Source organism: Dermacentor albipictus, chromosome 9 (assembly GCF_038994185.2).
Source record: "Dermacentor albipictus isolate Rhodes 1998 colony chromosome 9, USDA_Dalb.pri_finalv2, whole genome shotgun sequence".
In the NCBI taxonomy this organism is placed as follows: domain Eukaryota; kingdom Metazoa; phylum Arthropoda; class Arachnida; order Ixodida; family Ixodidae; genus Dermacentor; species Dermacentor albipictus.
The window spans coordinates 49233872-49300418 of record NC_091829.1 but is presented as its reverse complement, the minus strand read 5'-3'; the positions used below and the strand labels follow the sequence as shown (position 1 = coordinate 49300418).

Genomic DNA, 66547 nt, shown 5'->3' with positions numbered 1-66547 from the left:
AGCAGTGATCCAATTTTTTCTATATATTCTGTAATTTCTCCAAGTGTGGAGCCACCTTTGTTCAACAAGCAAGCTCAATTGGTTCTTCCTGAATAACAATAGGAATGTATTTTAATGTGAAAATGGTTATCAATATGAAATATACGTACCGTCAATGTCAAACATGTTTATCAATATGGAAACACATTTTGTCGTGATAACAACTATACGAACACTCCAGGCGAATTTTCGCCGTAGCCGTAATGTTCTGTATAAAGAATAAGGGGATAATATTGCGCCCCGCGCGCTGTATGGTGCGGCTGGGAGAGAAAGCGCGCGAGGATGAGCTTAAAAGGAGGATGGCTCGATGTGCGCCATCTCCTCATGCTGACACGTGCTTACTAAAAGTAGGCAGCAAATAGCGCCCATTCATCTCCCCATTATCTCTCTCTCTGATGAGGTCCCGTGATCAAGCGGGTGCGAGAAAAGGACAGTTCGAGTCTTCTCCTCTAGCTCGGCCGTGGCTGCACGTGGTCGTGCTAGTCGCTGAGGGAATACGTTGACCGCGTGCTGTGACCGCGTGCTGTAGAGGGCAATCTGTGGCTATTGCAAAAGCAAAGAGTGAGCCGAGACGGCTGATGGCTCTACGTGCGCTGTCTATCCCGCACGCTTGGCGCAGGAGGTTGCGCAGTGCTCTTGTTTTGGAAACGCGGTGAGGCGAGTGGCAGCGTTCCCTGCCTGTATTCTCCATTACGCCAGTGTTGTGATAGCGAGTGCTCGCGGTCGTCAAGTGGAATCTGTTCATTTTTCCCTGTGCGTGTTTGACATCATGCCTGGCAACTTATTTGGCAGGCGAATGCTTAGTGCTATTTACGTGGCCGTTAACACCACAAACCTTACTTCATGTAGTTGTGTAATACTTTGCTATCGTTGTCAATGCTTCCCCTTTTCGGCGAAACTGCCCATTCTTCATTGCAAGCCAAAAAGGGAAATAAAATGACAGGCGAATCTGCATTTTTTGTGCCTCTTGATTCAGACTCTTCCTCTTCACAATCACTAACATACTTTTTCTCTCCAGAGGTGGAAGTGCAGCCGGTTTCTGCCGCAATAGTAGATGAATATCGAGCAAATGAGGCAAGGAGAATAATTAACGATGAACAGAGCAGTTAAACAAACGTTTTACAATACATACGTCACCCCCTAACGGTAGGTCAAAGAAAGTTCATTTCCGTGTGTTGAAGGTCTGTTTCATATAAAAAAAAAGGTGGGGGGAGGGAGCGGTGACATTTTGTTTCTATTATGTTTCGGGCCATCGAAGATCCTCTTGCTTTGCTCACGCTGACGTAGTCATATGCCACATTTTAGTGGTGTTTCGCAACATCACATGCGTTGCTTCTACACCAATGATGACAGCTGTTGCCCCCGCAAAGTTTAGTTTTTCACTTTCGGTTAGGATGTAATGTACGCCAGCGGAGGGAATGTCAAATGGTTTTGAACGAGGGACATGGCTTATGAATGGCGTAGTATGTGAACATAACCACTGCATCATATTACGCGCTGCAAAGTTTGAAAATAAACGCTATTGCGCAAATGACATTTAGCCGCATAGAATTTAATTACCCCTTCACGAAACATTCGGTTCACATAGATTCCGGCAGGTGTTTTGTATCTTCATAATCTTACTGCAACCTTATTCTAAGGGTAAGGCTGCTTTCCTCTTCTAGGGGTGGTCGCTCAGCAGAACGACTGAGCAACCTGGCTGGCTCAGTATTAAGTAAGCACAATAGGGAAGTTTTTTCACAATAATATGCAGTTCCCTAACTGAAGAGACCTGTTTTTAAATTCCTTGCAAGTTCCTCGTTAGACCCATATTTCTCTTCCCCTTGGCGAAGGTGCGTAGCCTTATAATCTTTGCAGGTGTTTCGGAGTTCACAGCAGGCAGTGCTGCACCGGGGCAAGACAACGTTGGGCGAATAACCTAGAGCGTTATTCTTGAATGAGAGATAGAGAAAAAAAGGGAGGTAGAGATAGAAAGAGGCAGATGAATGTAGAACAATCAATTAGTTTGAAAGATAACTACTGCTGAATCGTAATTCCCGTCTTAGAATGCTTCATCCTTTTTTCGACATGGAAAGACGGTTGCGTGTAAGTGGACGATTGCAATTCTCACAGGAGTCAGATGTTAAACATCCTATTTTGTTGCCTCCACTTCACCAACTGACAAAAATTGTCATAAGAGACTGCCATAAGTGTAAACTCCATAGTGGTCTACAAGACACCCTTACCGAGCTCAGGGAGAAATTTTGGAAACCCATGCAAGATAAATCGTAAAGGAAGTAATCAGAAGATGCCAAGCAGCGCACCTTTTGCACCATGACCAAGACTCGAAGAGTCCGTGATGGCGTGATGACTGCCGTCTTGGGAATATCTGCTGGTTCCACAGGTATTTGATGGTAAGCCTTCATTAGGTCGATCTTGAAGAATATCGTTGCTCCACGCAGTGGTGCAGAGAAATCTGCAATGTGTGGAAGTGGGTAACGGTGTGGCACAATAGCATACTTGAGCTTGCGGTAATCTCCGCGAATCTCCAGGAGACGCCTTAGGCAGCATATGAAGTGGAGATGCGTAAGGGCTGGAGGAAGGCCGCACAATCCCGTGCGATCTGTAGCGATCAGGTGGTAAACGACGAGCTCGGGCGTGCATGGGGGCGCCGGTTGTAATGATATGGTGAGTTACGTCATGTTTGAAAGGCAAAAGGAAGTTGGCCGGTCGAAGAAGGAATGGGCATCGCTCAAGCAGTTTTTATGTAAACTGACTTCGGCAATGAGCTGTTGACCGCTTGAAGTGGCATTGGCGAGGCTATACCAAGCACAGAAAGGTGTGTCGTAGCATCAACGAGGTGCTTGCAGTGCATGTCAGCTATTATAATGTAGTGACTCAGGGAGTCCGCACCCAAAATGGGATAGGCAGCGTCAGCACTTAGCAAAATCCTTCGTAATGTCTTGCGGAGGCCGTTGTTGAGGGACAGTGCTTGTTCCCCATAGGTTGGGATGGGGGTCTTATTGGCAGCTCGTAGGCTTGATTGGACCTGCTGTCGCTTGCGAATCACAGTTGAGGATGGTATGCACTAACCTCCCCACCAGCATCCACGATAAAACGCAGGCCTGCCGTTTTGTCAGTCACGAAGACTAAGCGGCTGACTTCAGCACGAGCACCACTCGCCGCTTCTTGTGGTGCTGCGGGGGGTTTCCCTGAAAACTACAGGGTGCCGTAGACTATCACGCTGCGTTGCAGAAAATACGATGGTACCAGCATTTGCCTTGCCGTGATGAGGACAGCGAGCGGCTACGCGAAAGAGAGCGGCCGCGTCGCGTCGACTAGACAGAGCGGCAATCTGGTCTGATAGTTTGCAGATCTCCTCGCAGAATTCATCACGCAGGCTTTGTAGGGAGGGCGAAAGTGGCACAGTGGATGCACCTGAACGTTCCACGACTGAAACCACGGGACTTGATGCGTCCCATGATGGAGTCGGCAAGTTAGGGCTAGCTGGGACACAGGCAAACTGCTAGCTGCCGCCAGAACCACGCGGACTGAGGTGGGCAAACGTTGTAGGAACAACTCTCGAAGCAAATCTTGATCGAATGTGATTGCCTTGTCTCCAAAGAGATGTTGAAAAGACGCAGGAGCTGCGAATGTTTGCGATCTCCGACCTGTCCAGTTTGGAGAAACTGCTGTAGCCATCGCTGTTCGGACATTGTCGTATGTTTAACGACTTCGCTCGTGAGGATGTCGAAAAGATCTGTCGCTTGGTGTAGAAGGATCAAGACGCGAAGCTCGGTGGCAAACTCGGGCGGCAGCGATGATACGAGATGGCTGAATTTTTGTGTCTGCGATGTGACTCAAGCAATGGCGAACTGGCTGTTTACTTGAGCAATCCAGAGGTGGGGGTCTGCTGGCCAGTACCGAGATAACCTCAGAAAGGGAACAGCCACTTCGAGCTGTGGCACAGGGGTTGTTCGATCGCTGTCATCCGTGACGGTGGACACGGCTGGCGACAAGCGTTGCGGTTGTCGTCAGCCATGTCCGCTGTCCGCAGTCACCAATCTTGTGGCGCGCAAAATCAGTGAGGACGGTGAGCCGAAATAAACAGGATACTATTTTAACTAATCAGGAGGCCCTAGCTGACGGTCATTCCTCCGCGGATCAACCACCTGGCCCTCGTGCCGGCTTCGCGCGGTCTGAGCCACACGCCTGCTTCGCATGCTTACGTACGGTGTTTTCGTGCGATATAAATTCAGCTGGAAGTAGCGCTCTGTTTGTCGTCATTCCTTTCGTTGTCCACATTTTCTTGCGCGTTACATGCCTTAAAAAAAAGCAGTACACGTTGAATTAGCCAAACGTCTGTCAGCAGAAAGTTTTCTGTTCACGTTTAGGCGATTCATATCGCGTCGTGGCTTGCACGACGTTATAGAAACCGAAAACGCGCAGATACAAGAGTACAGTTAAAAGGAGATCTCCAAGACAATTGTTGTCGAAGAATAATATGGTGCAAGTTCACCGCAGAAATGGCGGCGTGGTGGGGCGGCTTTCGGAAGAACTTGATAAGAACTGTCAAGACCAGCCTCCGGGAGATCCTGGGCAAAGAGAAGCTCATGCCTTAAGAATTATGCCCTTGTCGCACGGGCAAACTGAAGTGCACTTTCAGCAAGTGCCCTTCAGCGAGCTGAGTGTCACTTTGGAGATGCGCTGCTATACGAAAAAGAAAAAGCGTTCTTTCAAGTTGGTGGCGATGGCGATCGGTAGTCAGAAGGTGAAGCATACATTTGTTAACTTAGACATGGGTGAACAACAAGTTTCTTATTGTTAAAAACAGCGTTTACAATCAACTTAAGGGCAGGTGAAGTAATTCATTGCAATAATCAATAACAACATTAATCATCACGAGTTAAGACAAGACAGCAAGACTTGACTAGTACCATTCCAAACGACGCGTCGCCCCAATCATCTGCGCGGCTATTACCCGGTGTTGCCGTAAACAGCTCGAAAGTTAGAGATTGCTGCTTATTTTCTTTTTCCTTTCTCTTCTTCTTTTGCAGTGCGACACAATTTATTACCTTGTAACGTTAGCAATTAAAGAAATGGTATTAAAAATTACTCATGACTCTGCTTTCTATATTACCTATTTTTTACTCATTGCTAACGAGGCTACACACTTCGCCGCGGCGAAGTGTGATCACCGAGCACCCTCGCCGATAAGTGCGCGCTGCAGTAAGTGTCACAAAGTGTTCCGTGTCGAAGCCCACGAATGACATTACCGCCGGAGAGCACTCGCTCAAAGTGGACTTAAGTTTGCCCGTGTGACAGGTGTATTACCTGTCAACGTCACCAGGTGAAATGTAAATACTTGCGCCGGCTCATTTCTTAACCGGTAAACAATTAACAAGTCTTCCTCACCAGAACGATGTCGGCACTTCAAGGCCACGATCTAATGTCACAAGAAAGTGGCTTAATCATAAGCAGTTACTGGAGCGCTTTTCGAGAGGATGGAGGAGAGAGTATCGACGTAGCCGGCGCTCAGCGCACTATTCAAATGTTCAAGCTTCGAATAAAATAAAAGCTGGGGACCTCGTGCTTCTTTTCAAAGAAGATGCCCCACGACAGCTATGGAAGACCGGACTGATCCAAGAAGTACATCGAGGAGGTGATCAAAATATCGGGGCCTGTTCGGTGAAGCTTCCAAAGCGGCTCTGTAATACGCCGGCTCCTCCAGCTTCTCTACCCAATTGAACTTTCTTCGCTTTAACAGACTCTAACCGCGCACTATTCCAGGTGCGGAGGCTATTGAATATTTATTTTCTCTGAAGAGCTAGAGAAGAAGGTAGAAGTCAACCTGCAGCATGCGAGAGCACGGACTGCCGGAGGAGACGACGAAGTAACAAGGAGAGAGGGCAAGCCAAACCAAACAACGTCCACCATAGACTGCATTCGAAATAATTACTGTAATGATGTAAATAATGTTGTGTTTCATCCTAGGCCCCGTCCATTTATTCTGTATGGCAAGACAGAGCGGTTAACCAGAGTACGTGCCTCGTTGACTTCCCTGTACCGGGGAAGAGGAAATGGGCCCGAAAGGTGAGAGAAACGGAAGGGAGGGATGGAAAAAAATATAAAACTATCGAACATAATACAAAACGGCCGTAGGCGCCTTTCATATGAAGCAACGATGTCGCGGATAGGTGTTTCAGGCGTTTTGATGCTAAAGGAACGTTACCAAATCGATCGCATTATGTGAAAATGAACGCCCACAGTGGAAAGCAGGTAAGGATCTGGGTAAACGGTATAACGTTCCAGGTTATCCAGGCGCATCAGTACCATCATTTCTCGTCTTTCTAACGCAACTTGCCAGAGAGTGATTTATCTAGAGATAGATATGCAATCTTTATTGCTATCCTGGAGGTATTAGCCTGGCTGATTGCCTCACATGCTACTCCAGCTGCTGGTGATAATTACGAGATAAACAGCTATAAACACTCGAACTTGCCAAAGCGATGGGACGGTACGATGGCAAATCCAGCGGGGAAAAAATTAAATTATGGGGTTTTACGTGCCAAAACCACTTCCTGCTTATGAGGCACGCCGCAGTAGAGGACTCCGGAAATTTCGACTACCTGGGGTTCTTTAACATGCACCTAAATCTGAGCACACGGGTGTTCTCGCATTTCGCCGCCATCGAAACGCGGCGGCTGTGGCCGGGATTCGATCCCGCGACCTCGTGCTCAGCAGCCCAACACCATAGCCAACGAGCAACCACGGCGGGTCCAGCGGGGATTTACCAGTCTTCAGAAGCTGAACGAAACAACTGCATTTCACTTCACGTGGGAAAAGACGTCGCACCCGGTCTCGTCTTACCGGTTAGGCGGCAAGCATCGTACTATCGGCCCTGAATCGCCGTGCACTGCATCGGTAACGTCGCCAACTTCTGACGACTACCTCTGCAAGATCTTTCGTAGAAGACACTGCATCCGTACAGGAGTCCTGTGACACAGGAGTGCCAAATGGCGTGACGCTCGCATGGGGCATACACGCTTGCGAGGCTTGCAAAGTGCTTGAGTTATCTCCGTCTTTCGTCCGTCTTGGTGCAGAGCGAGAGATCTGAAATGGATACGAAGTCCGCGCACGGTTGTTTTCCATATCTGGGACAAGCGCTGGCGATGATCCGACGACTCGCAGAATCGTTTCCATCTTTGAGATTGAAGGGCGTCCACTCGGCGCCGGATCTTCTTTTGTGTCCGTCTAGCCTCTCTGAGATCGCGGATGAATTTGGTGCCCCTGTATATTTTTTTTTCCGTCCTCCAGCGAATCGCAAGTAGTTGTTGCACTTCAGCTTCAAGTTCTTCGCATTTCGGGAAAGGCTGAAAGCGTACGTAATTTCTTTTATTCTCTCTCTCAGAGACACGATAGCTCATTGATCTTCAGCAGAGCAAGTAATCCCCCCCCCCCCTCTCCCCGTCGCCATCGCCCAGGCCTCTTCTACGAAAAAACACATGGCAGCTGACACACGGCGCTAACTCACATTCCTCAACCGACGTTGAATGGCACACCTTTCTTTTCAATCCTACACCCTCACTGCTAACACACCCTCGGTCGTTGCCTCGCCCACCCGCCTTACCCTCCCTTCCTTTTAGAAGTACCCTACCTATGTATACCAAGCCGAGGAAAGCATGTGTAGCCTTGTACAAGACAAGTCCACTTGTCGAAACGTTGGCTCCCACTTTTACCTGGTTCTCGTTTCGCTCATCGTCTTGAATTTCCATGCCCCGCATTCCCCGTGTTTTCCCTACGCTTACGTGTAATACTAAGCAGTCACCTTTGAAGACGAGCCTTGCACAACCAAATTTGCCAAGACCCCAAACTTTCAGTGTGGCCACACAGTCTATCGCTGGCTTGATTAAAATCGGTAGCCCTTTGTCACTTATCGATGTGTCACTGTCGTAAGCAAGATCAACGCTGGTTTCATTGTCCTGTGGAATATAATGGCGGAGACTAATGCCATCCACCATTTTTTATCATCGTCAAAGCATCGAGTGCGCTTCGGTTGTGGGCACTTATGGCCAGAGCATTCTTTTTAGCACCCATTCTCGTATCTTTAATATCGCCTGCAGCATGCGCATCCAGGAAAGCGGGAATGTCTTGTCCACTAAGGCAATTGACATTGTCCGTAAGTGCGCCAGAAACGAAGAGAATTGTCGGTGCCAATGGCCTCTGTTGGGGGATGATGTTTGACTTACTTGACGTAGATCGTCTGCAGACGGTCTTTCTTTTTCTTCACCCTCCGATGAACGATTTTCTAAAAAGTTTCTTCACCCTAGGCATGATCCCTCGAGTAGAAATAGAGCACAGTGAACTCGCTGTTGAATTTTTGAGGGCAGTATGTCTTCCTCGGGCCGGTTCCTGCCGAACCAATAGGCCGACTCGGCGTTTTGCCGACTCCACTTCTGTAGCCACAGGAATGGAAGCCGATAATAATAATAGCAAACTGGGCGAGTTGTTACAGGTTCGTCTTAAAGGAAGCGCTCAAAATAGGGGACAATGCGAAAAGAGACGTGACGCAATTGCGCTTTGTACCTCATTTTAAGCTCCTTTCTTAAATATGATTTTTTAACGGCGACTCCCAATAAACGACAAAGAAAAAACAAGAACTACTTCGTTCTCAACACCACCGATATGGCGTACCCACTTTGACAGCAGCCTGCTGTTATTGCAGCATATGCCTGTAGTTCGGAGCCGAAGGAATTTCTGAAGTTTGCCATTCGTATTTAATGTACTTATTCGCCTTATGATGATAGTTTCCCAACAGCTGAACGCTGAGGCCTTAACCAGAAACATCAACTGCAGTCACAGACATTTAAGGTTTGTCCTTTTTTGTTCAGTAAACTTGGCTGACTATGCAAATGTCCAACGAGGTGCACCAGATGTAATAATGTCGTGCTTAATGTCTCTCACTGAAGAGATGCACTGTCGAATGTTTTCGCACGTGAATGTTTTCGCACCTTTAGACATCTTGTATCCAGCAAAAGTCAGCGAACATCCTATGATCGATGTCTGACAGAAAGACAGCTGAGCCACGTTAGGGCCACTATCAGCAAATGAAATAGCCAAAAACAATTTCCAAATGGTGAGTCATTGAATTTGCGTAGGTCTGTTCAAAATACCAGTCGCAGCTGCACGGCTTTAAGAAGCACTATAAATGAAAGTGACGTGCGTGGCTTTTTGCACATCAGCAGACCCATCTCGAGAGTACTGTTCATTCGAAAAGTACCCGGCAAACCGCCATAATTGAGTTTTCGTCAATACGTAAGTATTTTGCTTTCGCAGTGTAATCAGAATTATCTTATTTTGACATGTTGTTTTCTCGCGCATAATTCGCACTAGTTATCTTGCGAAGAAAGCTCATTCATTTTCTCGTTGAAGGACATTACGTTCGGCAATATGCATATAAATGCAGAATATTTTTGTCCCCCTTAATGCGCAAGAAGACTAAGCGTGTGCTTTTGCAAAAATAATTTCAAAAGTTTATTTTCCAAAAGCCTTTCCAACAGGTTATTTGCAGGATGTCAAGTTCGATCATACTTCCAGACAATTTAAAATAAAACTACCTTACTATGAAGAATCGCAGGTGAAGCTTTCGTAGTTCTGTCGTACGCTCCCTCCCCTATCCTTACCTATTTTTGCAAAAGAAGTCTGAATTATCATTTAACTATATTATTCTAATAACCTTCAGGCATGATCCCGTTTTTAAATTTATATTTTCTACCAACTTTGTCTTCCGTGCTACAGGGGAAGGACTTATGCCACTGTACCCACGATGAAGTCAACGTATATCGGCTTTTTATTCCTCACTTGTGTGTGTAAGTTATCAAAGTGTTTTCTTTCTCCTCTTTTTACACTGACCTCTTCATCCCGAAAAAAGCTCAGATATATAAATCTTTTTCACGATGGTTCTTATTACCGACTGCTATGCTGCGAATGTGAGAGAGAGAATGAAACCTTTATTTGAAGCAGCTAGTGACTTGTCAGTCGAGGTGGGAGGGTCCCTTATTCCAGGAACCCTCTGGCTTGGATCGCCCTCCGGGCCCCGGCGACGAGTCCGCGTTAAAAAAAACTAATTTTTATAGAAATATGCCGGTTAGGGGCGGAGTGTGCTTTCACCATGCAAGTGGAGAATGTAAGAATCTCCACGTGCTCTTTGTCGCAAAAAGCGTTTCCGTTGTACTGAGAAGAGAGATGAGAGTGTAACATCACGCGGTAGGTTGGCACGTTGATGCTCTATCCTGGACTATTCAAGTGAACTGGCTGTTTCTGAAACATACTTCATGGATGTTTTCTGTCTCGTCTGCGATGACGCAATGGCCTAGTTCGAGTTGATACCGATTCCCACAAAATCTGACGGCCATAATGCGCTTAAATCACTTTCTTACGTTTTGCATGCATCCGACTTGACTTCCACACCCGATTGGGTGCTAAGAGACCGAGGAGGTCAAGTCGAGACACTGCAAACACCTCTGGCATATGCGGCAAAGCATCAGACCACACAAGCGTCCAGATCCTCCAACGACTACTCGACCCCACATGTTCCCAGGGCGTCGGTTCACGCGCTATGTATTGCCATTTCTTAACCGCTTGCGTCACGACGCAGCGCAACGCAAGCCTCCTGTCCTGTTTGTGATCGTGCATGCTTGCATTGGCGTGGATCCAATTTAACTTTCAGCAGTACCATTCTTTTTTACAGTTGTGATTTAACTGAGCAGGTTAACTCCAGTGTGTCACACTTGTTAGTCAATCGCTCGCCAACGCTACAGTTTGTATAATCGAAGGCGGTCACAGCTTTAACGGCCGACTTACAGTAACTTAAAGCTCAATGCGGGCTTAAATCGCACGATCTACGGCTTATATCGCACAGCCACAGCTTCAGTCACTGCCCTGTCGCTTTTTGAGCAGCAGCGCACCAAGCCAGGTACGCTGATCGCTCGTTCGTTTGCACGCGGCACTCTTGAGGCCACTGCAATCGCAGTGGGACAGGTCACGCGCGTTTTTTTTTTTCGCATTTCACGGGCTTTTTTAGGACGTAAAAAAGGTTCAGCACTTAACAAGTAGGAGTTTCGACGATGCTGAATCAGATGCTCGATAGAACGCATTACAACGTTCTTATTAGAAGTCATAGCCTCCAGTTTGTACTTGCGAGGTTGGTCAATTAGTTAACCTTGACTAAATATGCAATTAAGCGGAATACAAAAGAAAAATGCTGAACTTGTTTCACTCAATAGCCAAAAACATGCTCTTGGTCCTGTCTTCGCAGCGTGCTTCGGCATAAATTAAAACCATGGCTCAAGATAGCTGTGACGCCCTGTATGCATGACGCGGATGTGATTCACTCATAGATGCTTGGTTTCAGGGTTGGGCACTTTTCTGTTGTTGCTGTTACTCTTGTTTTGTTTAAGACACTGCCACAGATCACATTTTGAAGCAATTAGCCATAAGGGTTGTCCTAATTTGTTTCTTCGCATTCATATTTTTATTCCACTCTACGCACCGAGTGGCTTTTATCCGAACTGTACCGTTTCCCACGTTGGTGAACTCATATACACTGCATTTCCTAAAACTATGTAACAAATTAAAAATTTTGCTTCATTTCTAGATGCCAATCCCAGAAATTGGTGGGAACGCCCGGAGCACGAAGGTAATCTTATACTTAAAGCTAATCTTCCATCACACCGAGAGCTACTTTAGCAAACAAACAAGATGTAAAACGCAACAGTCAGTTGCTTGTGTTTGCCTACGAAAATTCAATAAAAACCACTTGGCACTCTTTCACAGACACGCTGGGAATAGGCATGAGTGTCTTAGAGCAAAATCTCGCAGCAGGTAATTTGACATTCTGTACCAGATGCTTTTGTAGTAGGTGGGCCAATAAAGGAAAAAAAGTGGCGTTAACCATAAATGCTAACTTAATTAAAGAATACACACCTTTCCAAGTTGCACTGAAAGGGCAATTATAAACAGCGTTAGAAAAATATAGCAGACATGTGCGACCTCCCAGAACCACAACAAAACTGCGAGCCTAGATCTCGCAAAGTTGCAACAAAAAGCTTTGTTACCTGTAAGCACACCGCATACTTTAAAACATTAACCGCATGTGAATAGCCCGTTGAAAACCTTGCCTGCACAAACGCTTTTGATCCCTTATACATAAATCTTTACAAAGGCCGTAATTCATCCAAACACATTTGACTATGCGATAACATTGCCTATATCGTCGCACTACTTTTGCCAAATTTGACCTTGGGTAACTATATCCACCCCCCCCCCCCCCCGGCCGACGGGTTAATGTCTGTGCTGTTTCGTAAAACGCAGTTATAACGCTCCGAAATGCTTGCATACGTAGTTTATTGCAAACGCTGAAAGTAACCCACACACGTTGAATTTTGCTTACGCATTACCCATAACGTGTCCCTTATTTTCGCCAAATATAAGAAAGGTGTCTTATTTATTTCTCCAATGACACTGGGTAAACAAACTACAAACCCCCTATGACGCAGGAAAATAGGACACGGAAAAAATAACATGAAAGTTCCGCGGCACATTACAATTTTATGCCTCCACTTACACCAAACTTGTGTAACTTCTTTTGCTTTATGGAAGTTTTCGTCAGGACCGGAACATTGCCATGACACCTCACGAAGCGCCGACTAAGTGTCATAAATGCGTATGCTATTACAGGGAAGTACCCTCTTCATGTTTCTGACAACCTCGTTGAAACTAGACTCTCGAAATTAAACTTTTTGAAGGTGCTGTTCATTGAAATACGCTAGTGTGTTGGGGCGAAACTCGACAGACTGTCGAAGGGGGCGATGTACAAAATTCGTGGGTATGTAAGCCCTATAGTCGCACTAACCACATCGCTCCAAAAATTAAAAAAAAACATGGAGGAAAAAAAAACATCTTTGACGTGCACGGCGCCCACCACAACGCAGTTATCGAGAGGCCCTAATATTCCCACAGAAATCAGATAAAACACAGCTCCAAACTTCACCGAAAGCGGAACGTGTTGATTGGATCCTTTAGCAGCGTAGCTCAGAGGTCGCACTGGCAAACCTTAACACGCATTAAAAAAAACATTATAGTAGGAGCCATCCAAGAAATGCCAAGCATTTCTCTCCTGCACATGGTACATAGCTCAAGCGAACACGCGTCTTCCTGAGCCAGCGCTCGCTCAAGGATCGCTACAAGCGCGGCCTTTGACACACTCACGAAGTACGATCATATCGAGAGGCCATCGCAAACACTACACGCCAGGCCAAATTAGTCTTTAACAAAGTGCTTTTGAGAGCGCACGCCTGCGTCCCCCAACTGCCGGTCTATCCAATCGTCATCAATCGTCACTTACAGCGCATACATATGCCCTGTAAGTGACGATTGATACCATGGAAAACCAACTAGCCCGTACTCAAACCATGCTATCCAATCGGTGCGGCTTGGTCTCGGCGGCCTGTTTAGCTGCCGCTCGCACGGCGTGCCCCTGTTCTTCAGCCTCACGTCGCTTCCTTTATTTTTTTGCTCGCGCTCCACGGCAACGCGTATCTCGTGCACCTGTCGCTCCGCCTCCTGCATCGCCACGTCAGTATGCATCACAAACTTCTTTACTTTCCGCAGAGCCTTTGCATTCTTACGCTCGCCTTCCGCTTTATGCTCTCGAGTGCCCATTGTCGTAAATGCAGGTGCAGGCATATATGCGCAACGTAGCGCAGCTAGCGCCATCGAGTGACGTCTATGTATGACGTGCGCACCCATTTACCGGTGAGTGGAGCAAGAAGGCGCGAAGCCAATAGCAGCGCGCGAGCGGGCACATGAGGATGCACGCGCATCGGCGACACACTGTGTACTTGGCCGACCTCGCATTATACCTTGGCTATGAGAAGGAGTCAAAGAAATGATTCGCATTTAAAGCTTTCCCTGAGGCTGAACTTTTAAAAAAGTACAGGCTCACTTTTATTAAAGATAATGTGACAGTCAACACGCCGTTTCTAGATCACAGCAACGTTTTTGAGCCAACGTTTTTCATGCCTAGTTCGCCTGCTTCAGGAACTTGTCTTAACAAAATTCCTTCAAGCAAGTGCCCGCTTGCTTCCGTCCACTTTCAGCAGGTTCCTAACGATATAGGGCAACACCGTCTTATACGTGGTGCGTAGGGTAAACGAGGTAAACTCGCTCGCAAACAGATTTTTCGTAAAGCTTGCCACAACTTCGTAAAGAAGTAAAGCGAGCCCAAATTAGTAATGTTTGGGGAAAATCATGAGTCATTCCACTCTGTGAAGGTCTGCGACGAGCGAAGCTACTTGGCACACGACACGGAGGTGGCACAGCCTCTTGAACAAACGTACGAACTTATTTACCGTGATTTTTACGTCAATTCGCCTGGACGACGTGACAGCCGCCCCTAGGAGCCGGAGGAAACTAGACACGCGTGACGTTTCGACGGGGCCGCAACCACAGGAGAGCGGCAGGAAAGTAGACACGCAAGCGCTTGGAACGCCGACAAGGAGAGCGCGGTGCGACCGTAGACGTGGCCGACGCGGCTCAAGGTGCAGTCTCTGTTCTCATCAGCCTAATATCTGATACGGGTTCTATTTCATCAACATCATCATCATCATCATAATCATCATCATCATCATCAGCCTGGTTACGCCCACTGCAGGGCAAAGGCCTCTCCCATACTTCTCCAACAACCCCGGTCATGTACTAATTGTGGCCATGCCGTCCCGGCAAACTTCTTAATCTCATCCGCCCACCTAACTTTCTGCCGTCTCCTGCTACGCTTCCTTTCCCTTGGAATCCCTTCCATAACTCTTAATGACCATCGGTTATCTTCCCTCCTCATTACGTGTCCTGCCCATGCCCATTTCTTTTTCTTGATTACAACTAAGATATCATTAACTCGCGTTTGTTCCCTCACCCAATCTGCTCTTTTCTTATCCCTTAACGTTACACCTATCATTCTTCTTTCCATAGAATGATTTGGACACACTATATTAAACTTATTTTTGCAAGTTGGCGGAATGCTCGAAGCCTTGCTTTGTTGTCACCTCCGCTGCGGGTCGGCGAGGTATTGCACCGTCTCCGGGATCTGCGGTGCCCGATCTCCGGAATCGGCCCACGGCTTTTGCACACGCAGAACAAAAGTACACAGAACCCTAGTCATAAATAGCTTGGCTGTAGAATTTGGTAGAGTTGACACGCATCTGCGTCGCCTAAGAGCCCCATTAGCCACATCACTCGTCCTTCTCTTAGTCCTCGTTTAACCTTCCTGCGGCGCTGCCAAGTGACGATAACGGATCACCATCTTGCCCAATCAGGCACCCTTCTTAACGTTCCTGACATATTAATTCATATGTTCAGGAAGATCATGAGAGCTCCCCTCAGCCGGACATGCGCGCCTTTCTCGAGAAAAAAAATATATCACACCATTATTTACATCCCCCCTTACACCTTCATTTTTTCAATCGACACCTGCTTGCTGATTCAACATGTCCACTTTTTGCTACACATAAAATCTTGAGATGTGTGAAAGCATAAATGCATGTTGAAATGCTTGACCAGAATTTTACCTACTTCAAAGCACTGTGAACTTCTCGCTGTTTCAGACGAAATTATACATTTAGGACTATACTTTGTTTATGACAAGGCATTTTCGGAGCGAGCCCTCTTCAAAGTGAACGACAGCTTCGACGCCTATTTCACTGTACTCACAAGAGCGGTAAGCAACAGAGGTTTCTTCGTTAAGCCACCCGCAATATTTTCGAATTGTTACGCGGGCCTAGTTTGTCTGCCATTCGATAAATTAAATATGCTTGAAATGTTGCCAGTTATTTCGTTTAGGTCTATTGTGCAGGCCACGAGCGATAACTTAATCAAGGTGCTCGTTTTGTGCCTTTTTAATTGCGGCCGAACAGCCTCATAATGGAGGAAATTCCTAGCTTCAATGAAGTGGTCCTGACAATAGTACTGCTTTTACTTATTATTGCCTTTATACGTACGGCCGCTGTCAAGGCCATTACTATATTTATGTGGCGGGCCGTATTAATGTCAGAGGCAGTCTTAGGACATGCCACGCACTTTCACTCCTTCCTTTCGTCTGTCCGTCCATCCGTTAGACGAAAGCTTGTAAAACCAAGCACCGAAAGCTGTTTTTTTTTTTTGCCAAGCTTCTCATAGGCGCACCCTTCCAGCAAACAGCGGGTCAGAAATTTTAAAAAAGCATTTGTGCACCACTTGCCGCGAACTGCATTTGATGTAAAAAGGCGACAGGTACTCGTTGAATGCTGGGCTCCTGTCTTTCATTCAGACATCCTTCAAAGAACGATAGAAAAGAAACTACAAGTAACCGCCCACGACATCAGGTGTTTGCCAGTCAAGAGACGTGCCTTGTAATCCGATGATGTTTCTGAGTCTCCGTGGTTCCTTGAAGACAAGAATCTTCTGAAGATACGCCTACGTAAGCATGCTGAGAGGAAAAACAATATCGAAAGTGGAAATGGCGCATAGAAGAGTCTTAGCAAGCCCTGCTAGAAGCAGCTGAATGGTTTGGCATTTCAGATTATTTGGTCAAGCTCTATACGAGTTTTAATCAGCATTCATGGGCCCTATAACGTAAACTTATTCCAATTTGTTTTCGTTCCAATCTCCTGACGTCAAATTTACATTACCACCGACGCAAGCATCGAGTGGTAACCCGCAGCGTTGTCCGACAATCCCAGTCAAACGCGCTCCTCGTTTATAGGAGGACACTTTATTTTTTGCTTTCAAGCTAGTAGCATTGTCTACATTGAGCTGTTTTTCGTATCTCATTGGCTGAAGTGAGGAGTACGCCCAAGTGGAGAGGCTTTCGATGGGGCCGTGCCAGCCCAGTCAAAGTAGGTACACCGATGAGGATGGTGGCGCCGGCGTACGCGATTGGTCCGCTTCCCCTTACTTACCTTGCGGTAGCTGGTCGAAAATCGCGGTGGCGTGCAATGGAAGGTTAGAAATGCCACTAATACGAAACCTCAGCAAGGAAGAGTTCGCGCAGAAGTGTCGTATATGGTCCGAAAGGGTTCAGCAACGTTATACTGCCACGCTAAACGGAAAACAGGAATTGTTATGCGCAGCTAAATCCATGTTCCCCAACAGCTCTGAGTTATCAGAAAGAGTTGTCAAAGATCAACGCGACAGTGCCCGGCTATTCAGAAAAATATTCGATTTTGTTCGTCATATTGTGTGTCTTTAACACATACATGTCGCTTTGACGCGATTAGTTTTCGCGATTTTATGACAGACAAGTGAACAAGTGAGCAGACAAGTGAAGCAAGTACAGTATAGACAAGTATAGCAAACAAGTGAAGTTCTCCGGGAGCAGCCTTGAAAGGCTTGACGAATAGCAGACGGCTAATGGCGAAAAATGCCCCTAATAAGAAATGATTATTTTTCCTTCATTCCGGCTAATCATGAAGAAACAGTGTGCATATAACATATTAGATGCGGTGTCATTGCGCTTTTCTGGACACCGCGTCAAATACTGGCGAAGTGGGAGTGGCCCGAAAATTTTTTGACCGATCGTGGAAGGCTGATTGCAGAACATGAACAGAAAAGTTTGGAACAGCTTTACGTTATAGCGCCTCAGATCGACTAAGGTTTTGTAGACGTTATTTAACTGTTTACCCTGTTTAGTTGTGCTTCTCTACTCCGTCAATAAAGAAAGAAAGTATGCAGCCTAAATAGGAAACACATGCAACTATAGCGCTGGGCGACCCTGCTTCGCACCCAACCATCAGACACATCTCTTCTATGCGTTGCATATTGCAATCACTCAGTTCAGCCCTTGGGCGCGTCCGGGCAGCCACCATTGAGGGTATGAGCCATTGTTCATTGCTGCGCGTCTCATATGTGGGTCTATTCTCTTTTAAGTTTGCTATGTTTGTTATTAAGTTGCTTCTATTTTTATGCGTTGCATATTGCAATCACTCAGTTCAGCCCTTGGGCGTGGCCGGGCAGCCACCATTGACCTTTAGCGAAACCACGTGACGTGACGTCACGACAGCCGGAGGAAAAGCTGGGCCCCAACTCGCGCAATATGCAACGCATTCTTGGCTTAACCAAGCTAAGCCTGGCCATTTTTGACACGAAAGCCTCACATGCCTCATTGAGTGAAAGAGCCGGCTTCTGTAGCAGCGAAACGACACCTAAATTCCCATTGGCTGCGACGTCACGTCACGTGCACGCCTCGTCGGAGCAGAGCGGGCGAACAACTGCTGGCGCGCCAGGTTTTGCGTGAGAGGAGAGGGCATCGCCGCAAAGCCACGCCATCCTTGCTCTCGATCTCGTAAGCCTGTGTAATCCGCGCGTTTCTTGTCCGTGCAAACTCTGGCCTGCGTTCTAACTGCGCCTCAAAACGTTTCAAGAGTCTCAACGCGCTCGCTTTCCCGCAAGAAGTTTTGTAACTCGAAGGACCGCTCGTAGACGTTCAGTGGAACATTAATGAGTTTGCACTGGCAACTAATAAAAAGCGCTTACGTATCCTTGGATCTTTTGTTGACGAGGTCCCAAACGAACTAGACATTCGGACAGGCTCAAATCGGGCGAAGCGGCATCGAAAGCTTTGGTTTGAAAAGGTTCACGCTTCGAAGTTCACTTTCCAGTCAAAAAACTTCTTGAGTTCAGATATTCACAAGTATATATCTATAATCTCCAGTGTGGGAGCGTATATACATTGGCTTTGTATGAATTATTTCATTAGATCTCGTACTTCTTCGTGACTTGGCCATGTTATCCGAACGATGCGCGTGTACTTATTTTACTACGTTACTGAAGCAGTACTGTATCAGAGAGACTTGGCGGAGCACGTGTACCCTCAGCTGGAAGTTGTGAAGTTTCATTCTGATACATTTCCCCAGATTGCGAATCTCCGCCGGAATTTTTCCTAGCCTATCCGCATCATCTAGTGCATTCCAGCTAAAACCTTGCCCAAACTTTGAATCAACCTAACAAACGCTGGCCGCAAGCATGTAACATTACGAAAGGGCTATCGTGAGTTCATTCGTTCTGTTCCGACACTGGTATGTAATGTGTTGCCGTATCGCTGGCAAAGTTTGTGCGCGTCCCTATTAGTGATCTGCGTGATTGTGAATGTTGACGCCGTGTCGACCACTCCTGCTTGTGGTATTCCAGTGAAGATCAAGGGGCCCCATGAGTTGACGATTCGGACAATGTTTGCCCAAATTACCACAACTTCTGTATCAAACTTTCCCCTCTTTCTATCTCTCACTCTTCGGTGTACCACTCTTCGGAGGTGACAGCCGTCCCATCTGCCATTGCCGGACAGAGCATTCGTTGCAATTGGTAGAAGGTACAGATAGTGCAGTCATAAAGGCCGTCTCGGAAAAAGACATAAGCTGAAGACTTGCCTAATGAAAAACTTCCCTGATATAAGTTTGATAATTACTAAAACTAAAAGCAAAAATACAATAATTAGAGATGAGAATTTTATGCGATGTTCACGACATTTCCAGTTCGCCCAATTTATCTGCGGCATCGTGCACCACACATTGCACAACATTTTCCAAGAAACAACGTGCGCGAGCTATAAACAACGTTGCAGCTAGAGGAGCGCTGCATAAGACGTTCACTTCTAAGTATGTCTTCTTTACTGTAAACTGCTTTGAAACCCCTTGAAATCATCTGCGAACCAACCGCAGTGGTTAATCCGACAGGTCTTCCTACTAGGAAGGCTGACGCATTCGGACAACTCGTGTATGAGAACTTACACATATGTTAACTGGTAACAGTATACCTAAGGCCCCTCCAAGCTCCGCTTTAACATTCCCGTAAAAGCTTGCACGCATGAGAAAATAGTGACGTTTCGTTCCTCGTGTTCTATTAAGATGTCATTCCCAACGGACGAAAACAAAGGCCAACGTATGGCTGTCTCATTGAAAACTCGGTGACCCGAGTTTTCAGCTCGTCTTTCGCGTCCTTCATTCACTGTGCTCTGTGTCGACCCGGCGTGGTTTCTTAGTGGCTATGGGGTTGAGCTGCTAGCACGAGGTCGCAGGATCGAATCCCGGCCACGGCGGCCGCATTTCGACGGAGGCGAAAACACCTGTGTACTTAGATTTAGGTGCACGTTAAAGAACCTCAAGTTGTCCGGAGTTCTCACTACGGAGTACCTCGTATACAGACCGTGGTTTCGGCATGTAAAACCCCATAATTTTGTGCTTTGTCGTTCGCACTATTTTGTACCATGCTCAACATATACCAACTCGCCCAGTCTTCACTTCTACTGAGAGGGATGTTTGATGAATACAACAAATTTAGCTACAAGAACTGGCGAACATAATGGCAACGGCTGTTCTTAGAATAAGCCGCGGCGCCCTAATGCGTGAGCTATGTCTTCCTTACAAATAAAGAAAATAGAAATGGTCACATAAGTGGCACCTCAATGAAGCCGTTAGATTGTATTATAATGCCACATTCAGCGACATTCCAGCCACCTTCAACGTAACAATTGCTTTTGCTTGTTTTTCGCTTGTTTTTATGGCTGAGTGCTGCGAATTGTTGCAGCGAATAGCCCTGCTTCGTATAATAGTTATGGTTACAGTCAAACGCCCAATTAAATCATTCAACTGCTTAACACAACCACCGCGTTAAATTTTCAGGCCCAGGAGTACTTCAAGCTACACGATGACCCCAAAATCCGCCTCACTCTTGTCGGAACATCGAAACTTGAGGTGAGAACATATAGCAAACACAGTTAAACCTCGATTTAATCAACTTCCATATAACAAAATGTTCCATATAACGAAGTATTGAACTCTTCATAACTTCTTGTCCATAGAACACCATGTAATTAGAATCGCAATGCAACGAAGTGTGCTTGTACGCGACTTCAATATAATGAAATTTCGCTTCCGCAGCAAAGGCATGCCGGGACAGCAAATGGAAACTTCCGCGGACGCAGATGGTTAAATAATTGAATTACCACCGGCTGCTTGCAAACGCACCTGTCAAACCGCGCGCGGCGCGACAGGAGCGAACGCCGAAGTCAAGCCGTATCACGTCCCGTATAAAGTCCAAGTGCGATAAGATCGTATCGCGTCCCGCGCACCTTGCGCTTTAGGTGGAAGCGAATGTGTTCGAAGGTGAGAAAGAAAGCCGGTGGCTTCACGCAGGAATGCCGCCTCCCCGCGCGAGCAAAGGGAAAGAAGGAGAGGGGAGGCAGCTCACCGTAACTGGGCCAAGCTCGTGCGAGGGGCTGGGCGGGAGAGGCTTTGAGGTGGCGCGCGTAAAACCCCTTAAACTACGTAAAGTAGTGACACTCTCCTCCTCCGTCTGCAGATGGAATGCAGCTCTTTGATTGCAATCGTGGTACACTTAAGTTGCATTGCTTAAGTCATTAGTCCTGGAACACCTGAACACGACTTACCCGAATCACCTGCAAGTATACACAGATGGCTCTGTCAAGGCAAATGAAGGCCGCTGTGCAGCTGCATACTACATTCCCTCTCTAAGATATACGTGGTCTGGGCGTCTGGACTGTATAGCCTCGTCGACAGTTGTGGAAGGCGTAGCGATAGCTTCTGCTCTGCGTAAATTAAAGACTTTGCCTCCGCAGAATGTGGTTGTCTTTACGGACTCAAAGGCCGCATTACAACAAGTATACCGTGGTTTGCCATCCCTCAAGTTCCCACGCAAATCCCTAGCCATCGTGAAAGAACTCAACAACAAAGGCTTCACAGTAAAATTTCAGTGGATTCCCTCCCACATTGGTATCTCAGGAAACGAAAAAGCTGATGCGCTTGCATACGCAGCACTCTATCATCCTCCCAAAATCAAGGCTCCAAAGAGTAACCAAGTGCAAAAATCTGAAATTCGAAATCACTTTGCGTCGCTTTGGGTTCCACCGCATATGCCCTGCGTAACCAAGAGATTGCACCGAGAGGAAGCCTCACTTCTATATCGTATAAGGACAGGGTCTGCTAACACACCGGCCTGGCTATTTAAAACGGCGCGAATAAATTCTCCGAACTGTATGGCATGCAACGAGAAAGGAGACATTGAGCACTTTTTGTGCTCCTGCCAGCAATTCCAAGATGAAAGAGACACTCTCCTGAAGAATTTGCAAGACAAGGACCTTCCGCATGCGCGCCTGCAATAACTTATATTTCCCGAGGAATCAGTGATGGCCCGCAAAGAAACTTCACGTCTCCTGATCAAATTCTTAAGAGACACTGGGTTGATGGACATATGGTGAAACCCATCAGCGGTATTGTGCGAGACGCTCGGGCGGAGCAATTGCCGGCCTTGTTCGCCAGGCTAAACCCGCCTGTTGCTACAATCCCCAACCACCACCACCACCACCACCACCTCCTCCGTCTTCACTTCTCCTCGTTTCTCCTCTCTTTCACGCTCCCTCTTCGACCGTGGCGCCGCCTACATTGCCCGAGGGTAGCAACGGCGCCAACATGCGCTCCTCGCCGTTCCGTAGACGCTTCTCGAGCAAAAATGGCGCTGATGCACGGCGCGAGGGCCCACGTGATGCTATTAGGCCAATAGCGACGCGGCGCCTGCCTCGGCCAGAGCGCGCGAGGAGGAGGCGGCATTCTTCAAAGCGTGGCAGTACTTTACGAAGTTTAAGGGGCTTTAGATTTCTGGCACTGGTCTCGGCCGTGGCTGCGCACGGCTCTTCGCGTGGTTGAGCGCATACGCAGCCACGCACCTTGCTTTAGAAGTAATCGGCCGCATGTGCAAATAGTGGGCCTGCCGAGACTGTGTCGCACTACGTAAGATGTCTTCTCGCACGTTTAGCATTGAAAGTTGCGTAATCTCGAGTTTTCGGTGACCCGTTGGAGCGCGAGGCAGACGACGCATTCGCCCCCCGCTGCCGGCGCTTTTTATGACAGCTTCGTCTCAGTGCTAGCTTCACTTAATTCGCACCGCACTATTTGGAGATATCGTCGACATGGCATGAAACTATCATTCGTCGCCTACTCCCAAATTCATCAAAATGAATCGTTTTCTCATTTAAATTTGCTTTTTTTTCGATTGACCGATCATTTGGAAAACTCTGCGGCCCCTTTTAGTGTAAGAGAAATCGATCGGTAACTGTACTTATCTGAATAAAAGGTCTAATTCAATGCAACAAATTTCGATATAAAGAAGCAAATTGGCGATTTTACCTACTTCGTTATATCGAGGTTTAACTGTATATATTCCGCTGCTAATCACCCATTTGCTTTCTTTTTTTATATACTAAGAGGGAAGACATAATTACTAGCACTACTATAAACGGAACAGATAAACTACAAGCGAATGACACACTGGACAAGCTGGACGCAATAATGAGGTGGAATGAAACACTGGAACCCGACGTCGACATAGTGTTTCTTGCGACAGGGTAAGTACACGGTTATGTAGGCACAATTCAAAGGATATCGTTTCTGCTGTACGTTGTAATACAACATCTGCCCAGCCGAACCCATCATTCCGAAAAACAATAGCGAAAGTGTGTGGTTAAAGAATTCTAATCACGAACAGTGGCACTAACGAAGGAGACTCAGAGCGCATAGGGTAGATGAGCCTGGCCCTTCCACTAATCCATCATCACTGAACTGGAGTTCAGTGAAACGACCACGCAAGGAGCTAAAATGATACGCGTAACATCAAGATACCGGAAGAAGGCACTGTTAACCACAGATAAATATTAAGCGTCGCTGATACTGTAGTTGCACTTGGCGCTGAGTTGTGTGTTAGTTGTTAAGCAGTACTACGGCAACTTGCTTTAGTGAACCGCGTGGTTTTGGCTCAAAAGCCGCCCAGCCATAATTACACCGCCGCAGTCAGCTTTTTTTTTATTCCGAAGGACGGGCCAATGTTTAGTGACCGGGCGGATCTCCACCCGTAGGCAATCATGGTGGTTCTAGCAGTAATGAGTTGTTCCAGCAGAGAACATTGACACTGGCAAAGCTGAGAACAGCCAGTGAGAAAGGTTCCGCTGTTTTAAAATGGCCCTGCAGCACTTTTCATCGATGTCGTGCAGGACTGCGGTGACAGCAGCGCTCCGCCGCCCACCGAATGGTGCGCAGATTAATTTTGCGTTTTAGACTTTCACGTAGATGCCACTACTTCCTATTTTGACACCCATGACATTCTAAACTCAGAGGCTGCCACATAACAGGGTTTACTGAAGCTACGTCTTGCAGTAACCGGTGCAGTGCACTTCTTTTTTTTTCTCGCACAATTTCCACAGCTGCGAAAAACGACAAACGCCGTGTTCGCACTACGCGTCACCTTCGAGTGAGCCTACGTATGCCTGTTTTAACGCGACAGCGTTAAGGAGCTCGTGTCGCAGAAAAGCCGGTGTCGTCGGCGTCGGCGTTGGTGTAGGTGTCTGCGGCGTTGGCCGTGAGCGATAAATCCCAGCAGGCACTTCATGAATATTTTACACAAAATAGCGAAAGACGCACTGGAACGCGCTGACGTGCACTTTGACAGAAGTCAACGAAGCTTCACCGATGCCACGATCTTGCGCTGTGGAGGAGGCGGCCCAGCTCGAACAGAAGACGGCCATTGAACTCGGAACGGATTGGCGTTTCGTAATCTTTTTTTTTTTTGATGCGTCAAATACCACGAACACTGCTGACGCTGCATAAACGTTTGGGGCCGTCGATAAAGTTAACATTTCGCGTTTCGTTTCACACATTTAGCCAATAGTCGTATGAGGGTGCCACGACGCCATATAAAGTGCAGTTTAGATGGCGGGGGTTTGACGGAGCCGTAGGAAAGCATGGCCGATCTTCACAGAGGCATTGTGCGTTCCTTACTGCATGGATTTGAGTTAATACGTGGCCTAGGGGTTCACGGAAGCATTCTCTCTCTTCTAGAGTAATTTATTTACTGTGCCCAAAGAGTGTTACAGGGCCCCTTTAAGCTTTGCCGAGCTTACTGTAGTCGGTGACAACCTAAGAATTACAAGGAAGCTCCACCCACAAAAACGCAGGGCACCTGCCCTTTACCTCTGAAAGAGCGCTAAACCAGCTGGAGTCTGCTCACAGCTTAATGACTTTGGTCGGCTAAGGTAAATGCTAGGACTAATTTTAAAATCAAAGCTAGTTTTTTTCAGACTATAATATTACCTTTGGCTGGGCAGTGACATCAGGATGCCCTATCATATATGCCTAGACGTTCACGTTTCATCCCGAAACCAATACGAAAAAAAAATTGTTTCAAGCATGCGAAAACACTTGACGCCAGGTAAATAATCAAATGTAATTGGCTTGTCAATTCATGCAAATTTTGTATTGACTGGACAGCGTACATTTGTGAGAAAACGTATACGGACCAGGGATTGCGAGAGAAAACGCATTTAGACCTCTGTCTGGGCATGCAACTTGGAATAAAATACTGCTGTCCAAACTTGGCATAATGAATCCTCTAGTGTACTCGTCAGTTTCCATTTATGCGTCTTAATTACGAATAAATTCTATTTTTTTTTGGCAACCCTGAGGTCCGCATACTTTTTCTCACGAGTGTACATATAACCTTGTCACTCTCAGGTTGTCACGCATGGTTGTAATTATCACCGTAGTTAACGCTAGCTGGGGCCCTTGGGGTACTGAAAAAAAAAATTCATTTTCGTCAAGTGGAATAAAAGCCCGTATCTTCAAAGGACTGATGTGTACATTGGGTCGTTTGTTCGCACGTGTTCGAACTATCTATATTTCTCTGGGTTACACAACACGCCACCTGCGATACTGGAAGGAAATAATGTAAATAGATTCTGTACGTTGCCGATTTCCTTATTGGTTGTTCCACAGAAAAGCTTAGTCGTTCAAAAAGTTAACAAAATTGTTGAATGGTGACTTATGCCGCGACAGATGACGCAGTAACTTCCTGTAGAACGAAGTCTGTGATTTTTGTGAGTACGTTTGAGCTTTAGCGAGCATCATGCTTGTAGAAATTACGAGCCTTGTGTTAGTAAACAACTGTTTCCCTATCAGTGTTCGCATTCGAAACTAGTCCAGCAAGCCATCGTTAACATTTGTTTTCAAAATTTTCTGCGGAAATCTCGCCATCATTTGATCGAAAATAACCTCAGCAAACGAGGCGTCAACCTGTCTCAGCCTGGATACTCTAACAGTTTGCTGATTCCCTTAGCCAATGGAATTCTTAGGAAGTCACAACCCAAAAGTAAGGTACGCAGAAATTAAATAGAAAAGAAACAAATGCTGTGGTTCTTTACATTCAAAAGCTATCGTGGAAGTTGAAAAAACATTGCGCGGCGCTCAAATATGCGAGCTGCCTTTTCGGCAACAAATAAGCTGGCCAGATGGCCAACCCTAAATTCCACTCGTGAACAGCAGTCCGAAAAACAAAAGAACAAAAATAAGTCCCTTTAATCTGTGACGTGCGTTGTCTACAGAATGCCGTTGTCCTGCGGCAGATTTTACGTAGGGCAAACTCGACGAAATAGCGCAGCCTGAACAACGTCGCCTGAATAACCAGCTACAGGAACACAACAACGTAGGGAAACCTTCCGGTTGGTCATGGATGTTTCATCGTAATAAGTGAGGGTGATCACCAATGTTTCACCAGTGCAGTACCATTTTCAAAACCAGAGATCAATCAACACGTGAGTTAATCGAAGCAGCTAATGCCCTCAATTTGGCAGAAAAAGTGCTTGCACTGCTTCCCTCTATTTGAAAAAATGGCTTTATTTAATGGACGTGTGTGCTCGTTGTCCTTGGCATGATGACACGCCCCAGCTAACACGCGCAAGAGGTCCATTTGAAAACGTGCATGACTCTCAAAATAAACAGTTATATGTTATCGCTGCGTGTCATCGCTCTGGTGCCAGTACTTTTTATTTAGAGCTACTTGACAGACCAACTAGGCTCTGATTACCGCGTTTGGTGGGTGAGGCGCCGATGTGAAAAAAAAAAATTACAAGTTACGACACTTACGACACAACAACCTTACAACTTGAAATGAAATTCATTTTGACGACAAACATAGGTCGAACTTTTTCTGAACGAAGTATTAGGTCGTGCCCTCGTTTTGGGTCACAAAACTCGTAGTATTCACACGATGACACTTTTTTTATCTTTTATACCGGCTGCTGTGTAAATAATGAGGTAGGAACCACCTCGACTAATACATTTCTTTTTGAATATACTCCAAAATAAAAAAAAACAAGCATAGAAATAATTAATAAAATCTAAAATAATAATTGAATAAACGAAGGAATAACACCGAGGATAATCGCAATAAAGGCTATACTTGGTTTCCGCGATGCCCAGGCATTGCAATATCCCGACTTTTCTCGCCAGAAATCGGCATCATTATAGCCACACGAGTCCACACCTAGGCCTAACTGCTTTCTCACGGTGCTAGCGATTTCGGCCGCCGGGCAGTGACGAGCGTAACCACGTGGCACATTGCCGAAAAACCGCTACAGTGAACTTCACAGCAGCCGTTGATCAACCGTACCATTCGCCGTCACGCTTTTCACAGTGCCGACCCCCGAGACAGTGAACTCTCCTCACACAAGTTGGCAGAGCTGCATGGTGGATGCCCCAAAAGGATGGCTCAGAGTGCAGCTCTCCCATAAGGTATACTAGGAAACCTGCCATTGTTCGTGAGCTTTGCACATTACGCCACACCTTACGCTACATTATAGTTACGTATGCCTAAGTACACTGTGTGCTGCGAGTGTTCTTTACTCAACGCACAGAATTTACGACACGTGTTACATGCGATGTACAAGCTAAGCATCGAGAAATGGCAGGAGACACCGAGACTCGGCAACGTTCCTGCTAAGGGAGTTCGTGGAGCCAGCGTAGAAACTGAAAAACGCCTGTCAGGCGACGCGCGCGGCGTTAAACTTAAGCCCGCAGAAAGCCACCATTTATCATCATCAGTGTTTTGTTAATAACGTTCTCGTGGTCTGAATAAGACAGTGCTTCACAAGTGAATCATGTCGCTGAGCGCAGGAAGAAGCTGCAGGTCAGAGAATCATGGATGACCGGAGAGTGGTACGGTGAGAAACTATAAAATTACTTTCTTCACATAAACTCCATCCGTATGCAGTGCTTCGTATTAGTAGTAGCACACTCTTACTCTACCAGCGCTTTTTGCGTCTGTGTGATCTAGGTTTGGCTTGTACATATCAAAGGTCGTAATTGCTGCATATACTATTTTCATTTTATGCATAGGTTGTTTTCCACGGCAAAAGTTCTGCTGCCGATCACGACGCTGTCATTTATTATTTTTTATTTCAAATGGTATGTTTCCGATGCAAGGGTTAAACCTAATTCACGAAGCTTTGCGGCCGTAAGAACTCTGCCACTGCTTGGACGCATCCGCTGATTTGTCCGCTATGACTAGTGACAGTCACGTGTTCTCAGGAAGCACTCTGGTGCGTACAGGTTCCTGGTGTATAAGATGTCTTGCGTCGCTCGTTCGTGGCGCAATGCGGTGCATGCTCCTTCACAGGGCAGAAAAACATATGTGCACTTCGCCAAAGCAGAATGTATTGATCACGCGAAACTCGGTGTCTGACAAGCAGGAAACTGAGAATGCGCTGCCACCACGCCACCTTCCGTCACTCTTCACGACGGCAGCGCCCCCAAGTGTTTGAACGAAGCACGAACCGGACTCGCGAGATGTCGAGCCCATCTTCCTTACGTGATTTCTCGAGTATCTGGTAACACGGCGGGCTTGAGGGTGATTCTTTACTATATCAAATTCGTCGCCAAATTATTTTAATATAAACATCATGAATACTGTGCCTATTATTTCTAGAATATGCTAGTGTTAACAGAACTTCTCACATCAGAAAATACAGAAGCCGGGCGCAAAGCCCCATAAATAAAATCAGTACCTTCCCTATCCTCCTACAACAAATACAATGCTTCTTTTCAGCTATTGCAATATCAATGTTTCGGTCCGCACCCGCCATGGTTGCTTAGGGGCTATGTGTTGGGCTGTTAAGCACGAGGTCGCGGGATCGAATCCACGTCCGCGGCGGCCGCATTTCAATGCGTGAGAATTGCGAAAACACCCGTGTACTTTGATTTAGGTGCACGTTAAAGAACCCTAGGTGGTCCAACCTTCAGGAGTCCGCCACTACGGTGGGTCTCATAATCAGATCGTGGTTTCAGCCCATCAAATCCCTTAATGTTTTTAATCAATTTTGCTTTTTTTTATTTTACGGTGGAACTCCCTGCAATATCTCTAACATTAAGAACAATTAGTTGTTCACAAATGCTCGGAAATTCTGCATATTTAAAAATACCTCGCTTGCAGAGGATCCTATACGAGTCAATATCTTTTTTTTCTTCGACACTTAGCAAGCCCCCGAACGACAAACTTGCTTCTTATATTAATATGGAAGAAGTTAAGCACTGCTCCTGCTAACAGGAAACTGTTATTCGTGCAGGACTATCTTATCCCCGATCCATCTGTTGGGGGAACGCTTCAGTGGGACTCATTCACGATGATGGAGCCACCTTCAACGGAGTACGCCTCACAGCCCTTCAAGTGGCGCTTCTGTGAGTCGACCACGAACCGGAAGTTCGCTCTTTTTTCTGTTTTATTTTATTTTCAGCGATAAAACGCAATACGTGAGTATAGAACAAAAAAATACAGCACCGTCTGTTTTGGTGCAACACAGAGATAGTGAAGTTGTTAATTATTACTTCTGGCTGCAAAAGTATTGAACGTTGGGAAAGTTTGTAGCTTTTCATTACGAAACTGCGGCGCGCACAACAAACGAGACAGAAGGCAAAAATAAAACGCAAGCATTAGAAGTTACAAGAAGCGCAAGAAGTTACACCCAGGCTAACTAAATCGAGCATGTGCTAGATCATTTAGAATTTTTTTTTTAACTGTGTAAAAGGAACACAGACCTTGTACACATTCTAAAAAAATCACGTGGCTTTCTAAAAGGCCAATTCCTTGTCAGATGGTCATGTCGCTTACTTACGCACTATCGGCACGCTTCTCTTTTTTATGCGAACCATCTCGGTTATTGCGCGTGTTTGTTTGTTTTCACGAGAAAACAAAATCGTAGTACGACAAAATACAGGCTTACAAGGACAGCTTTTGGCAATGGTTGGCTAAGTGTGAGTGGTTGTCTTTGTCAAGGGATTGCCGATGCTCCTTTAGACGATGCTTTTTTAGACGATTAACACGCCGGCAGGTCTGGCCTAGGTAGATACGGCAACAGGTTAATGGCAACGTGTACGCTACACCAACTTCACACCTTACGATCTTGGCGCCTTCTTTGAGAGCACAGACACACTTTCTTCTTGTTCGTTTTGTCAACCTCTTTGGCCGCTGCCGAGCAGATTCGTTGCGGGTTGTAAGGAGTGTTTGGCGTTGGCGTTGTTTTCCTTAACATTGTTCAGCTTCTCTGAACTGTTTGAACGCTTTGCGAAGCTTAGTGAACAATTAGGCAAGAAAATTGATAGATCATATTTTCCTCTACAGGGTAGGAGCTAAAAAAGATAACGGAAAGTGGGGCGAATGCCCTGTAGATGAAGACCTATACCTGACATCCTCGGCTAGTGGAGGACGCCGACCAGCCTTGTCTGACTGCAGCAGAGAGTCAATTCGAGACTTATATTATCGCCAAAGGTAAGTGACCGAGTCTCTGACCAATTTTTATGACAGGCGATATCCAGAAGGTTATGGCAAATGACTGAAAGCAAATTTTTCAATGTGCGTTATACGGGGCGTCTTTTTTTTAACGTTATTTAGAATTTTGTTATAACGCCTGTTACTTGTGAGCGAAATATTTTATGTTGCCGGTTTTTCTTCTTCTTCGCTGTGGAACGCTGTGGTTGCATGATGCATCGGCTCCGTCTTCTTTCGTCTGCTATGTCCAAATTTTTTGCCTCGACTCGTGTGATTTTTGGACCACTGGTGCATTAAGTGACCCCCTGTCGGACGACACCCATTCAGCGGAAATCGGACCTGTAATCTTCAGTTCATCGCCAATTATTCGAAACATCCGAACCCCCGCGCAGCGCCAGCAGCGTGCGTCGGCGGTAGCAGCTGCAGCAGTCGTGACTCAGGACGGCGTCGTCGACAGCGTCGACATGACTCCGTAAGAGATCCTCCGGAAGAGACGGACTTCTAGCCACATAATGTGGCGACGGACGCCTGCTGGGACTGGAGTGCTTAGACCTCCCTCTCTCCCCCCCGGCCCCTCCCCTTTCTTAAGAGGGGAAGAAAGTTCATTCATTCATTCATTTATGTTACCGCACATCGCAGTTTACGAATTGTATGCGGGGAGTTCGGAAGGTATATCCACCTTGGGACAAATTCTGAGGACACTAGTTTCGAGATACGTGGTGCCACGAAGTGCGCGACGAAGTGCATTTGTTTTCCATTCAAGTGCGTCCTGAGAAGCATGCTCAGCTGCTCTAGTAATAAATCAAGTGGATACACCCTATATTGTTTTTTCAGTTTTACAACTCCTTCCAAGTTGATGTGCCTCAAAAATCCGTCCCTGGGTTCAATTTGTACGTTACACAAAACTCTAAACTCTAAACTGATCAGTTGCGAAATTTATCAGCAGAACGTCGTCGACTAGTCTATCGTGCATTTCGATTTCTGGTGCAATGAATTCCGGCAGAACCCAACTCACGATGAATGTCGACGTTAATGTGATTAGCAGCGAAGCCGTGTGGCAACACACAGTACCGCCGCCGCAGAGACGCGTTATGTATGAGGCGTGCATGCCGCAAGGTTCCTCAACAATCCATGGCGTCTAACGGACTGCCACGAAGTCCGTGCGTGGCGTGTGAATATATATATTCTGGCAAGATTGTCTGAATGTATATGACGTGGATTCGGTTCCGCCCTGCATCCGATACATTTCTTTTATGTTTTTATTTTTTTTTTCGCTCTTGAAGAGTTGCACCAACCCAGTGCTTGCCCTGAGACGCTGTCTATAACAACGGTCATAACTTTCTTGTGGTTATTCAAGAAGTCAGGAATCTCTGGTATGATAACTTTGTGAACCGTAGTTAGCGTGAATGCTTTCTTTGTTATAAATGGCATGCCGGAGGTTGTACGGGTGTTCTTTATGCACGTATTTTTCAAAAAAAGTGATGAATATTTGACTGTATATAACTAACGCAAATTTTTTACATCGAATGTTTGTGATAGTCAACATTCGATGCTTTTGAAATAGTGGGGCAGAGCGTGCTGAGCGTGGAACATTCTCTATTTGAGGCAGCACTTTTTTCTGTAGTACATGTAGGCTTTCTAAATTCTTTTTCGTGGTTGTACCCCATACAAGAAGGCAGTAGTGCAGACGAGAGTGTACTAGGGTATAATATATGTGTTTTTTTAGCCAAGGTGGTAACAGATCCTTTAGTTTAAAAGTGACTCCAATTGTTCGTGAAATGCCTGTTTGTACTTTTGCGACATGTGCTGACCCCCCCCCCCCTCCCCCCAATTTAGGTGTTCCTGAAAATCTACACCAAGAAATTTATGGGATGTAACATGTTCGATTTGGTGATCACCGAAGTGCAGAGCAATGTCTGTCACATATCTATTCTTTGGTCTAAAAACTGTAAATTTTGTTCTGCTCGTGTTTAGAGCTAATTTATTCACGCCAAGCCACACTGATAAGTTTTCAAGCCAGGTATTCGCTTGTCTCTCTGTGTAGCCTATATTAGCCCCTGAAAAAAATGTGTTAGTGTCGTCAGCATAGAGGAGAAGTTCTGGGGTTAGCGGAATATTTACGATGTCATTAATATAGAGAAGAAATAATAATGGTCCAAGTATAGACCCTTGTGGTATCCCAAACGAGATAACACCAATATCAGACTGAGCTTGGTTTGCCGCAGTATACTGGGTTCTGTTCGTTAGATAACTGGTAACTAGATCTAAGGCAACCCCTCCAATTCCGTAATTGCTTAACTTCAAATCAAAAAAGTCAAATGCTTTTTTTTTTCCAAATCAAGAAACAATCGTCAAGCGTATAATTTATGTTCAAGATTATCGATTATTCTGTCTTCGAACGTAATTCTGTAATCAGAATTTGAACATAATGATTCTATCTTTGAACATAATCAACAGCAAAGGGACGGCGCGAAGAACCAAGAAGAAACGCTGAGGCGACGAACCATGTTACGTTCGTCTCCTTCGTCCCGATCCTGCGTCGTTCTTCGCGTCCGATGCTAACGTGAAAGACGAAGGGGCCAGTGTAGGAAGGATTAAGGACACGGAGAGGGCTGTGAGTATAGATTTGGCGATGACGAACAACCGTCACTTCCAAGCAGCTTGCTCCACGAAGAAAAAAAAATTCACGGTACACGCGCCACTCGGTGCACACCGAGGCGACGCTCTTAACACTGTCGAAAGATGAGCAAAATCTTACCCGATATATTTGATGCAAACCACAGAGTGACGAATGTCTAACAGATCCAACAGAGCGTTAGCTTAAGACCCCGGTGGAAAACGTGATCGCGAAACCAGGCCATTCTGACGAACTACGCAAAGATAATATAAAATTCTAGTTTAAAGAGACAGATAATTAAGACTTGGAAATAACCTGCGACAAATGTAGTTCTTCTTATTTCGATGACGACTCTCTACGCTTTTCGCATATAATGCCCGAAAACTGAAAGAAAAGCGGGTACAGACTAAGTATTTTAAAGTGCATAACATAGAAACGTGAAACTCACGACACACATTACTCCTGACATGCTGCCGATGTCTACCAAGAGTGAACTCGGCGTCGTATCTCAGGACACTGGATACCTCTGCGTAACGGCCGTACAACATTTCCGACCATTCGCCTAAGAAAAACTTTTCCCAAACAGCTTATTTAACTGACACACTTGTAACTTTGCCAGCACATGAGCCGTATTATGCCCCCTTTTTGCTTGAAATTTCAGCCCTGCCGGATGTTCTTCCAGAACATTTGGTAAACTTTGTAATCGTTCAAAAAAAAGTGTACTTCTAACACTCTAGAAGTATGGCAAATTTTCTACAAAGGCACTCATTAACCTGCCCATTTCAAACGGTCATTGCACAGTACACAAAATACGCCCCGACCACATGCAAGTTGAATCAAGCTGACACGTTCAGTTCTCCAAAAAAACACCGGATAAACAACGTGCCCGTGTTGTGCGCCCCTGAACAGGCACGAAGCGATCACTCTGTAATTATTTCCAGCGCTCCTTATTACCTACACGATTTCGATGTTTCAGTGCACATCACCCCCATTTCTTCAAACACAATATTGCTGCCACGTTTGGTTCTCCCGGAATAACAGGGAAACTTTGGAAGCATTTCACATGTCTTTAAGAATGTAGAAAAAAATGTTTAGCAATTTTCATTTATCCGACATAATTAACTTTCTTGCAAATATAAAGCCGGAAAATGACCTAGTTGCGCCATGAAAACGGCAAACACGCATTTAACCTTTCTTTGTGCGCTTCCGCTCGCTTCACAGCTCCAATGTAAAATTTGCATCGAAATCTTTATGCGCGTCTATATGCGTTCGCAATATCTGTCACTCTAGACCTTCTTGCATGCACAGAATGCCAAGAATTGCGTCGACTCGTGTACGGAGACCGGTAAGGTGGACACTCTGAACTGTTGCAAACGGGTGGGTTGAAGCAGTCAAAATTTTAAACATTTGTCCGACGCTTCCATATTGTCGGCGCACTGTCGACATGCTTGGGTTCAGCCTGTCTCTTGCGTGGTAGCGTTGCAAGGCACCGCGCTTACCGCTTGACATCAAAAATGAATCATTTCAGAGACTACCGTAGCCTTTGCTGGAGTGACAAACCAACACCTGCTCTCGATCCCGAACATGACGAGTTTCCCGTGGACTTCTACAAGAAATTTGACTGTGATGCCTGCCACGTATCGGAGCACTTAAAGAACAACACTGGCAAATCCTTAAACTGCTCGGTAAGCACATTTCGACGCGACTACCTTAACACTGTCACTGCACATTGTTTCGATTTCCGTTTGCGCAACATTTGTATCACAACTTGCATAATGCGATGGCACGTATCCGCGCTGTTTTCATTTCAGCAGAAGAACATCTGTTCCGCGCTTGCAGTACATCTTAGGTGTGAAGAAGACAAATCAAAATATTCGGAATTGGATTTCGTCATATCGTCGCTAAAGAGTAAAAAAGATAGAGAAATAGAGAAATTCGGCAGAACGCAACCCACGATGACTGGCGACGGCAATGCGCTTCGCATTGAAACAATATAGCAACACAGCGTATTGGCACCGCCGAAACGCCTTATGTGTGAGGCCTGTGCCGCAGCGGGACTCCTCCCTCGGGCTTCCCTATCAACACTCGGCGCCCTCTGTAAGCGCCGACGCGAAGCCTGCACGTGGCCTCCAAAATCCACGCCGGTACATGGCGCTGAGAAAACGCATCATGCGGCAGCCGGGATCCTCCCTTGCACTTTCTTTTTTTCTGGGGGCGCTGCCCCATCTAGTGGCACTGCGGAGAAGTCCCTGCGTCACTTCCGCGACGAGATGTGTCTTCCGTTGCTGCCCGCACAACCAGTGTCACATACGCAGTGACCCATCTTGGCGAGAGGTTCATTTAAAAGCGGCACGCATCCAGTGCATTCATGGCGCAGCTCGCTAAAGCGTCGGGCTGCTGTTCTTGAGAAACACGTGTGAAGGGGTTTCGATTCGGTAAAGCACCATAGACGCAGCAGCCGCTGTAGCGACTGGTATACGGTCCTACGATCGAACGTTGCAATCGGGCTCGCTCCCCATTCGTAACGGGCCCACCATGGTCACAGTTGACGGGTGCGAATCGCAATTGCATCGCATCTGTCTTGCTTCCCGAGTCTCGTTCACACGCCATACCTAAACCCTGCGTGTCGAACGCGAGGAGCGTCATAGCCGAGCAAACTTCAAAAGTCTGCAACAGAGTGCACATTTTTAAGACTTGTTACTCCCGATGAGTACTGGTTTCAGTTTGATGGATTATGCTATGGATTAGCCTACTATGAGTGAGTGAGCTGTCTCAAACGCAATCGTTCCTGCTCGGGTGGACAAGCATACCACACAGCTGTGCCTCTCTGAATGCCGAGCGAGAGGCTAAATTTGGCTCCGGCTGCGCCATGCTTGGAGCGATAACGACGTCATTTCTGCATGCGACACATGTGTGATGAAGCAACAGCTTTTTCCTCTACACAGCGATACCAAAGTCGGGCGAGTGTGTAGCATGGTTGCAAGGATATAAGCGACACCAATGTAAAATGTTTTCGTTACATAATGTTTTAGCAAGCGACACCCTATGCTGACCGAACTGACAGACTTTTCACGTCAAAAAAAAATAAAAAAAAACGCTGATGTTGGCAAATGGCATACGTTATTGCTTTGGTGGCGCACGAATTCAGAGCAACGCAGTCGCATAATCGACTCTGACAGTCATCATGATAGATGAAGACGCAGTTCAACTTGATTGATAATTAGGGACTGCTAAGAAATACTTGTGTTTAAAAAGTAACGCTGCAATGTTGAACCAGAGATACAAGAACTAGCCCAACGCAAGGCTTAATTAATGCTCAGAAATATTCTAGCGACTGTCGAAGTCTGCTCTCGGCATAGGTAAAAGATAATAACGCTACTCAGGGTAGCACAGGCTATCTGTGCTACCTGAAAATAGTCATATGACTCCAGCATTACGTTGACTGTTGCCGCAAATTCACATAAGTTGGCGACGTTTCATACAAATAAAAAACGGAATTCTTCATATAAAGTGAAAAACTTACGCAGGCGTATGTTAATCTGAGTAACTCAAACACGAAGGCCAGAGAAGCTGTATACAACACTATTCTGACACCCTTCGTCGGAAGTTTTAGGGGGTCTGTTCACCAGCTGTTCTTATATAGCGACAATTCATCACCGACGGTCATACGGCCACTTCGGCGATCGTGCGGAAGCCGCGCCGCTAGATCACGCCACCACCTATCAACACCGCAGCCATAGAAACTCCTGGCTGGCCTCCTACTTAGAGCCATAAAAACGCGACGCGAAAAAGAAAACTCGCATTACAAATTACCGGCCAAGAAAGAAGTTGTCTCTTAATTTGATCATTATTGTTCCTTACATTTCAAAGCTAAAAAAATGGCCAGGCTTAACTTGGTTAAGTCAAGAATGCGTTGCATATTGCGGTTTTTTTTTTTTGAGCGCGAGGTATTGCTTGGCGGCACTCGATTTTCTCGGCAATACTTCGTTATACTTGGATTTACTCGGTAATACTTGGTTTAGCTATTTTAATTCTTGGTCATTCTGTGTGCAAGTACCAGTAGTGAGGCGAGAAGTGCTGTAGCGGCTATATACGTGGTTGCCGGTGAAGCTAATGCAGAATGTACAAACGCAGCTCCAGCACCGGCTACAACGGCATTCTTGGCACCCATGGAAAGTACATTGGAAACAGCGGGAGGAGCGGGAGTCAGGTGGTGGCTGCGGCCGCGCGCGACCGCGCCAGTTGGGGCCCAGCTTTTCCTCCGGCTGTCGTGACGTCACGTCACGTGGTAATGGTGGGTGGCCGGCCGCGCCCAAGGGCTGAACTGAGTGATTGCAATATGCAACGCATAAAAATTGGGGACTCCGAGGCAGGTTGCATGGCTGGCTGTTAGTCCTGTGACATCTGATACCGAGCGCGCTGCCGCAAGCCATCGACACCCGAAAATGGTTGTGCGGGTGCCTCGAACAGTTTCGTTGTAGAGGCCCATCACTTGCTCGAAGGGCACAACTTTGAGTCACGGGCCGTTTCTACGCAAGCCATGAGCTTGCGTAGAAACACAGGCAGATATGTCTACAGCTCACTGCCCATTCCCTTCGCAGATATCTACAATCAATCGGAACGTCAACCCCTGGCCAACGACGAAGAAGACCAGCTGGCACCGTGCGGCCAAGAGACTAAGTGAAAAACTCTACAAAGTAGGTGATGCAAACTCTTATTCTTTGATTTATTCACGATGCTCCGAAAAATGATGTGTGTTGTATGGTGCCTAGTGGGTACAGCTGCATAGCGGGCTGTGAGGGAAGCCGCGAGGTATAGATACAGATTTATTTTGACAACCTGGGTTCTCTAACGTGCGTCCACTGCACGGCGACGAGTTTCGTAGGTAATAACTTCATTGAATTGTCCGGCAAGCTTTTGGCGACCTGGGCTCAGGTCTTCCATGACGGGACGTCGGATGGATGGATGTTATGAGCGTCAATTTTTAAACAGGGCGGTGGATTGCCCCACTAAGCTCTTGTTATTGTACTACGTAATATCCTACCTATGTTAAAAATAAAAAAATAAAAGGAAAACAAAAACCAGACGAATTCCCATCACCAAATTCTCTGAACCCCTATTGACAACCTTGCTTTTGCATGCCTACATTGTTTGTCGTTCCCCTACTTCCACCAATCTTCCAATCGCCGCTTACTAATCTCTACTACGGACATGTTTACTTTCCCCCTGCTCTCGCTGAACCCAAGGGCTTCAATGTGACCAGAGATGCCTAAATGGACCGCTGGGCAGATATCTTCACGTTCTAATAAAACATGCTCCATGTTTCCCTCGTTTCACCGCAGCAAGCACATCTTCTTCGTTGTTGTTCTATTTCGCCACCTAAGTGTGTGTTCTAAAGCGTCCTGATCCCGCTTCGAAAAGTAGTGAGCTACCCTTTGAGTTATCATAAATTGTTTCTTTCCTGATATACATTTTTCCTCTTAAGTTGCTACTAACAGCAGGTTTCTTTTCCATTGCCAACACACATGAGATAATCTCAACCTCTCTGACTTTCCGTTTGATGCACTTTGTTGCCATGTTGCTCACCGTACAGGTCGCACACTTGCTGGTAAGGTTCCTAGTTCTTTTCCTCCACTGTTTCTCAACGTTCTTCCTGTACAAATACCTGAAAACTCTGCCAGCCCATTTACTTTCTTCCACATTCCACAGTCACACTTCAAAATTAATTTTACTGCGAGCTTCCCTCACTTCAAAACTAGTCCAGCCCATATCCCCCTGCACCGCTTCATTTTTAGTCTTCCCGTGAGTGCCCAATGCGAGGCCTTCCACTAACCTTCGGTTGCCATCGAGCCCTGATTGTACACCTGACCTCAAGCAAATAACCGCATTTACAAATGTAAGTCCTGGAACCGTTAAACCCTTCCACATACCCCGTAACACCTCGTACCTATTCTATCCCCATAGCTCTCTGTGTTTCATTATGGTCGCATTTCTCTTCCGCTTTGCAGTAATTATTTTTTCCTGTGTTTCCAGATATCTATAGCCTTCGTTTATCCATAAACCAAAGTATTTTATTCTTCTACCCGAGGTATTTCCTGACCCTGAATTTACATTATCTGTTCATTGTTTTCATTGAATACCATAACACCTGATTCTTTAACGCTAAATTTCAGACCGAAATTCTCCCCTTCCCGTCCACAGAACCAACACAGATATCAACCAGACGCTGCAGATCACTTTGCTTGTTAGCCAGCAACACAACGTCCTCCACATAAAACAAACCTGAAAGCTGCTGCTCTACCACTGTACCCGCCTGCTTGAATGAGAGATTAAAGCCGACATTACTTTCCTCTAGCGCCCTCCTCACCATGTACGTCAAAAGCAGCAGTGGGGATAAAGGGCATCCCTGCCTCAGTCCCTTGTTGGACACATTATCAAAGGCATCGCTGACGACGCCTTCAACCTGATGGTCTTCAGAAACTTATCGACTGTCGACGCCATCATGAAGGAATGCCGCCGTTTCGAGAAGGCGAAGAGTCGCCGTATATGCGACCAGTTTACACGGCTTCCAAACATTACGGCGACTTCCTTCTGTACCGACCAATCTAGCTCGCCACCACCACGCAAAAACGTGACCCCAATCGTACGCCGCGAACTCGAAGCAGCGTTTCCTACCTCGCCTCAACAGACGTCTTGGAACAACACTGCTGAGACGACATCGCTGATCCAGTCCGTGGTTCGTCAAGAAATCGCTAATACGGGTCTTCCAAGCGCCTGCTCCTTGAGTCGCCCTGACACCTGCACTGCTCCAATGCCTCGGTCCCATCGCAGTCCACCTCACAGTGTCCGTCATCCCCACGCTACCAGGAATCGCTCGGACTGGCGGACACCTGACGACAGGCCGATCTGTCTCTGCTGCGGCCGAATCGGTCACGTTTCCCATCACTGCCGGAGCCATTGGCCGTCACCTCCTCAAAACACCTTCCGTAATTCAAGTTCGCCCCGAAGTTCCTCAGCCCGTTCCTCATCCCTTCCTGTTCAACGCAAAGGGTATTTTCTAGATAAATCTCTCTCAAAAGCTGTATACAATCTTCGCCCAAGCCTTCCCTTTCCAGAATATCCCACAAAATGTTGCGGTCTACGTTGTCCCACGCTCCTGTATAATGTCTAAAAAGGCAACGCATAACGGTCTCCTTTCTACTCTTGATCTTTCAATAGACTGATCAAGGACAAATAAGTTATCATCCAGACGCCTACCTTTTCTGAAGCCATTCTCATGTTCTCCCAAAATGGCATTATTCTCTGCCCATGCTTGCAGCTTTAATTTAATTGCCTGCATTGCTAATCTGTGTATTACCGATGTAATGGTCAACGGTCGACCTATACGAGTGAAGTCTATCTTTCTCCCCCTTACCTTTATAAATAAATTCATTCTACTTTGTCATGCCATACCAATTGTCTAGTATTCGTCTATATTTTAAACTTTTTTTATTGCTTTAAACAGAGCTTCCTTACTTTTTGGACTTAGTTCATTAATCAACCTAACGGGAACCTCGTCTAGCCCTGCGGCTGTGCGCTTCGAAATTTTCTCTGCGGCTTTCTTCCAGTTGAAATTTGCCAGTACCAGGTCCTTCTCCATCTCGGTATATTTCCTGCACTTTTATTCCTCAAGTAAAACATCGTCATTGCCTTAAAAAGATTCGGCTGTTATTTTTCGGATGAAATTTAATGCCGCGTACCCTTCCAGTTTTCTTCCATCTTCGTCTTAGATATGTTGTTGTGTTGTTTCAGACTTCCTGCCTAATAAGCTAACGTGGTTCCAAAGCGCGGCCTTCTTTTTCTCACGTATTTCTGACAACCAAAGTTCACTTTCACCTTTTATCTTTGCTTCAACCAGTGTTTGAAGCATATGTTTTTTTTTTTCCGCCGGTATATTGCTCATTTTCTGGCTATTGTTTCTGTGGCAACTGCGATTTTTCTTTTTTGCCTTCCTGTGCTCTCGTGATGCTTTCTGTCGTTCCGTGATCGCTTCTAGTATCTCCCTGTTCCACCAGCTTTTCGGTTTCCTTTTTTATTTTTTCCCTTTCCAACGAGCATGTAGCTTCTATTCCCGTATTTCTGTCGTTATTACACCTCGAGATCTTGTCTCATCGCCGCCTCGCGGGCTTTCCTAGACGGCCAAGAATTGGTCGCCGAGGTCGGAGGTGCGGTGAGCGGCGCCCCACCTCAGCGATGGGGTCTCGGAGTTTAACTCGTTCTTGCGTTGGGCGTTACATTCCCATAGCACGTGTTTGAGTATACCTGTGTCCTGTTTGCATGTCTTACACGTGTCTTCTTCGCCTACTTCAGGGAATACCCGTTTGAGGCGAGACACGTCCGGGAAGGTATTTGTTTGTAGTTGGCGTAGGGTGACACTGCTTGTGCCCTGTTGTTTTGCTTTGTTTTTTGCATTCAATCCCAAATGGTGCGCGAACACCGCGGTTAGGATCCAACCAGCGACCTCATGCTGTCACATCCGTAGCCATAACCACTAAAGCGCCGGGGCCGGTATTCAAATCGTTTCACCGACTTTTAGCGGACGCAGTGTTGGCGCTGTATCAACACAGTCGCGGCGCGGTCGCGTTCGCATGTGCGTAAGTGATCCGCATAGCTCCGTTAGGCACGCCCTAGCACTCGACAAACATAAGGGATACCGGTAGTACGACTCCCACAAAAGCTGATGCGTCACTTTATGTATTCCCGGGCTTATACATGGCGCGCCCATAATACCTCACCCCACGAACGAAATTCAACTCCAGCGAAACCACACGTACAGTCGACAGCAAAAGTTTACGGGATGCGGTTTCCCCTTCAACTGTGAATTCCTGCGCTGTTAAGGCATAACACTTCGTATTTAATGAATCACTGCGTAGGTGGCGAAGGCTACTACACGCTAGAACATTTAATTCGAAGCTGTGTGACCCCGCTTCGTGAGAATTCAGCTTTCTGGCAGATCCTACGTCCCGTAAACTTTTGCTGTTGACTGTACGCCAGTGAGGCACAGTAATACCCATGGCGAGACGTTATTCCCTACCTATTCGTTATTCGCTACCGGATTTGACACCGTGCGAGGCACGCAGCGCCGAAATTGTTTCTGCACTAATGTGACAAGCATATTTCGTGACACATGCTTGCGTACCGGTGCGAGGCTTGGCTCATATTGTGAACTTGTGAATTTATTTTCAGCGGAGAACGACGACAGTCTCACCTTACCAAGACTGCACGCAGTCCTGTTGCCGGTTCGACCGCATCCCTGGACGCTATGGTGGCTACTGGAACTGCTGGGACACCCGGGCCGCTGACGGCACAATATGTGATTCGAGAAGGGTGAGATGCCTTTCTTTTTGGAAGTCAATTTTTTTTTTTTTACGTGCAGTCTTCTTGCAACTTACGTAAATATCGAGAGCCCTTATTTTCTTCGCTGCCTTGTACCGCTCAACACCAAACTGTCCTCATTACTATACGCTGCCGTAGAAACTAAAGCAGCTGTGCAAAATGGCGCATGTCAGAAGCTGAGCTGCCCATGCACTTGCCGAAAGGCTTACGACGACACAACAATGAAACCGTCTTGCCTGAGGCGTTTCCGACTGTCACTTCTGCCAAATATTATGTTGACTTTCTTGGAAAACAAAGGGACAGACGATATCTGTTTCCGTATTTCACAAAACATACATGTAAAAGCGGTGCTCCTGATTGGCAAGCACATGGGCCTTCACTGATTTCACAAATCGGCGGAATAATGGAACTATTGCCGCAGCGGTGACCAAATCGCTACCGTTTGTTTTTGTTTGTTTGTTTTCTTTGGGAGGGGGGGCAACAGACGTGCATTTAATGCAGGCCCTGAGCCGGGCAAATCTAATTAATGATCAGTTTCAATTATTTCCATTTTTCTCGCTTCGCCAGTGACCCAAGCGTCGCTCCCTCTCTGTTATAACTAGGATTGATCGGTCACGAGCTGTGAATGGTAATTCTTAAAATCGGGCAAAAGGAATCCTTAACTCATTCCGGCTTTGGTCTCCCTCACTTGGGTCTAATTCCTCCAGAGATTACAGAATTACAGTTCTAAAGATTTTTAAGCTAAGATACCTGTAAATTTATTCGATGAAAATTATCACCTTCAAGAAACTAAAATATTTCACGGCATTGACTGCTGGAAGCAAGACCATGGTCACCAGAAATATCATACAAATCTCTGTGTATCTTGCGTATCGTTTGGTTGTATTTCTATAACTCTTTCGACAGTTAGCACAAGTACATTTTCAACGTGACCGAAGCTGCGTGATTAAGGCAGTGCTGTGTCCGTCTGTAACAGTTCTGTACAGCTGTCTTCCATAGGATAACTGCGATGATAGGGCCAGTGTCAGACACATGCAAGGAGTGTTATTCGCTCGGCACAATAGAAAACCTACTTCGTTTCTCCCGATTACCTGTTCCTAAAATAACCTTTATTGCGGAATCGCTCTACAGGGAAAGGGGCGGGGGCGGTCGTAGTGCTCCGCGAAATAAAAATGAGAAATCGGCGATGATCGTCGAACGAAACGAACGAACGAACGAGTGAACGAACATTTTCCTTGCCGAGTCCAACCACAGACCATCGACCGAGGACCAAACACGAAGACTAGCCCGCAAGAACCAAAATAATAATAATATTTGAAGGCTATTCGCTTTAAATACTTTCCTAACCGCAGGCGGCTATATAACTTCCAATAAGAAAGGGAAAGTACAAGGAAAATAAACACACAGTTATTGCTTTCCGCAAGCCGAAATCTGATTTGTTTTTACCTGTTCGTAACACGCACTGTATTCGCTTTCTTTGTTTCAGGTGTGCTTAGACGGAGTGTGCGCCTAAATTCACCTTCGGAACACAGACTGACTGAGGGATTCGAGTGACAATAAGCGACGCTGTTGCATATCTTGATCTGCGTTAACGTCTGCCTCTGTTGCTTCTCCAAGTGTCTTTTTTTCTTTTTCAGAGAACTTCTTTTTTTCATTCATTATTTTTTTTATGCATGGTTTTGCCAACTTCACAGAAAATAAAACAGCATAAGCTTGCGACAACCATGTGTTTCCAAGAGAATGCAAATGTTTCATACATAGCCGTCGTTTTGGTCTTTATTGACTATCGTCGATAGTCAAATAACCTACGCGCAGACAAATGGTATAGGTAAATACGTATGAAGACTACACAAGTAAATTTGACTTTTACTGACGCAGCAGCCGCTACGACTATAATACTCCAGGCTAGAATTAAAACGAAAAAGGGGAAAAAATCACACAGGCCACTTGCGTCACAAGACTGGGACTTCTACTTCACAAAAGGTTATCTGCGTTGCTGCGACACATAATCGCTTCATTATAAGAGTTTCATGAAGCACTATTAAAATTGGATCATGCTCAATTTCTTTTCTGCATTTTTTTCTGCTTTAAGCGGAGCGTACACAGAGGGGTATGAAAATGTTCTATAAATAGGCATGATTCTGTGATATGTTACCGAGAACATACCTGTTTCTCATACCTGTTGATCCGTCTGTCTGCTCACGCTGTCAATCAATTTATGGGGCCCACCAGCCCGAATGTCAAACAAGACAGACAATCGCACGCAAATGGGGACTTGAAGTTATCAACAATGGTCAAACAAGAGACGCATCATGGCTAGAAACAAGGTTTCGGTAAGAGTGCTTGCCTACGGACTGATGAACAAAAAAGTCCCCTCGTCGAAACATTGGTTCCGGCGACCATCCATTTTATGACGACTGTTGATAACCAGCATTAGTGTCCTTGACTTCCTCCCACATTAAATTCAATTGGCTTCTTGCGATTGATTATAAGCTTCCCGTGTGCTACCACGTCAGCAAGCCCCAATCTCCGTTGATTAAACTTGAACCTACTTGTTGATTATTCAGCGCCACAGTTCATACAGCATTTTCCTGCACTGCACAAGAAATTTTCCATGCTAGCCTTACTTGAAGTATCTGTGTTTGTTTGTGTTTCATCGTAATGACAATAACCAGGCGATTTATGCCAACCTTAGGACGAAGACCTTTACCAGAGGTCTCCAGTCGCTCCGGCTTTGTTTGAGACGAGCTCAACCTGCGCCTTGCGGTTTCCTGATACTTTTTGGCAATGTCCCCTAATCTATACACTGTCCCCCTTTGGAGGCTTAAGTTGTCCCCAAACAATAATCGTAACCTGTTCTTGCTTGCATTTCCTTTCTTCAAAACTCTGCGCTTTCTACTTTCCTGTCAAGAATTACATGTCGTGCTTAAGCGAGCGTCTCGTTCTTGTGGGACCCGACAGCATTTGGCGTGCAGCATGAATGGAAAGGCGCACAAGGCACGAGGTCTGACTGAACAGCAGCGAGACAGGCGTCACTAACAGATGACGATTATTGCTTATTATTGTAGTATTAGGGTGAAAACATTACATAGAGTATAGACTCAACAGTGACCAGTGAACTACACATGCATGCCGATAAATTTAACATCACTGTATGCTTACAAACTGAGGCTGCATCGTACCTACTGCGGTCATCCAGCCTTCTAGCGATAGCTCCGTGGATGAGTGTCACGCTGCCGGCTCATCTACTCGCTTGCCACTACTTCGATTATCCCTCCCAGATGGAGTGCACTCGCCGTTTCGTTAAATCAGAAACTAGGCACAGCAAGATACACACGAATATCGAATTTCAAACGAAGATCACTGGAGAGAAAGTAAGAGCTCCAGTCTCTCATGGACTGTGTGAATCAAAGGCAATACATGCCTTCTTCAACGGTTTTGCGCTTTAGTTAATAAAGCAATTAAAGCATGACCTCTTTCACTTTACATTGATAGCTATTACGGGCTCACTCCTGTAATACTTATCACAACTGCCGACGTTCACCGGTGGCCTCCAGCAACCGTCGCAGGAATTGCACAATGCTTCGAAAATTTATAAATAAAGAAGAAACAAATGGCGGTTTCGCCCGTAATGCGAAGCAGTGACGCGATGTACGGTGCAGTATTACATGCAGGAAGTCCTGCGATATTTCGCGCGGCGTCGGTTGGAGTAAACATAAGCAGATGAGCGCGAGCAATCTCTTTTTGAGAAAAAAAAAGTCCCAGTGGTTGTGTCACCGTCTCATCGGCAGCACAACACCCGGATGGTCCCTCTACATTTACAGGTGTAGTCCACTTATTTTCGTGCCAGATCACTGCGGACTACATTTAAATGGAATGGAAGACGCGCTTGTCAAAGTTTCGTTGGATTTCCCAGTAGACTCCATTAGCCCATTGCGGCGTGCGTCTCTTCAGAGAAGTAGAGGAAACTGTACATAAACTAAGCTCCTAGGAAGCAAACAGTTTTAAAGCGAGGCTTTTATTGGGGTCCATCGCGGAGTTTCCTGACCGTAGCTGCTAGGTGCTGCAGTTGTCTTGTCGAATAGCGCATACTTTAAAAAAAAAAGTTAATTACGTGCGCGATCGTAGGATCGAACCTCGGTCCACCTTGAACACAGCACCCTCGAACATAGCATCTCGATGCTCTAAACATAAGGCCAGAATGGATTTTTTTTCTTTCTTTCCTTATCGTGTGATCGCCAAGTAGATGTTTGAGATAATCGCCAAGTGTGTCACATCGCGTAGCAAAGATTACAGCTCTGCACGGGCCCGGGCCGTCCGAAGCGTCTTTTGCCGGGCGGGAAACAAACTCGGGCAGCCTAATTTAAAGGGCCTAAGTTGTGCCTTCGAGCACACGCGATCACTGCGTGGTCCAAGGCATTCTGCGCCAACCTGAACTGACACGCGCAAAGAGATGGCTCTGTATACCTTAACAAAGACAATATAAAAAAAGATGGTCCATTTTTTTTTTTGACAAAAACTAACATTGTTTCCGCGTATGGAAAAATAAATTATCCGAAACCCGCTTTTTAGACCATTTCCCTGTAACCGCTTCTGTGGTTGTACTACTACAACTGCCGATACTATTATATTATTTTTACGCTAACGCAAGGGGTGCATATTTCTACTTGTGCGTTTAGTTTACGTTGTATGCTCGTGAATTCTCCTGTTTGTAAACACTGCAATAAAGCAGACGCGCCGCGTGTTTTCGACAGCAGCTCGGAGACCACGACGACGACGACCCGTGCCATGATGTATCTGCTGCATCTCACCTTTAATTAAACATCATTAGAATATATATATATATATATATATATATATATATATATATATATATATATATATATATATATATATATATATATATATATATATATATATATATATATATGTGTGTAAACGAGAAGAAAGGGGGTTAACCGAGGGACCCGATATTTATTAGTCATATAATGAGAAGCCAACAAACACTGACACCAAGTACAACATAGGGGAAATTGCATGTGCTTAATAAATGAAATAAAGTAATGATAAATTAATGGAAATTAAAGTGGATGAAAAAACAACTTGCCGCAGGTGGGAACCGAACCCACAACCTTCGCATGTCGCGTGCGATGCTCTACCAATTGAGCTACCGCGGCGGCGTTTCCCCATCCACTTTCTTGGGTATTTTATGTGTACTAGTAGAACCCTGGGAGTGTTAGCCAGCGCCCCCACTCACAGACCTTGGCGGCGGACGTGGAACGTCTTTTTTGCCGCAGGCGTCACGAGAACGTGATCTTTTCGGGTGAAGGCAACTGGTCAATAAACCCACATATGCTACCTGAAGGCATCAATGTTGCCGGATTCGAGACCCTCGTTATGTAATAAACGAGAAGAAAGGGGGTTAACCGAGGGACCCGATATTTATTAGTCATATAATGAGAAGCCAACAAACACTGACACCAAGTACAACATAGGGGAAATTGCATAGGGGAAATTGCAAAACACTCGGTCCGAGGGAGGACCGAGTGTTTATAAACCGCTGTTGTGCGGCTGCTCAGGGTACTTTCTCTCGCAGTCATGCTAGACTGATGAACTGCAACGTCCTTATGTAGATACTGTAAATAAACCCATATTCTTCGTTCTCGATGAGAAGCAGTCCTTCCCTTCAACAATGTCCTCAGCGTGGATAAGTTGGACGACGGCATGGGCCCGCTACCATCTAATTCATGCCCGACTCCAATTTTGACAACTGGTTACGTACGGTGGGATTGACCTCCCAATCCTCACAGTGTACAGTACAATCTGTGTGTAAAAAAATATATTCTTTTTTGTTTACAGACCGGGCTTGTTCACGAACACGCGGGCCTTGGCTAAGCTTAGTAATGGACTCCCGGGCACGAGCCGGGCCCGTGCAGAGCTCTAGCACAGGTTCGTGAGAACACCATGAATCCAAAACTCACGCAGCGTAAATTGTGCTAGTCGTATAAGTACCTGGCCATGGTGTAGATCACTGTAGAACACTGGATTTGATCCAAACATTCATGAATGTTAACATACCCGAATTCACGAGTGCGTCATACGCATAATTTCATTCAACGCAATACTGGGAAATAAATGAGCAAATAAAGACACGTATCCCTACAGTCAAGTATACGCGTTTTTTCATAGAATGTGCACAATAAGCACCACACGCGTTTGCGCCCTACATCTTATGCATCCATATGACCTCTTCTATTGCGTGCCATTGCCTATTGCCACGCGTTCTCATCTTTTCCGGTGACTGTCTTCCATGCACCGGCTAACAAAATTTAAAAGGGCTGTCGCTCAGCGCAAGATGCGCCTTTCTGTATCGCAAGTTTCTCGAATGTTATCGCTTGTTCTATCTGTTGCCCGTGTTGTCGCCGAGCCTCGTGTAATAAAGCTTTATGCGCGACGGGAGTACAGGGGTGCGATCTTGTACGCGTTCCAAAATAGAACGGAGGTGGTCCGTTCCACCGAGCCGCACACGCTTGGTCAGTTTGAACGGTGTCGAACGCCATGACGTCAATTGTGAAGTGATATCTGCTGTCAATCATTCCGTGTTGTCTGCTATCGGATGAACGCAACGGAACGGACCGCCAATTTCGCGACGGAAAGAACGGACCGCCTCCGTTCGAGTTTGGAACGCGTACAAGATCGCACCCCTGGTGTGCAATCTAGAACTTATACGCGAGCACAAACAATTACGCTGGAAGGTTCACTGAGCCATGTAGTACAAATAGCTGGCACGTCCGATTCGCATATCGGATTTCGACGATCGGCGAGCGCCACTATCATTGTGCCGAGTGTTACGTGTTTTGCTGGGCACAGGTTCACCCGATAAACAGTTAGTTTCGTGACTCGCGTCGCACCACTGCGGTTCCTCACCATCACTACAACGTGACACTAAATATAAGCGTGCACGATACTCACAACTATCGGGATACGCTCAAAGGCGCACACGCGAAACGCGGCAGCTCGTGTTTTGAGAAGATTGAAACAACTAACCTGTCAGAATGCTGTTGCAACCTTTTCTCCAATCCCATACATGTACCCGTGGTGATCGGCCCTGCATCACTTGGGAGCAATAAAAACGATAGGGTCGCAGTTTGGATTTCTCAGTTCTAAGCAGCAGGGTGGCTAGTGGCTTGTCGTTCTTTCACAAAAGCGTCGCCATGGATCCGTCGTGACCATACCCAGCGTGAACGGCAAATCACTTCACGAAAGGAGTTAAGTAGCACGGCCAAAGAAAGCACGGCCTTGGAAAAGAGCAACAACGCTGCGACTGCGCAAACCGTGGCCTTCGTCAACCGCGTTCTACTGCACACATCTCTGCGACCACTTTCACTGCTTCTGTATAGCGCTCACCAGCCTCAGCTCCAGCGGTCACCTATATAGTTCGGCTAAGGTATTACCCTAGGTGCGTACGTGCATGTGCGAGTGCCCTTGCTTGCGCGTGACGAAAAACAATGGAAATACGATACGCGCAACGATGACTCGCATTTCGGGCGATCACCGCCGAGTTTTGGCCCAGCTGGCCTACGGACACCCGTTTGTTTCCCACGCACAATTATATCTTTAACGCGAAGCTTTTTTTTCCGCCTAGGTGTTATTCCTCGCTGCAAAATGCCTTCAAATGAATAGTTCTCTCTCGCCTTCTCTCTCTGATGACATAGAATTCACAACCACATTATAGAATAGCCTGCGTTAGGCGTCCTAAGCGCTCCAGATCGCGTATGTACCAGCTGCCCAAGCGGATCGAAGAAATTGTGGCTCGATACATCTCGACGAATACTTTCCACCATTGCCTCGGCACTACTGACGTCATACAGCTTCTCCGGTTTCTCCGCAACGCGCGTATGTTGCATAGGCTTCTCCGCAACGGGTACGTTTCACTATTTGGGAGCAAGAGTTTCATTCCTCCTGCTTCCGAACACCGCATCTTATCAAAAGTAGTGCGTGCGCTAGCGACTTCGTGCTGTAGCTAGAACATTATGCATATCGGATTTACACGCTGAGGCAATATTTCGTGCCTGAGTTAACAAAGGCATGCAACGAAGTCTTGTTTTGGACAACAGTTAGGAAAAGCAGAGCTCTGTCTGCCCTTGCTGATGAGAAAATAACCGCAACAAAAAAAGATAAATAAAAGAAGCGCTACTCACAACTGCGTTATAGGGGGAAGAGTTTCACGCGTATATATATATATATATATATATATATATATATATATATATATATATATATATATATATATATATATATATATATATATATGACCTTGTCACGCATACACACAATAAAAATACAGACAGTGCGAGAACGCGTCCTAGTCAAAGATGGCTGAACAAGAATTCAAACTGGGATAAGTAGTGCAACTGACAACTCACTTAGACAAACATGTGTGTTCTTTTTTGATTAAGAGCGGAGGCTTTACTTGCAAGTCTAGAAGAAGCGTCGCTGATTCTGCTCAGAATGTTAGTCCCCGAATAATGAGCCTCACAACCACGCACAGTATAAGGTGGGCCACCATATGTGCGCCGTTGTGCACTTTCTTGCTTAATTTTGCGCATGCTCCCAAAGTTTCGCCGACATACATTTTTCCTCGTGGCACGGGAATGGCATACGCCAACACTCTGGAGCACATAACGAAGAATTTCTGATGCTCAGTGCCACAATATCGTCTGCTCTTACAACAACTTCGCTAACTTTCCTCATCACTACCGCACAACCAACTAGCCCAATTAATACTTCTGTCCGTCCTTTCCTCAATTTTCCCGTACTTATTTTATGCGAAGCATATTACGAGAGCTCAACCCAGCTCCTCAGGCGCGGCGGTGTCGCCTTCAATACCACGTGACACCGTGACGTCACGACAGGGGAGAAGTGGCTTTGGCTCAACTCTTGCAAGATGGGCTGGGTGGGAATCGAACCAGGGTCTCCGGAGTGTGAGACGGAGACGCTACCACTGAGCCACGAGTACGATGCTTCAAAGCGGTACAAAAGCGCCTCTAGTGAATGCGGTGTTGCCTTAGAAACGAGCTGTTTTTAAGGCTCAGGCGTGCGTCGCTTGCTCAGGCGCACATTTCGTTGCCGCGCCGAACGCTGCGTTGCTCGACGCTCGCCGCGTCCAATGCGGGGCGCGTAGTCGCTGCGCCGTAGCCCATAGTCTTACACCCCTTGGCGGGTCGACGGGAACGCTGTCGCGTTCCACTCTTGAAGGCGAAGCAGAGTAACGCATGAGTTGTTTCTTCGTCTAGCCGAACCAAATATAGCCAAGCAACAGCAGTTCAGCAGGCTAAACAGTGGTTCAACAACTAAAATAAAGGCTAGTATGCTTCGCATCCTGGGCTTAACCTTACCTAAGCCACAGCCATTTTTTATTTCTCACTGTTCCCAGCATAAAGATCGATCTTCGGAATTCCTCATTGAAGTTAAAGCGCATTCCTCGCTCTACGGCATCTATGCTTGAAGAAAGTAACTATTCGACTAACAATTTTACTCACACAAAGCAATATTCTTCCCTCTGAAACAAAAAATTCAATTTTCCTCACCGTACTTGCAGACGCGGCATCCGCACGCAGGTCTTGACAGCGTTCTGCCAGTTCTCGACGTGCAGTGCGCATGCTCAGCGGTTGCCTAGGCGACCGAGCAGAGTAGCGCGGCGTATCTGCGGTCTCATCGCTCGTCTTTTCTTCGGTGCGGCGTACGTTCGCGCTATCGCTCTCGCCCCCAACAGTAGCAACTCAGTCGAAGCGCTCATGAAGTTTAATCTCGATGACGCGCCTGAATCGCGCGGCGAAACACAGATTCGTGAAGCCTTACCTTCCGTATCTTTCGCAACGGTGCGTCGAATATCTGCCGGTGTTCGTGAAGTGCGCCGCGACATAACCTCCCAAGACCCGAGAAGAACACAAAAAAAAAATTGTGGAATTTTGCAGGGCAGAAATATACGATCCGATTATGAGGCACGCCGCAGTGGGGGGTTCCGGAAATTTTTGACTACCCAGGGTTCCTTAACGTGCACCTAAGTGCACGGGTGGTTTCGCATTTCGCCCCCATCGAAATGCGGCCGCCGTGGCCGGGATTCGATCCCGCAAGCGCGTGCCCAACAGCATAGTCATTAAGCAACCCCGGCGCCGAGACCCGAGAACAGGGGTGCGCTATTCAGGACACTGTCAAATTCAACTATATCGCCAATTTTTTTTTTATATATGGCGGCATTTTGAGCCAATCACAGACGCCGGAGGAGCCCTCTGGACTAATCAAAGCTGTTAAGATGGTGAATTCGACAATATGGTGGAACTTGACTCTGCCCAGAACAGCATTCCAACTTAAGTACGTAATCGGTTTTCAAGTTGGTGCTTGCTGCTGACAGAGAGGTTACAAAGTTGAATAACCTTCTTTCTTTTTCAGTTCTCTGTTTGTTTGTTTTTCATTCCGTGGTTAGATGCCAACGTCTTCGCCACGTACTTGAATTTGCACGTACGTGGGCAAATGAACTTTCTCCGGGTTCTTTTTTTTTTTAATCTGCTTTGGCGAAACAGAAAGACAAGTGTGCAACATTAACCGCCGTGGTGACGTGGTGGTCTTGCGTAACGTTGGTAAGCCCGAGGGTACGGGATCGAAGCCGCATACCACCGCGGCCGCATTTCGATGAGGGCGAAATGCAAAAACGGCCATGTATACCATGCTATGGGTACACGTTAAAGAACCCCTGGTGGTCACAATTCACCCGAAGTTCCCTATTATGGCGTGCCTCATAATGAGATCATTGTTTTCTCACGTAAAATTCAATACTTTAGTAATTAATCTAACATTCTGCAGTGCGTTGCCGCGTAGGCGGTGCGTCCTTAATATTCATGCGTTCTCGCGGTACTCGAAATTAGCTTCACGCTCGCTTTCCAGTCGTCTGCAACGACGCGAGGATACAGATAAGATCAGCGTCGAAAAAAAAAATACAGCGCTGGTCCTGTGCTTCTTCCCTGGTCCTGTGCTGTGTCCGTGTGCTTTTTGGCGCTGTTTAAAATGAACAATATTACTTAAAAACTAAACACTGTAATCGTATTGTATCACTTCTTCTTTTTCTTTTTTTTCTTCTTTTTCCTTTTTTTTAAGGAGGCGCGACTAATATTTTCCGTTTTCTCATCCCCCGGTCAGCGCAGTGAGACTGACTGCGACGCCCCCGGACCGGAGCCAGGCTTAGGTCCGGGGGCGTCGACCGACAACTTTAACTGGTGGACTGGACGGAGAAGGCCAAGCAGACCCAGGGCCTTACTTGAGCCCAATCCTTCAGCCACCTCCCCCCTTTCAATAAAGTTTACCACCACCACCACCGTCACCTTAATCACTAAAACCTTTTCTTCAGCCACAAATGACCGTTTAATAGTACGACTTTCGGAATATCACGCATTGAAGAAAAAGAAGCTGCAGCAAACGTACGCCGGAGAAAGAGAGGAAGAGGAAGCACCAGAAGAGGATATACCGTGCGAGCACGCAAGCATTCAATTTGGAATGGTGTACCAGAGCCCGATTTACGCCAGGGGCCGACAATACCGGGCCCATCGTTGTCACTGGGAGAAGGTGTACGTTTACGACGACACGCTTTGGGTGGACCGGCACCTCATCCTCAGGCACCACAGGGTGAGTGAGACTTCATTCCACGAGACTCAAGAAAAACAAATAGACCCCACGATTGATTATTGGTTGCTTATACGCACGTGTGCGCTTTGGTTGTCGCGCCAGCCCAGTATATATGCATGCCAGCTGCTCTAGATGGTCAAGAAGCAGTGGCAGCAGTGGTTTCAGATCTCGCACTTCAAATATCGCAAGGACCTGTTAAACCCAGCATTTAGTAGATATATAGCCACATGCCAGTGCTTGCACGTCCAGCCCATGTACGTTAGGGAAACCCGCCTCTCCTCCCCTCCCCCCCCCCCCCCTCGCTCCCGCCGTATGCATACTTAACTGGCTGTTTGGGCCCCACCCGTTGTTTACAATATATTATTTTTTTCTCAGAACCGGTGTTTTGGGTGTTAAGTGGCACTGTGCCATTACTTCGCAAGCAGTCACCTCGAATCGGCTGTACACCACGCATATTGTGCCTCGTACGCGACGACTGACTTTATGAATTCCACTGCTAAGTCAAGGTAGGTCCACGTGAAGACCTCGCCTCAACGTGATTGGACGACTGCCGATCATGGGCCTCTTGTGAGAAGGCAACGTTTTCGCCCAACTAAGTTCGGCTATACTTCACTTCGAAATCATAAAAGTTTCGTTAGAAGTTCGCAGTGGGCGCTAATGTCCACATGCCAGATTGGCGCGACATCTACACGTAGAGGCTAGGAACTTAGACCGACGTCAATCCCGAAGCCAGCCCGTGCTTTCTCAGTAAAGTCGGGCAGAGAGTTTTGGTTCGGCACAAGAAAAGTCAGGTCGCTAGGAAAATGAGCGCTACTTAGTTCTTGCTGTGTCTGGTTAGCACCCGTGATAGCTTTGGCGCTAACCCCCTCCCCCCCCCTTTGGTGCCTGGGATAAAGTTCGTCTGATTCTCCTTCCTTGGTGTTTCTGGGTGGTGCAGATGAAACAGGAAGTCAACAACGATGTACTTCTGGTTAATTTCACACCGTGTTTTCAACCACGCAGATGCGTCGGAGCCTGCTGTTCCTGCTAACGACGGTCATTGTCGTGGTGCCGTTCATGCTGGGATGCTTGCTCTACCGAATAAGGGGCTTGGATGACGTGAACCACCTCTTCGGCTTCGGCAAACCCGTGGAGTCCACCAACGCCTACAACGACCGCGCCGGCAGGGCAGTGACCCCGCATGCGCAGTGGGTGGAGCACGGACACCGGTGGCAGACTCCGCAACGCGGTCTCCGTCTGTTCTCGGCCCACTACCGCCACGAGCTCAGGTGCGAAAACGCGCGTGGGCGTACACTTGCACCTTTTCGTGCGCAATTTTTTTTTGCGTACTGCCAATTTTGCGTCTCCTCTGCCTCATGGTGTTGGATGTTTTAGAACCACCTGAAGCCAACAGAAAATGAAGCCAAGAAGAGCATAGCATGGAAGTACTCGTTTTCATTGAAATCTAGAAATGATAAGCGAAAGAGAATTGAAAGTGAACGAAAAGAAGACACTTAACCACCTATGGGAGCCGCATCCCACACCTTCCATATTGCGCGTGCGATGCTCTGGCCATAAAGCCACGGCAACGGCTGTTGTCCCGTCCACATTCTTGGACATACACGTAGGCGTACAAGATATGACGCAGGGAGTGTTAGCCAACGCCGCTCATGGCGATGGCTGCAGGCGATCGTACAAAGCGCAGGTGGTACGTGGCCCGTGAACTCTAAAAGCAGCTGGCCAATAAACCCTCGTATGCAAAGTGAAGGCACCAACACTTCCAGAATAGAGATCCTCGCCATATTCAGTAAACGAATCGAAGCGCTCGTTTTCCGCGGTTTCCCTTCTTCTCGCTCGTGGATTATTTTAGAGCATCTGGGGGCAGAAACTTGCACTTCACATGTTCTAAGGTCCAAAGCGCCGACCGCATAAACCGTATTTCCGGCGTCTTTCCGCCGCTTTGTCAGTTCTAAGACGAGTTTTGGACAGCTCAGTTAAATACTCATCTGTTAATTCTATTCCGCATTGTTGTCACGAACACTTGGAGTCACCCGCAAAGAACACACTTTCGGAGGAATAGGCGGGCGGGTAATGAAACGGGTTATGATAAAGGGGTCAGTGCCACGTACCATCAAATTCGTTCTTTTCATATTTATAGTGTATCGAAACACTTAAATAATTTTAAGCAACTAGGAATTGCGTTACAATGAATAGAAAGTTTTCTTCATTACACGCTTTCCGTTTCTTTGCGCGGCAAACTTTCCAGCCGTCTCTTAGTAGTTGCCCTTGCCAGGTTCCTATATATTTCTCCCGTTTCTCATTGAAACCCAAGGCATCGGCAGGCTAAAAGGCACGTGCCAACTGCAAGTTACACCATGCCAAGAACCCGTCGCCTTTCCACGCCTAACGCTGCATAGAAGATTCTGTCCTTTCTGCAATGTATGTAAGCAAAGCAGAACAAGAAACGTTTCATAGACATTCTATCAGTACTACAGCGTTCGCGCTTTCATTCTGCCTAATCCTACGGCTACATAAGTGAGTAGCTCCTTCGACTTTCACTTAGGTCTTAAAAACCACACGAGCTACTACAGCGTCTTATGTGTACACTTCTCCGAGCAAAAATATACGGACCTGGAACAGTGAGAATTAGACCTTCACAAAAATATATAGGTTACGATATACATGCACCATTTTGCAGCATGGCGTGCTACTGCAGGCAGAATGGACAGTGTACTCGAAGCTGGGCGTGCACTGCACATGAGGTCCATGGTATGATATAGCAAGAATAATTCATGAACAGCCAGATCAATTGTGCGCGACCACTTAAACGAGAAACAAGTAACTAGAAAAATTTTCTTCCGGGCCACTTCCTGCCTTCATTTCGACTACCAGCGCTTGGTAAGAAGTGTGAGGAAAGGTTTCGAGATGTCCCTAGTGTTCAAAATTTTCACTGGCTCGGCACAAGTGCCTAATTTCGTTGTTCTTCCCTTTCATCTTATGCAGGTCCTCGTCGAAGCCCATGATACGAGTCATTGCGCTTGCGACTACGGAATTCCTGGAAACCTGCCTAGTGCAAGCTCGCGTTGTCTACAGGGACTACCCGAACTCCTTTCCTACCGAACCTATCGTGTGCAGACGGCTGTCCCGATCGTTGGAACAAACAGGACCCAACGCCTCTCTGCTGCACGGCGTGGTTCTCGAGTTAGCCACGGGTCAACCCGACGACCGCGTGCCGGTTGCCTTGTCAATCCAAACGAGTCAAGACCCCCGATCCGTCGTGTGGATCGCCGTGAACACGTCGTTCGTGGAGCCCCTCCGCGACAGGGATTCTGTGGCCGTCTGCCTGCGCCTCGACGGCGCGAGCTCTGAACACGTGACCGATTTGGCTGGGTGGTACCGGTACCGAGGAGCGCGACAGGTCACTGTTTACGGCGTCGCCACCAGAACAGCAAGCGCCGACTTCAAGGCGCCTTCATTCAGGGGAGAGTTCGTGTCCTGGTACGACCCCGAGATGCTCGTCGGAGTCTCGGACGCGACAGCTATGTCGCTGATGCTCCGCGACTGCGCGCTGCGCTCTTCGGCGACGTCCAAGTGCGTGGCGTTTCTGGGCGCCGACGAGAGGCTGGTGGTCGAGCCTCACGGCTCGCGGGCCAAGTGCTGCTTGCGGGACCCGCGTCTACTGCGGACGTGCGAGAACTCCTGGACGGTGCTTGTCGAACGCCGCGGCGGCAACGAGCTCTTTCCAGCTGGCGGCTCTTCTTGCGAAGAATCTATTGGCGTCAAGAACATCCCTTCCGCCAACGCGCCGACCCCGCACCGTCCTTCGCCAACGGCACTTTATCGGCGCTGTGTCAACGGGACGATGTGGGAGGCTGTCCTCTTTCGTGTGGACGATGGCTTGCTGGATGGGACGGCCGTGGACGAAAATTGGAGCCTTCTCGCGCCGTCCATTGCCGTCTTGCGCTCATTCACGGCCGCCAGACCTGATGACCGGAGAAACAATTCTAAAGTACGAGAGGCTTCTGCGTGGCTTTGAGCATGTGTCATGGAAAATGTTCTGTAGCTGTCTTTCTTTCTTTCTTCTATGTGAACTTCAGTTTGCGTCCGTTACTAAAAAAAAGAATTGAATGAAGTTAATGGCCACTTACACTCGTTCGTTTATGCATTCGTTGCTCTTTCGCTATGCGAACACGCCAGTGTGTTCTCCAGGTTTGAAAAACGGCGTTTCCAGAGTTCCTATAGAGCTGCTCCAGGCCACGACGTCATAGAGATAGCTGCCTACCGTGAACCTGCTGGTTCCCCAAAGCACGGGTGTTTCTATCGGTTCTCGGCCTTTTGTCGTGGCAATGCCTCCTTTACTAGATGCCAGCCGCGTTGTCCGTAAACTCGGTTCCTGGCCCTCTCCCTTTACTCTCCTCCGCGAAAAGGCAACGAGCGCCGCTTGTGGCGGACGTCTGCGTCACGTGCTGCGGCCTCGGAGATTACCATGGCGTCTGTTGCCATCTCGGAGGTCCGCATCCGCCGGAAGTTGAAAAGGCAACGAGCGCCGCCTCACGAAATTTATGCTGAACTAACTTTAACTAAGCGTGGCCTTCGCGATAGGCTCCGGCGGCGCGCCGTTGCTACGAATCGCGGAGGCCACGAACTAAGGGAACCGCCGCCGCAATGGGAAAGCGAGCAACGCGGCTGGCATCTAGTAAAGGAGGCATTGGTCGTGGTAAAGGAAAAAAAAATGGCTGTGGCTTAGCTAAGGTTAAGCCCAGAATGCGAAGCATACTAGCCTTTATTTTAACGCGACAGCGTTAAGGAGCTCGCGTCGCAGAAAAGCCGGTGTCGTCAGCGTCGGCTCAGGCGTGCGGCGCTTGCTCAGGCGCACATTTCGTTGTCGCGCCGAACGCTGCGTTGCTCGACGCTCACCGCGTCCGATGCGGGGGGCGACGCCGCGAGCGACGGCGCGAGTTGGAGCCCCGTTTCTCCTCTGTCGTGACGTCACGGTGTCACGTGGTATTGAAGGCGACACCGCCGCGCCTGAGGAGCTGGGTTGAGCTCTCGTAATATGCTTCGCATAAAAAAAAAGCGCAGCTGCGGGTAACTGCGGCCACAAAGTGAAGTGGATTAACGAGAAATGTTAAAAAAGAAAAGTCGCACATTCGCCCGAAAGGTGAAGCATCGATTGCGATAGCAAATTTGTACACAGCTATACGTAGTAAGGACAGTAATTTTTAATGGCCGTGTGTACTTTGAAAAATTGGCTTACTAACTCAATTAACAAGCATGCGGTCAGCGCGCACAAGCAAACACGAACACGTCACACTCGATGAGCGCGGACACATCGCTATCAAAACGCTAGCGAGGCAGCAGCAGCGAGCGAACGGACCTTCGTGCGGTCTATCGCTTCAACGCAAGAATGGTGAGAACACAGCGCGCACAAAGGTATGAAGTACCAGCCATCTGCAGATCCCTTCCAAGCTACGGCGCGCGGCCATGCAAAGTATACGCACTTGTTGGCCGAGTCGAAACCGCCCCCCCCCCCCCTCGCTCCCGCGCTGCCTCCCCGCATTCCTACATATGTGGCGCGCTAGGTTGAGCCGCTATCGTCAGTTCCCCTTGCGCCCGGTCGGAAAATGCGCAGTTGCTACCCGGAGCACAACGCCGCCCCCTCCCTCCCATCTCGCCACGGCCTTTCGTGCGACGGAAGTCGTCGCGGCTCCCTTGGCGCGTGCCAGATGGAGCCACGATCGTCGGCTTCCCTCGCGTGCTTTCACTTGCACATATAGCATACGACGCGCGCCGGCGGTGTTATCGCCCTTGGACTTTATACGGAACATCACGGCGACGGCAAAAATGCGCCTGGAATGCCCGTATAATTGCTATCGCAATAAATGTTTATTCTTCCCAGGTGTCTACTTGCTAGCGACGTCATAGGTTTCTTGTTTGCAAACATGAAGCTTATGCATACGTACAATCATACCTACCCGGGCTAGCCGGACCATCTGACAGTACGTTATAAATAATACTCAACAAAGGAATTCAACACGGTTGGTCGCTAACATATTCCTTCGATATTCATCAACAGACATCGCCCTGATATCCGTGTATTCTCAGGTTTGTAAAAAATGCGTTGCCAGGGCACCATTAAAGGACTACTGCAACAAAATCAGAGTTTGTGTAAACCTATTATATATACGTAGTGTATACCACCAAACCATTTTTGACAAAGCGGCAGAGCTGGTAATTGCGTAGTTATTTCTGTTGGCAGCCTTTAATGAGCAGCTAAGCTAACGATGCGTGTTGATGTATGCGACACGGGTGGTGTCGCGGGTGTCGCCATCACATAAGCTCCAGTACGCCTCGTCCGAGTATATTCAATGCGCTGCGGGTTCGCTCGTGTCGCACTCCCCGAGAGCCACAGATACGAATCGGAGCAAGCGGTAGTTCCGAGCGTCTCGACGGCGACCTTACGGCGAGAGGGCTCGCCGCAGAACCCCACGGCGGCATGGGTATCTACGCTATGCGGTGGTATGGTCTCCGTATTACTTTGCGCGCTGATATATGCCTTCAGGGCGCTCAAACTGTGTTTATAATTGCTTATGACATGTATTTATGCCTTAGGAATAGTTTCCTTTCTTTCTCTTCTTTATTTCATTTTATTTTTTGTAATGCTACTGCTCGGTGATTGCGCGTGCATTGCGGCCGCAGTTGTCGGCTTACATTCTACTATGTTATTGTACGGTTCCCTTTGGAGGAGGCCACGGAGTAAGACATTTAGGGGTTAAACTGCCGTCATCGCGAGCGATCGTGGGCGACCAGATAAGGTCACAACTGTTGTATGCGCCGACGGGGCCGTATACAGTGGAGGCGCCATGCGGCGCATCGTAGAAGCCGCAGCGAAAAAAAAAATTGCCAGGCTTAGCTTGGTTAAGCCAAGAATGCGTTGCATATTGCGCGAGTTGGGGCCCAGCTTTTCCTCCGGCTGTCGTGACGTCACGTCACGTGGTTGCGCTAAAGGTCAATGGTGGCTGCCCGGCCGCGCCCATGGGCTGAACTGAGTGATTGCAATATGCAACGCATAAAAATAGAAGCAACTTAATAACAAACATAGCAAACTTAAAAGAGAATAGACCCACGTATGAGACGCGCAGCAATGAACAATGGCTCATACCCTCAATGGTGGCTGCGCGGCCGCGCCCAAGGGCTGAACTGAGTGATTGCAATATGCAAGGCATAAAAATGCAGCGCCCGGGCAGGCGGCTCCGGCTCGCTCTCAACGGCGGTAATTTCTTTCCATGCCGCCAGCACTATACTGGCTCCGCGGGCTTGTGACCTTTTCTGGTCGCCGCAAACAGCGGAGTTTCCACTCCTAAATGTTTCTTGCTCCGTGGAGGAGGAGGAATAAGCTTTATTTTAGGACAGCAGATTTTAGACCTACTCCTCCACCTAGACGAGGGCGTCGTGCCCTTCGGAGAACAATTTTTTTTCTTCCTTGACGTTACTGAGGACAGTACTGAAGCAATTCGCGCTTTCCAGATACGCTAGCGCCGCCGCGCGGATTTTTTCGGAACCCGGGAGGCGGTGATGCATCTCCCGCCCACGCTGTTTCTGCAGCTGTGTTGGCGTTTTGGTACTCTTTGATATGGGAAAAAAAAAAACTGTCGACGAGCGAAGAGCAACCGCATGTGCAGTGTGCCACAATGCACAAATCGTGCAATATTGGGAAAAGCACCACTTTCCAAAAAAAAAAAGACAGGAAGTTGTGGGTGATCAAGCTCCGCATCGGGAAGCAAGTGAGCGAAGAAATAGTCATATGTAGCGAGAATTTCAACAAAAACTTCTTTTGGGGCCACCTTGGTGAGTGTACTTGACTGTTGCTCAATGATTTCATTTTATTTTTGTGGCGAGCTCTTACGAAAGCGGCTGAAGAGAAACGCTGTGCCTTCGCAAAAGATCCCGCTGCGGTCCCACGAAGCAAGACTGAGACCATGGTGTAACTGAGACCTAGCGTTGGTCGAAGAAGGCCCTCTACAGATTCCCAAAGTAAATTTAAGTACACAAGTGTCACCGTTTATTAAGTTTTCTGCCTGCACTCGCGCTGTTTCGGCAAATACCCTGCGACGGTGCCTGACGCTGCGTCGCGAGCATTGCAAACTAGAGAACCTATTCCGCAACTGTTCGTAGTCGTTTTGTGTGAGAACGAAACAGGCGGTCTATGCACAAGGCGTTCGGTGATTTCTTTTTTCTTTTGCTGTATTCAAAGGTGTGTACTGATCGGGGGTCGAGCGCGCGTGTTTCTGATTTTGTAGTTTTGTTTGGTCTTAAAGTATCTCTTCTATAACAATGTTGCAAGAAACAAGGGCCAGGACTACGTACCTGAAGCGGTCATTGATGAAGAATGCGCATGCGAGCTTCCCTACAGCACGCGAAAACATTAATCGTGCTGTAAAACGGGGCGCGCTGGCACACGTTATAGTGTCACTCATATATTGTAAATCGGCACTACTGAAATGTTTACGTATTATCTGGCATCAATAACAAGTATTCCGTATATAAGCCGGTGCGTCGAGCTATTTATCTCATCGTGAATGCACCCAACGTTTACCTTATGCAGCGGCATAAAGCGCATACTGCGCTTTGTTTACATCTGAGCGCTACCGATTAACTGCTTGGTGTCAATTCTTGTACATCGCGTATAGGTTACGAAGCGTAAGGATACATAGTGACCTTTACGGCGCCGGTTACACTGCAGACTTGAACTTTTATAGTATGCGGCGGGCCTCTCACGGCGCTTGTCTGCAGGCAGAGTTACTCGACCTGAACAGCCGCGCTTGTCGTCTTTCGTATTTCACACCATATTATATGGCCAGCGTTAAACGTAGCCTCTCCCTCTACAACACATCTCTGCGTTTCCTTAGCAATGTTAAGGATCGCGCTTAGAGATACCAGAGGCCCGTAAGCCACCTGCTTCTGCAGATGCGCACGCTTTCGTATCGCCTCCATCACCTCTATCCCCGCCATATTGCAACGTTCTCCGCGCCACATATAGGCGCTGGAAAGTGCGAATTGCCTCACACACACGTAGAGATATTTGTAGATCTGCTGTCTTCGTTGAAAAAAAGTGTGGTACCACATTGGCACTCACTTTCTATGGGTTGCACACATGGTGAGACCATTCGCTCTTTCATGTTGTTGTAGCCTGTCATACATGTAGCTCCTACCCACGATGGGCTTTTTACGACGAGACTAAAGAAAAGTTTTCCTTGCCACCGGTATGGTGGCGCCATCTCGTTAAAGCGCCTGCAAACGCAATATCTCACACGCCGCGGCCTCTGCGATCAGCTTTGGCCGCGCGCCGTTGCTCTACGGCTCGCCGCCGGAGCAGATCGCGTAAAACCCCTCAACTTCGTAAAGTAGTGCCACGCTTTGAAGAATGCCGCCTCCTCCTCGCGCACTCTGGCCGAGGCCGACGCCGCGTCGCTATTGGCCTAATAGCATCACATGGGCCCTCGCGCCGTGAATCAGCGCCATTTTCGCTCGAGAAGCGTCTACGGAGTGGCGAGGAGCGCATGTTGGCGCCGTTGCTACCGTGGCGCCGCCTAGTGCAGGCGGCGCCACGGTCGAGGAGGGAGGAGCGTGAAAGAGGAGCAACGAGGAGGAGCGAAGGCGGAGGAGGAGAGTGGCACTACTTTACGAAGTTCAAATAGTTTTAAGATCGCGGACGCCGCATTTCACACACCGTAAATTTTACAAAAATTTTCTTAATAGCAATCCGATCGTTCATAAAAATTTACAGAATAAATTTTACATGTTGTATATATGTACATGCTACATGTTAATAAAGAGAAAATCAGACATCCACCCAATCGTAGCAATTGCTACACCCAATTGTCCCGTACCAGGACGAATTTTTCTTCAACTACGAGGCTTTTCTTTCAAGGAACCTGTATGGGTTTCCAATGTAGTAATTACTACGATTGGGTGGATGTCCTCCCGTTATTAATTACTTCTCTCCACCTTGCGGGTTCCCGCAGAACTATTACGTCATGCTTGTTTTTGCGTAATAGATATCTTTAGCATTACAAAAATGAGTCATAGCAACATGGCGACCCTCATAGATTTATGGTACTCATGATGGTACTAGTACTACTATAATTAGAGGAAAATCTGGCGATTCAATCGTTTAAATATCATGGGAATGACAAGAGACATTCATTTTAGGGATCGCCAGTCATTTGTGCGCAGGCGCCAGTAAGAGCGGGCGCGAGAGAAAAAATTTGGGGGCTTTTGCTCCTTTAATATATGACTCCGCCTAAGTGCTACGGCGGAGGTTTCTTAGCGCATGTTGTAGGCATTTATCCCTAGGTGTGCTGGGAACGACGGGAAGTACAGGCTATGGATTGGTATTGTTTATTGGCAAACTAGTCTACAGGTATATTTTGGCAGTTTTGGTTTCACTCTAAAGCGCAATTGCAAAAACCCGCAGTGAGGCAATGCGGCGCAGAGCTCTCTGCCTTTGTAACATTGCTCGAAGGGGCGAAAGCCTGCTGGGCTAGCGGCTGGCCCGACGTTTGTGTCGCAGTGTATACATAGTTACTGAGCCCCGACGAGAAAGCAACAGCATCGTAAACGTTGAGAGAATGTGTTTTGACCTTGGTTTGTTAAATGTGTTAGGTTGGCGCCGTAGCGTTACCTGCTCTAATAAAATTCAGAAGAGCAAAAAGAAGGTACTACTTATACAAGCACGATACTATGTACATGTTCTATGCTTAGAAACATTAAAGAATGTAGAAAACGTAGCGTGCCTGCTAATAAGCATCAGTGGGACTTTCATTATTATGTGTCGTGATTCCGCACCTACTGATACATTCTTGTGGGACGACTGATCGGGCCTGCATTTACCAGCCCACCGGTTATATGCCCTACGCATTATGTGGCCTGCCCAGCTCTATTTCTTTCTCGGCTTTCCTCCATTTTCTCTCTGATCCCAACTGTTCTCTTCCCGTCTCTTACCATTGCACGTAACACGAATCGTTCAGTTGCTCTTTGCACGGTAGTATACAGATGCAACTTATTGCTTTGCCACAGCTGTTTGCTACACCTTATATTTGCACTGTGAGTCTTAAAGCTGTAAAATTTAGCTGCACACATACGCCGAGTTTTTAATAACCTGCCAGTAACTGCAACGCAGTAAAGGCAACACTCAGGAGAGCACACGTAGACACTACCACCAGATTTCCCTCTAGGATATTTATTTATAAACTATTATGGCGGTGCCTCTGCAGGTGCCACTTTTTTTCGCTCAGCTTTTCCTCTAGAATCAGTATAAAAACTCCAGAAAAACAACCTCTGGTTTTGTTTTCGTATTCTGCCACTGCGCCCTGGCGGTGGACGGTTGTTTAAACAAAACTATAAATGACAAACTAAAATGTGCCTGTTGTGCTAGTTGTTGCAATGTTTTTATAACTAATACCATAAAAAAGACTTTTTTGCATTAAAGAAATGAAAGCACTTTCTCTTCACCTCAGTATGAAATTCATTCTACCGGTTTCCTATGAAATGGTGGCTCAGCTCAGCTCGCTCAGGCGCTCATGCGTGTTGTGGCCAAGGTGGCTACATTGGGGCATCAGGGAAAAGGAGGGTGGGGGGAGGGCGAAAGAAGCGTGACGTCACCGCCAGTGGAAGAATTGGTGTTGATTGTAGACCTGAAGCAGTGACTCTGACCTGACGTAATTGTGACGCAATTTGACCTGGCCAATGGGAAGCATATAGAGCGTCCCTGCACGGGCTGTACTAAGGCATGGTGCTTGGCTTTTAAAGATCGTGTGACATCACTCTAAGTAGATGGCAGCCTACAGCAAACGTTGCAGAATTCAAAGCATTTTCTCATACTTAAGGCAGTTTTGGCGCAAGAAAAGTTCTTGAAACCTACTGTGTTAAGCCTCGGTTGTCTTACAGTATAGATTGCAATGTAGTTCAAGTAGATTCAGCCAAAACCTGTGAAGTCGCAGCAATCTGGTTCGAGAACTTGGGGGGAGGGGCAGCATCACAAGTCATATTTTTACTTTCTTCCCTGGCTTACTAAGCAATACCTCTTACTAATCTTTGTTGCAGACATGTTTACTTTCCCCCTGCTATTGCTGAACCCAAGGGCTTCAAGGAGTCCAGTGGTGCCTAAATCGACCGCTGGCCAGATATCTTCAC

The 66547-nt window shown here is 47.1% G+C and overlaps 2 protein-coding genes across 2 annotated transcripts; both read left to right on the top strand.

Annotated features, from left to right (window-relative positions):
• Nucleotides 1–9232: 9232 nt before the first annotated feature.
• On the top strand, nt 9233–44416 carry LOC135916211 (uncharacterized). The gene is made up of 13 exons (XM_065449501.1): nt 9233–9333; nt 9817–9887; nt 11675–11716; nt 15678–15790; nt 20724–20795; nt 23322–23461; nt 28056–28102; nt 29504–29615; nt 30556–30702; nt 34848–35004; nt 37921–38016; nt 42545–42685; nt 44181–44416. Exons 2-13 carry the CDS (start codon nt 9845–9847, stop codon nt 44205–44207), a joined length of 1137 nt encoding a protein of 378 aa, XP_065305573.1. The 5' UTR covers nt 9233–9333; nt 9817–9844; the 3' UTR covers nt 44208–44416.
• A 9772-nt stretch (nt 44417–54188) lies between these two features.
• Nucleotides 54189–58499, top strand: LOC135916167 (uncharacterized). Its single transcript, XM_065449430.1, has 3 exons — nt 54189–54373; nt 55376–55641; nt 57356–58499. The coding sequence occupies exons 1-3, from the start codon at nt 54245–54247 to the stop codon at nt 58386–58388; spliced, it is 1428 nt and encodes a 475-aa protein (XP_065305502.1). The 5' UTR covers nt 54189–54244; the 3' UTR covers nt 58389–58499.
• The last annotated feature ends 8048 nt before the right edge of the window (nt 58500–66547 follow it).

What these genes read in the sequence shown, in the direction of transcription:
- LOC135916211 (XM_065449501.1), top strand. Translation starts at nt 9,845, where the DNA reads ATGAAGTCAACGTATATCGGCTTTTTATTCCTCACTTGTGTGT. An exon ending in TCGGAACATCGAAACTTGAG is followed by an intron (nt 20,796 to 23,321) that starts GTGAGAACATAT and finishes TTATATACTAAG; the next exon opens with AGGGAAGACATAATTACTAG. An exon ending in GATGACCGGAGAGTGGTACG is followed by an intron (nt 28,103 to 29,503) that starts GTGAGAAACTAT and finishes TTATTCGTGCAG; the next exon opens with GACTATCTTATCCCCGATCC.
- LOC135916167 (XM_065449430.1), top strand. Translation starts at nt 54,245, where the DNA reads ATGGTGTACCAGAGCCCGATTTACGCCAGGGGCCGACAATACCGGGCC. An exon ending in TCATCCTCAGGCACCACAGG is followed by an intron (nt 54,374 to 55,375) that starts GTGAGTGAGACT and finishes TCAACCACGCAG; the next exon opens with ATGCGTCGGAGCCTGCTGTT. An exon ending in CACTACCGCCACGAGCTCAG is followed by an intron (nt 55,642 to 57,355) that starts GTGCGAAAACGC and finishes CATCTTATGCAG; the next exon opens with GTCCTCGTCGAAGCCCATGA.